Source organism: Urocitellus parryii, chromosome X, assembly GCF_045843805.1.
Source record: "Urocitellus parryii isolate mUroPar1 chromosome X, mUroPar1.hap1, whole genome shotgun sequence".
NCBI classification, from domain to species: Eukaryota; Metazoa; Chordata; class Mammalia; order Rodentia; family Sciuridae; genus Urocitellus; species Urocitellus parryii.
The window spans coordinates 65,295,381-65,367,469 of NC_135547.1; the positions used below are offsets into that span (position 1 = coordinate 65,295,381).

Here is a 72,089-nt window from a genome sequence, read left to right on the forward strand (position 1 = left end):
CTCCAAGCAATGAATTTTCTTCTTAGAACTGCTTTCAATGTGTCCCATAGATTCCAATATGTTGTGTCTGTGTTTTCATTTAACTCTAGGAATTTTTTAATTTCCTCCTTGATGTCTTCTAAAACCCATTGATCACTCAGCAACCTATTGTTCATTCTCCAGGTGATGTTTGATTTTTCCTTTCTTCTTTTATCATTGATTTTCAGTTTCATTCCATTATGATCAGATAAGATGCATGGTATTATCTCTACCCCTTTGTATTGTCTAAGAGTTGCCCTGTGACATACTATATGGTCTATTTTTGAGAAGGTTCCATGTGCTGCTGAGAAAAAAGTGTAACTACTTGATGTTGGGTGGTATAGTCTATATATGTCAATTAAGTCTAGGTTGTTAATTGTGTTATTGAGTTCTATAGTTTCCTTATTTAACTTTTGTTTGGAAGATCTGTCCAGTGGTGAGAGAGGTGTGTTGAAGTCTCCCATGATTATTGTATGGTGGTCTATTAGACTCTTGAACTTGAGAAGAGTTTGCTTGATGAACACAGCTGCACCATTATTTGGGGCATATATATTTATGATTGTTATGTCTTTTTGTGTATGGTTCCCTTGAGCAGTATAAAGTGTCCTTCTATATCCCTTTTGATTAGCTTTGGCTTGAAATCTATTTTATTAGATATGAGTATGGACACTCCTGCTTGTTTCCGCGGTCCATATGAGTGATATGATTTATCCCAACCTTTCACCTTCAGTCTATGTATATCTTTTCCCATCAAATGCGTCTCCTGTAGACAGCATATTGTTGGGTCTTGTTTTTTGATCCATTCTACTAGCCTGTGTCTCTTAATTGGTGAGTTTAAGAAATTAACATTTAGGGTTATTATTGAGATATGGTTTGTTCTTCTATCCATATTTGTTTATTGATGTTACTAAACCTGATTTGTTATCCTCTTTGACTACTTTCCCCCCTTTACTGTCCTACCTCCCATTGTTGGTTTTCAATGTTATTTTCCATTTCCTCTTCCTGTAATGTTTTGCCAAGGATTTTTTGAAGAGATGGTTTTCTAGCTGTGAATTCTTTTAACTTTTGTTTATCGTGGAAGGTTTTAATTTCATCTTCTAACCTGAAGCTTAATTTCGCCGGATACACGATTCTTGGTTGGAGTCCATTGTCTTTCAGTGTTTGAAATATGTTATTCCAGGATCTTCTAGCTTTCAGAGTCTGTGTTGAGAGATCAGCTGTTATCCTGATTGGTTTACCCCTAAATGTAATCTGCTTTCTTTCTCTTGCAGCTTTTAAAATTCTCTCCTTATTCTGTATGTTGGACATCTTCATTATAATGTGTCTAGGTGTGGATCTCTTATGGTTTTGCACGTTCGGCGTCCTGTAGGCTTCTAGGATTTGGGATTCTGTCTCATTCTTTAATTCTGGGAAGTTTTCTCGTATTATTTCACTGAATAGACTGTTTATTCCTTTGGAATGGAGCTCTGTGCTTTCCTGTATCCCAATGACTCTTAAATTTGGTCTTTTGATATTGTCCCATAATTCTTGGATGTTCTGCTCATGGTTTCTTAGCAGGCTTGCTGAGCTGTCTATGTTCTTTTCCAGTTGAAATACTTTGTCTTCATTGTCTGATGTTCTCTCTTCTAAGTGATCTACTCTGCTGGTAGTATTCTCAATTGAGTTTTTAAGTTGGTTTATTGTTTCCTGCATTTCTAGAATTTCTATTTGTTTGTTTTTTATTACCTGTATCTCCCTGTGAAATTGATCTTTTACTTCCTGGATTTGTTTGTCAATGTGATCTTTCATTGTCTGATTTTGCTGTCTCATGTCTTCCTTGAGACTCCAGATCATCTGAAGCATATATATTCTGAACTCTTTATCTGATATTCCATCTGTTGCAGCTATTACCTCTTCTAAAGTTGAGTTGACCTGCATTGCTTGTGGTCCTTTCTTTCCTTGTCTTTTCATACTGCTCGCGTTTCTTTCTGCTTGGTGCAACTCTTGTGTTTTTGAAATTTACCCCCTATTTATTTATGTTGCTCTTGTATAGTTGAAAAGTCTCCCTTGCAGGTGCGGGCGGCGGCTGTGCCCCTACTCCAATTGGGGTGACGTGTCTACCACGCTGGCGTCTCTCTGGGCCTGTTCCGGGAGTGGAAGGCGGCTCTGCTCTGTCCCTATTCCAATTGGGGTGTCGTGACTACCATGCTGGCAGGTCGCTGTGCCTGTTCCGGGCGTGGGCGGTGGGCTTGGCTGGCAGGATTCCACCTATGGCAGTCCCTAACCTCCCTGCTTGCTAATTAATGGCTTCTCTGAGGCGCCACGCCTTCTGTAGCTACGGGGCAGGCCGCGCGAATCAGTTGGCCTGGATCTCCGGGGTCCTGCTGCTGGCTGTTTTGATGTTGCAAGCTGTTGGAGAGTGGTGGTGTATCCTTCAGCTTTCCCGGATGGTGGCCGCTGACTGCCTGGATGGAGTGTCCTCTGTGGGGGATGGGACGGGACTGTACTCCTTCCTTCCCCTTCTGAAATCCCGTACTCTGCCCAAGGGTCCGTGTGGGCTTGGCTGGCGGGATTCCACCTAATGGCAGTCCCTAACCTCCCTGCTTGCTAATTAATGGCTTCTCTGAGGCACCACGTCTTCTGTAGCCGCGGGGCCGGCCGCTCGAATCAGTTGGCCTGGATCTCCCGGGTCCTGCTGCTGGCTGTTGGGATCCCTGGCACTCTATCACTTTGATTTTTTCTGCTTGCCCCTCCCCCAGTGCTGGCTAGCCAGGTTTCGTTTTGGCTGCTACTGGGAGGAGGGGTTGGAGGTCAGGTGTCTCTAGTTTCCCCCTAGTCTCTATGGAGGCTCAGCTTGATACTCCCTCTCCCGGCAAGCCTAGGAGAGATTTTATGCGAATTCCCGCTGTCTGGGGGGTGAGCTGAATGACACCAACCTGTTTGGATGTTGCACTCTGAAGGAGAGTGGCGGTGTATCCTTCAGCTTTACCGGATGGTGGCCGCTGACTGCCTCGGTGGAGTATCCGCTGTGGGGGATGGGACTGTACCGCTTCCTTCCCCTTCTGAGATCCCGTGCTCGGCCCAAGGGTCCGTGTGGGCTTGGCTGGCGGGATTCCACCTAATGGCAGTCCCTAACCTCCCTGCTTGCTAATTAATGGCTTCACTGAGGCGCCACGCCTTCTGTAGCCGCAGGGCCGGCCGCGCGAATCAGTTGGCCTGGATCTCCCGGGTCCTGCTGCAGGCTGTTGCGATCCCTGGCACTCTATCACTTTGATTTTTTCTGCTTGCCCCTCCCCCAGGGCTGGCTAGCCAGGTTTCGTTTTGGCTGCTACTGGGAGGAGGGGTTGGAGGTCAGGTGTCTCTAGTTTCCCCCTAGTCTTTATGGAGGCTCAGCTTGATACTCCCTCTCCCGGCAAGCCTAGGAGAGATTTTATGCAAATTCCCGCTGTCTGGGGGGTGAGCTGAATGACACCAACCTGTTTGGATGTTGCACTCTGAAGGAGAGTGGCGGTGTATCCTTCAGCTTTACCGGATGGTGGCCGCTGACTGCCTCGGTGGAGTGTCCGCTGTGGGGGATGGGACTGTACCGCTTCCTTCCCCTTCAGAGATCCCGTGCTCGGCCCAAGGGTCCGTGTGGGCTTGGCTGGCGGGATTCCACCTAATGATTCTTTTTTTCAATGATGAATATTTTTCTTAGCAGAAATTCTTTATTTCTTTGGTTAGATTTCTTTCTTTCTTTTTTTTTAAGAATTTGTGAATTGGGGAGTGGGGTTATGGCTCAGAGGTAGAGTGCTTGCCTAGCACATGTGAGGCACTGGGTTTGATCCTCAGCACCACATAAAAACGAAATAAAGATTTTTTTTAAAAAAAATTTGTGAATTGGATAGTTTTTCTGATTTCATTCTCAGAAGATTTATTTTTGAAATACAGGAATGCTATTGATTTTGGTATATTAATCTTCTATCCTCATACTTTGATAAAATTGTTTATCAGCTCTATAAATCTTCTTGTGGATCCTTTTATGTTCTCTATTTCTAGTATCATGTTACCCGCTAGCAGATCATTTGACTATACTTTTCCGATTTTTAATCTCTGTAATTTCCTTTTTTTGCCTGATATTAAATATTAGTGGGTATCGTAGATATCCTTGTCTTTTTCTGATTTTGTAAGAAGTATTTTAAATTTTGCTCCATTCAGTATATTTTTGTAATTTTATTTGTGTATAGCCTTTATAATGTTGAAGTAAGTTCTTTCCTTCCTTAGTTTCTCCATTATTATTAACATAAATGGGTACTTGATTTTTCAAAAGCTTTTTCTATATGAATTTAGATGATCAACTGATTCTTGCCTTTCATATTATTTATGTGGTGAACTGTATTTATTAATTTCTGTATGTTAAACCAACTTTTTCATCCCTCAAAAAAATCCACACAGTAATGATGTACTGTCTTTCTAATGTGTTGATAAGTGTAGCTTCCTAATATTTTATTAAAGATTTAGCTTCTATGATAATCAAGGTTAATGTTCTCTACTTTCTTTGAAGTTCCTTTTTCTGATTTTAGGGTTAGGATGATATTTGCTTCATAGAATCAATTTGGAAGTAATCCCTCATTATTAAATGGGACAATTTGAGGAGGATATTTTTTTTTACATGTCTGCTGGTACCCAGCTCAGAATCCAAAAGGTCATGAAGCTTTCTTTATTAGAAACTTCGTAATTGTTGTGTTAACCCCATTGCTTGATATTAGTCTTGTTATATTATAGATGTAAGGTGTCCCCCCAAACTCATGAGTGAGACATCAGAAGAAAGTTTGGAGGTGAAGTGATCAGATTATCAGAAAATGAATCTATTCAGTGCATTAATCTTTGGATAGAGATTAATGGTGGTAACTATGAGCAAGTAGGGTGGGGCTGGAGGAGGTGGGACTATGTGGGGGTATGAACTTGAGGTTTACATTTTTTCTGTGGTGAGAGGAGATACCTATTCCTCCCCTCTCCTCTGCTTCCTGGTGCCATGTTTCCCCTGCCACACCCTTCAGCCAGGATGTTCTGCCTCCCCTCCAGCCCAGAGCAATGAAGTCAGTCATAAATTGACTCAAACTTCTGAAGCTGTGAGACCCTAAACAAACTTTTTTCCTCTAAAATAGTTCTGCTCCAGTCTTTTAGTAACCGCAATGGGAAAAGCTGACCAAAACAATTCTGTTTATGTATTTTCATGGTCCAATTTGAATAGTTTATAGGAGGATTGAAATTTTTCATCTTCTAATTTTCCAAGACTTGGGATATAAATTTTCAGGGTAGTTTTTAATTATCTTGTGGTTTTCATAGTGTTTGTACTAAAATGTTCTTTTTCCTCTCTAGCTTTATTAATCTGGTCTATTCTCTCTTATTTTAGTTAGGAGTTTATCAATCTTGTTTATCTTTTAAAAGAATCTCTTTGTTGCATTGATTTTATTGCTTTTCTATTCTCAACTTCACTAATTTGGGCTCTGATCTTAATTATTTCCTGTCTTCTACTGATTTTGTAATTATTTTTGTATAAATTTTCTAAGGCCATACTATGTAACATTAGATTATTTAAAAGCTTTATTTTTTATAAAGGTGATCAATTCTAAACTTAACTCTTAGAATTGCCTTTCTACTCTCCAAAAGATTTTGGTATGCTGTTTTTCTGTTCTTATTTGTATAATTTTCAAAATTTTTTTCAATTAACCTCACAAATTGTTTCTTTTGCTGAGAAGGAACATTTTAGTTTGAGACCTTCCCATTTATTGATTCTTGATTTCAATTCTTGTGCTATAGGATTTTTATTAAAAAGTTGGGAACTAGTTTCACATAAAGAAGATTAAAGACTACTTTTTCTACTAATAGATGCAAAGTCTTTGGTTTAATTCCTAGGTCCTTGATCCACTTTGAGTTGAGTTTTGTGCATGCTGAGAGATAGGGGTTTAATTTTATTTTGTTCCATATGAATTTCCAGTTTTCTTGGCAACCCTCACACATCAGATAGAGCACTAATCTCTAGGGTATATAAAGAACTCAAAAAGCTAAGCACCAAAAAAAAAAAATGAGTAATCCAATCAATAAATGGGCCAAGGCATGAACAGACACAATCAATCAACAAATATATTTAAAAAATATGTTCATCATCTCTAGCAATTAGAGAAATTCAAATCAAAACTACTCTAAGATATCATCTCACTCCAGTCAGAATGGCAGCTATTATGAAGAGAAACAACAATAAGTGTTGGCAAGGATGTGGGGGGAAAGGCATACTCATACATTGGTGGTGGGACTGCAAATTGGTGTAGCTAATATGGAAAGCAGAATGGAGATTCCTTGGAAAACTGGGAATGGAACCATCATTTGACCCAGCTATCCCTCTCCTCAGTCTATACCCAAAGGACTTTAAAACAGCATACTAGAAGGCCACAGCCACATCATTGTTTATAGCAGCACAATTCACAATAGCTAAACTGTAGAACCAAACTAGATGCCCTTAAGTAGATAAATGGATTTTTTAAATGTGGCATTTATACACAATGGAATATTACTGAACAATAAAAGAGAATAAAATCATGGCATTTTCAGGTAAATGGATAGAGTTATAGAAGATAATGTAAGTGAAGTTAGGCAATACCAAAAAACAAATGCTGAATGTTTTCTCTGATATAAGGTGACTGACTTATAGTGGGGTAGGGAGGTGGAGCATGAGAGGAATAGAGGAACTCTAGATAGGGCAGAGCGTGGAAGGGAAAGGGTGGGGGCAAGGGGTTAGCAATGATAGTGGAATGTAATGGACATCATTATCCAAAGTACATGTATGAAGACATGAATGGTGTGAGCATACTTTATTTTCAACCAGAGATATGAAAAGTTGTGCCCTATATGTGTAATAAGAACTGTAATTCATTCCACTGTCATGTATTTAAAAATAAAATTAATTAAAAATATTTTTTTAAAGAGAGAGTGAAAGAGGAGAGAGAGAGAGAGAGAGAGAGAGAGAGAGAGAATTTTTAATATTTATTTTTTAGTTCTCAGCGGACACAACATCTTTGTTGGTATGTGGTGCTGAGGATCGAACCCGGGCCGCACGCATGCCAGGCGAGCGCGCTACCACTTGAGCCACATCCCCAGCCCTAAAAATAATTTTTAAAAATTCTCCCCTTATTTCTTCTATGATCCTTTCATCATTCAATAGTGTGCTATTTAATCAACAGTTGTTAAAATGATTCGCTTTTATCTTGTTATTGATTTCTAATTTCATTTCAGTATTATATGATAAAATGCCAACAATTATCTCTAGTTTTTAGACTTTATAAAACTTGCATTCTATAATATTGTCTGCTTTATTTTTTTAATATTTATTTTTTAGTTGTAGTTTGACACAATACCTTTATTTTATTTATTTATATTTATGTGGTGTTGAAGATCGAAACCAGGGCCTCGCAAGTTCTAGGTGAGTGCTCTACTGCTGAGCCACAACTTCAGCCCCTAATATGGCTTACTTTAAAGAAGCTTCCATGTGCTTCTGAGAAAAAAGTGAATTCAATTGTTTATAGATAAAATTTTCTACAGATTTCTCTTGGTTCCATAATTGTGTTTTTTTGTTCTGAAGAGTTTTAGTTCATGTCTGTTTGACCTATCTATTAGTGAGAGTGATGTTTGAAATCATTCAGTTTTATCATGTTGGAGGCTTTCTGATTCTTTATATTAAAGAAGAATTTATTTTATATACATTCTGCACCATTGATTACGGCATAAATATCACAATGTTTATATATTTTGTTGAATGATTCCCTTAACACTAATAAGTGGTCTTCTTTATATTTCATGATCCTCTCTTGACATCTGCTTTGTCACATATGAGTAGCTATTCCTGTTTGTTTTGATCTCTATTTACATAGTATAATGTGTTCCATCTTTTTATCATCAGCCTCTGGTTACCTTTGCCAGTCAGCAGTCAGAAGGATTTCTTATAAACAGCATATGGTTGGGTCCAGTTTTTTATTTTTTTATTCTGCTAATCTATATATTTTGATTAAATAGGTTTTGAATATTTAATTTCATTTATATTTAGTGCTATTATACAAAAATTATTTTTATTCTTTTTTCATTTTGATTTTTCATAATGATTAATTCATAATTCATTCTCCTTTAATTGACTATTTATTTAGTGAGATTCATGTATACATTAGCTCTGAAATTTATTTTGTATTGACTTTGTGTCAAAAAAATTCATTATATTTTATGCTGCTGGCTTAGTGAATACATATTTCTTTAATTTATGCTTAATATAAAAAAAGGATTTATTTCATTTTAAAACCCCAAGTATAATTTTGCTGAATATAGTAATTTTGTTTAACACTCATTTTCTTTTAGAGTTTGAGCTAAATTATTCCAAGTCCTCCAGGTTTTCTAGGGTCTGAGTTAATAAATCAGTAGAAAGTGTATTTGACTCACCTCTAAATGTCCCCAGCCATTTTTCTCTTGTTATTAAAATTCTATTTTTTTCTGTACATTAATTATTTCAATTATAATGAGTCTTGAAGATGATCTCTTTTGTTTTTCTTTTTTGTTTCTTTTTGGTTATATATAATATTAAAATTCATTTTGACATAAATAAAAATTATTGGATTATAATTTGCTCCAATTCAATCCCCAGTATTTTCTTTCTCTCCTCCCTCCCTCTCTATTCTATTAATTAACTGTGAAAAATCAGCCTCTACCTCAGGGCAAAGCCTGTCCAAGGAAGGGACATGACATTTGTCCTTGGAAAGACCCACAGAGCACTCCTAGGCACATTCCCACCCTGCTAAGTTGTTTATCTACAAATAACAGGAGAGATCTGCTGTGCCAGCTGTCCCTGACTCAGTCAGGCTAGGTGGGGATCCATAGCAAACCCTAGCAGCTACCAATCAGCATGAGACAGGGAAATACCTGAGATGCCAGATGACCCTCCCAGTAGTTTATGGTGGTTGATAACATGTTGGGAAACCATGTAGTTCAGCACTACACCCCTCTTGGCTTAAACCAATCAGTTCAAATGAATGCTCCTTTTGTACTGACCAATCACCCCTACCCAACTTGTTCCCACCAGTGAATGTGCTAATCATGTTTTAGAGTTGTTATTTGATTTTCCCGCAGTGTGTGATGATTTGCTATGATGTATGTGAAGTCCCTGCCTTCCCCAAAGAGTGTACAAAACTGCTGCAAACACTGGGCTCGGGGCCTCTCAGCATCACCAGTTGCTGTGTGTGCACACGGAGGACCGAGGTAGCTCGCAATAAACACCTCTTTGCTGCTTACATCGATCTTGATCTCTGGTGGTCTTTTTTTTTGGGGGGGGGATCCCGAATTCGAGCATAACAACTGCTATTCACTTTTGGATTTATTGTTTTTCTTTTTGGTTAATGTCTTGTGAATATAAATAATGGTAAGATTAACTGTAGTATGTATGCATGTATGTAAAAAATTTAGGTTTAATTCACTCCTCTGTTCTTCTCTTATCCTGCCTCTTCTCCCTATCCCCAACCCCCTTAATCTAGTACACCAGTATTTTTTTCTTTCTTTCTTTCTTTTTTCTAGAAACACACTCTTCACCTTCATCTTTTTCTCTACCTTATTTTGTACTAGCTTTCATATGTCAGAAAATATTTGACTTTTGGGTTTCAGTGTCTGGCATATTTTACTTAGAATAATAATATCCAGTTCTATCCATTTATAATCAATTTGCATAATTCATCTTATTTATGGCTGAGTAATAATTTATTGTGTAGCACATTTTTTATCCATTCATCTAGATTGGTTTCATCTCTTGAATATGGCAGATTGTGCAGCTATAAATATTGATGTGGTGCTATCCATATAGTATGCTCATTTTAGAACTTTTGGATATATAATGAGGAGTGGGATAGCTGGATAATATGGTGGTTCCATTTCTAGTTTTGGGGAAAATCTTCATAATGCTTTCCAGAGAGGATGCACTAATTTGCACTCCCACCAACAATGTATGAGGACACCTTTTTCCCCACATCTTCAGCAAATCTTATTTATCTGTTTTCTTGATATTTGCCATTCTGTAAGATAAAATCTCAATGTAGTTTTTTGTTTGCATTTCCTTCAGTAATAGAGATATTGAACTATTTTTTCATGAATTTGTTGGCAATTTGTTTTTTTCTTCTGAGAAGTGCCTGTATAGTCCTCTTGCCCATTTAGTAATTGAGATATTTGTTTTTATGGTGTTATTTTTTTAGTTCCTTGAATATTCTGAAGATTAATGTCATATTTTAAGATCAGGTGGCAAAGATCTTCTCACATTCTATAGGCTCTCTCTTCATGATCTTGTTTCCCTTGATGTGTAGAGCTTTTTACTTCAACACTCTCTATTTTATTGATTTTTGGTTTTATGTCTTGTGGTTTGGAATCTTGTTAAGAAAGTTGTGTCACAGGTTGAAATACTGGACCTGTATTTTGCTTTACTAGTTGCAGAGTTTCTGGCCTAATTCCTAGGTCTTTGATCCACTTTGAGTTGACTCTTTTTCATAGTGACTGGTAGAGGCTAAGATTCATTTTTCTACATATAGGTTTTTAGTTTTCTCATCACTAACACAAATTGGTGTCAACATACTTTATATATAACCAGAGATATGAAAAATTGTGCTGTATGTGTGTAATAAGAATTGTAATGCATTCTGTTCTTATTTTTTTAAATCAATAAGAATAATTAAATTTAATTATTTAATTAGGTTCTAATAGAGATAAAAGGGAAAATAACTTTATTGAATTGTGAAAAAATGCTACTTTTCTCTAACAAATATTCTTGGCACCTTTTTCTTATATCAAATAAGAGTATTAATGGGGGTTTATCTCTGTGCTTTCTATTCTATTCCTTTGTTCTTAATGTCAGTTTTGGTGCCAATACCATGGTATTTTGTTAGTAAACCGTATATTATATTTTGAGGTCTGGTATTGAGGTGTCTCCAGGATCACTCTTTTTGCTCATAATTGCTATGACAATTCTAGATCTCTTATATTACTAAATGGATTTTATAATTGCTTTCTCTAGTTCTTATTGGGAAAAGTATAACGGCAGCCGCACCCCAGAGAAAAACCCCAACATGGCACCTAAGGACCTTCTCTTCCTACTTTCCCACCCCCCCTTTTTTTTTTCACTGGCGCGAAAAGTTCCCACTGGTTGAACTCTCCTGCCGGCGCCAATTTCAAATCTCGCTGGCGGGGAAGCTTAGCCCCAATAAAAGAACTAATTCCTGGGCTCCAGAACTGATATCTGGAAGAACTTTCCAATAAAAGGGTGGCCTACCATTTATCTAAGCCCTGCCATCTCTCCTTAGATCTATATAAGCACACAACCTTTTGCAATAAAATTGGAATTCTCCACGGCACGTTGTCTTGCGTGGAGGATTCTTTCAGTTCTGTGATAAATGTCACTGGCAATTTGATGGGAATTGCATTGAATCTGTATAGTGATTTTATGATATGGAAATTTTAGTAATATTATTCTTGGTTAGCCAAGAACATTGAATGTCATTTCATCTTCTAAGATCTTCTTAACATTTTCTCTTCAGTGTTCTATAGTTTTTATTGTAGAGGTACTTGACATCCATCATTAGATTAATTTCAAAGTATTATATTTTATTTTGAGGTTATTGTGAATGGAATAGTTTTCCTATTTTTTTCAGCAGCTTTGTTATTGGAGGATAGAAAGCCAATTGATTATATACATTGATCTTGTATCCTGCTACTTCATTAGATTTATTTATCAGGTTTAGAATTCTTCTGGTTGAAATTTTTTTGTATTCTAAATATTGGATCATGTGATGGCAAACAGAGCTAATTTGAGACCTTCTTTTCCTATTTGTACTTTTTAAATTTCCTTCTCTTGCCTTATTTCTCTGGCTAGACTTACAAGGAATATGTTGAGTAGCAATGGTGTTGCTCGAGTTTTTAGAGGAAATTTTTTTTCACTCCCATTATTTTAAATTATTTCTTACATACATGCAATAATAGAATGCATTACATTCATAATTATCCATTTACAGCACAATTTTTCATAACTCTGTATATAATTTTATGTGTTCAGTATGATGTGGACTTTGGGTTTGACATACATAATCTTTACAATGCTGAGGCACATTCTTTCTATCCCTAGTTTCTCCAGTGTTTTCAAAATGATTCTGTCTTACACTTTTTCATATGCTTTTTCTACATAAAAAATAAATAGGAGTAGCCTTTTTTCTCTTGCACAGGACTCCAGGAAGGAAAGGAGCAATCCAGGCACTCCAGTACTTCCTTTGGGAGTCTGCACAGAGAGTGGTGATCTGCATGTTAGCAGAGAGGGAAAACAAGAGCTCTGACCCAAACAGGAGGGCAGTATGTGCCCCAAGCAGAGGAAAGAAAAAAACTCAAAGGACTGTTGCTTCTGATAATTACTAAATTTAAGTTGAGGCAGCACAAAGTTTCCTTAGTCGTATGAAGTCTAGAGATCTGTCCCCAAACTGCAGCCAAAATTTGCTGGTGGGACCCATTCAGGAGGAAAGTGGTCCAGATATTCAGCAGCATAGCAGGAATGTCCACAGAACATGGGATGAGCCAGTAGAAGGCTGTACCTAGAAAATACATGAGTCCCAGAAGGCTTAATGGGAAAGTGAGATCACAACTAATGGAAGGTAAGTCAAATAAGAAAGTTGACTGGGTCCAAAGCAGCAGATAGCCACAGCATGCAACACGACCAGAGACCACAATGGGCCAGTCTCTAGATACTGTTTGTTCAATGTCTCATCCATAATCAGCAGAGGGAAACAGCACCCACTGTATCCAACCTGGGCAGCCGAAGACAGAACCCAGGAAAACCAGCTGAGTCACTCTATTCTGTAGTATGGACAATACTGCAGTGAGCTGTGTCAGCCAGTGAATGATTCTGCACCACAGATCACACACAGAGAACTTACAGTCACAGGCTTGATGCTTGCAGACAGCCATCAGAATTTACAATACCTTGAAAAGTATCCTGTATAGGAGGTGGGTACAAGATGACCCACAGTAATAATAACAATAGCCTAGAACACTATATCCTGATCCTCAGCACAAAATAGAAAAAAAAAAAAACACCCTACACCTGGGAAATAATAAGCCCCAGGCCTGGAGTTGACAAATCAGTACTGGCAGGTGGGAAGTCCATAGCAACTAGGAAAATAGCTGCTGTGTCCCAGGACCTCTAGAGGGATCTAAAACCAAGGATTAAAGGACATCATCAAAACACACCAAACACAAATGAAATTTAAACTGAGATTCAACAAGAGCATTCTTCTCCTTGGTACTTTTTATTATTCATACCTGTAACCTCAACTTTGACCATATATCTTGATCAACAGCTTTTATAGTAACAGCCAACCTTGTATCTTTGAAGCCAGAATTAGATAGGCAGATAGGCAAGGGTAGACCTAGAGTAAGGAGAAAAGTTAATTTCTTCAGAGCCCTTCCCCCACTCTTATCAAGATAACCTTCCCCTACTCAATCCTGCTGCTAAGGTAATAAGTCCTAGGAATTTCCCCTCCCTACAGGGAGCTTTTCAGTTGTTAATTAATGTGTCCCAGGCTTCTCCATCCAACTCTTCCCCCAACCCTCCATCTGTGTGTCACCTTTTGGCCATCCCACAGCACATCTTCTGGGCCTAGTCACATAGTAGTCAGGAAGGAGAAGGGGAAGAGAGCAGGAGAACAAAAGAAGCCTAGGACATATAAATAAAAAACACCTTGCTTCTTGGGATACCAGAATACCAGCTATGGACCCCTTCTCCCTCTTGTGAGAAGTCTATGTTATCCCTTTTTAAATAAACCCTGCTTTATATGCTTGTCTCAGCATGCTTCTCTAATGTTCAAACTTCAAAATGTGAGGGAGCAGAAATTATCACTGATAACTAATGGTATCACTGTCAACCCATTTGAATGTAATTTGTCTACTGGTTTAAAAGAATTAATTGGAAAAATATTCTGTCTTTGCTTTCTTAACTCTGGTTCATACTTTCACCTCTTACTCCCTACTCTCCCTTACACTATATGCTACTACCTGAAATCCCCATCATTTTCCCTCCATTAACCTTAGTTGTGTATCATTTTTTCTAAATTTTCTTTCCTTTTTTCCTCATTCTTTTACCTAACATTTCTCTTTTCTCCTCTACCACTTTCATAGAATGTTGTACCGATTTTTCCTCTATGTAATAATTAATTTTGACCTAATCCAGAACCTCACTGAAAGTTTGTGTATGGATCAGAAGAACTGCTGAGAACAATATTAACATTTTTCAATTTTCATCTGATTGAACATCACATCTTGACTGTGAAGTGATTGGAGTAAATAGGGCTCAATGGCTTCTCTCAAATCAGTACTAATACTTCTATTACCCAATGCCACACATTGAGTTAAACTATCAATACTTGGTTAGTTGTTCCAACTCAGGGTTTCTGAGAGAAAGAAGTACAGAAAATCATACCTTGAATAAAAGAAGAGGCAATAGCCCTTTAAATAGATGGGTAGACATACAAACAATATGAAAAAGGAAGGAAACAAACCACTTCAAACAGCCCATAACACTTCAATAACTGACTCCATTGACATCACAGTGAAGGAAATTTCTGAGAAAGAATTTAGAAAATTCATAGTTATAATGTTTAGTGAGCTAAAAGAGGATGATAAAAATTAAAGCAAAAATACAAGAAGCAAAAAAATACTTTATTAAAGAAGTAAGGATCCTAAAAGGGAAAGAAACAAAAATATGGAAAATGAAAGACTCAAAAAAAAAAAAAACAAATTAAAATTTCAATGGCACAGTTGTGCACAACTGTAATCCATGCAGCTTGGGAGGCTGAGACTGGAGGAACATGAATTTAAAGCCAGCCTCAGCAAAAGTGAGGTTCTAAGCAACTCAGTGAGAACCTGTCTCTAAATAAAATACAAAAAAAGGCTGGGGATGTGGCTCAATGGGTAAGTACCCCTGAGTTCAATTATTTTTCTAAAAGAAAAAAAAAATTAATAGAAAATTTCACCAAAAGGTTAGACTATTTTGAAGACAGATTTTCAGGCTTTGAAGACAAAATATATAATCTTGACATTTGCAGACTAAAGGTGGAAGGATAGGAAAAGATACACAATGAAAATGGGAGCCAAAATAAGTAGAAGTAACTACTTTCATATCAGAAAAATATTGATTTTAAGCTAAAATTAATTTGAAGAGATGAAGAAGGTCACTTCATATTGCTCAAGGGAATCATGCAACAATAAGAAACATATATATATATATATATTCAAAATCAAGAATCAAATAGACAACAATACAATAATATTTTCTATATATATTTTTTCTTTATAAAAAAACAACATATGTAAAGAAAATATGTTAAGGGACCATGACCAAACTCTTGAAGAAATTTGAGACAACACAAAGAAACTAAATTTACAAATCACTGGAGTAGGTGAAGATTCTGAAGTACAATCTAGGGGATTCAAAACCTTTTCATTGAAATAATATTAGAACATTTGTAAATATTAGGAATGAAATGTAAATTCAAATAAAAGATTCATAAATAACTTTAAATAGAATCAGAATACATATTCTCTGAGAAAAATAATAATGAAAATGCCTAATATACAGAATAAGAATTAAAATTTAAATGCTACAAGAAAAACACAGCATATCAAATTTAGAGGTAAACCAATGTGAATTTCAACCAGTTCAACAGTCCAGACCCTAAAATTCTAGAGGACTTGATATAATGTATACTAAACTCTGAAACAAAATGGATGCCAAACAAAATTACATAGCAAAATTGTTCTTCAGAATTTAGTATGAAATAAAACATTTCATGCTAATCAGAAACTGAAAAAAATTAATAACAACAAAACCTACACTACAAAACATACTCAGTGAACATTTGATGAAGAAATGAAGAGCAAAACTGAAAACCAGCATAAGAATAAAGTGAGAATCAATCTGAATTCAACTTTATAAATAAATGAAAATGGTAGGAAATTTTTTAAAAGCTCTCTATAATAACATTGAGTATAAATGATCTAAACTTATAAATCAAAAGACACAGGTTGTCTGATTGAATTGCAAAACAGGACAAAACAATATGCTGTTTACAAGAGACTAGCTTTACAGACAAAGGCATTCACAGACTAAAGGTGGAAGGATAGAAAAATATATACCATGATAATGGTAGCCAAAATAAGTAGAAATAACTACTTTCATATCAGAAAAATATTGACTTCAAGCTAAAATTGATTTGAAGAGATGAAGAAGGTCACTTTATATTGCTTAAGGGAATTATCCAACAATAAGAAACAAAAAGTGCTTATATTAATAAACAACAATAAGAAACAAAAAGTGTGTATATTAATGCTCCAGGGGTTGGAGTTGTGGCTCAGTGGTAGTGTTCACCCAGAACTCATGAGGCACTGGGTTTGATGCTCAGCACCACATAAAAATAAATAAAACATTTTGTCCACCCACTTCAAAAAAAAAAAATGCTCCAAACCATGGAGCATCTACATGCATAGTACAAATCCTTTTCAAAATCAAGACTCAAATAGACAACAACACAATATTATTCAATGATTTTAACACATCTCTCTCACCACTAGGTAGATAAACCAAACAAAAACTAAGTAAAGATACTTCTGAACTACAAAAATATTATTAAATATATATTAAATATTATTAAATAATATATTAAACATCTATAGAATAATTTATCCATCAGTGTTTTAATTTACTTTCTTCTCAGCAGCACATGTAATATTTTTTAAACTAGACCATATGTTAAGTTAGAAACCAAACATTAACAAATGCAAAAAACTGTAGTTGATACCTTGAATTCTATCAGATCAAAATGGAAATAAATTAGAAATTAATGACAAGATTTAAAAAAAATCTGCATATTAAATAATTCACTTAAGTGACTAATTGATTAAAAAAAGAAATCAGGGGAGATATTTTAAAGAATCTTATCATAAAATGAGAACAGTGATATGATATATCAAGCCTGGGACAGTGTAAATATAGTTCAAAGAGAAAGTTTATAACAATGAGTTCACACATTAAAAAAAAAAAAACGGAAAGATATCAAAGAATAATCTAAAATTATACCTCAATGTTCTAGGAAAAAGAGAGCAAACTAACACCAAAATCAGCAGAAGAGAGGGAGTAATTAAAATCATAACTGAAATCAATGAAGTTGATAATAAATAAAAAAGAATCAATGAAGTAAAGAGTGGGTATTTGATACAAAAAAAAAAAAAACACCAAAATTGATAAAATCTTAGCCAAGTTAACCAAAAGAAAGATGTGCTGAGGATCAAACCCAGGGTCTTACACATGCTAGGTGAGTGCTATACCACCGAGCTACAACCCCAGCCCAAGTACTCTTTTTAATGAAGAATTTTATTCATTTATTGTAATTAGTCATACATGACTGTAGACTGCATTTTGACACATCATACATAAATGGAATACAATTTCTCATTCTTCTGGTTGTACATGATGTAGTGCTACACAGTCATGTAATCATATACACACATAGGGTAATAATTTCTGATTCATTCTACTATCTTTCCTGTCCCCAAATCCCCTACCCTCCCTTCACTCCCCTCTGTCTAATCCAAAGTACTTCTATTCTTCCCTAGTAGCCCCCTCTAATTGTGAATTAGCATTCACACAAAAGAGAAAACATTCAGCCTTTGATTTTTTGGAATTGGCTTATTTAGCATAGCATAGTATCTCCAGCTTCATCCACTTACCTGCAAATGTCATGATTTCTTTCTTCTTTATGGCTGGGTAATACTCCAATGTGTATATATACCACATTTTCTTTATCCATTTTTCTGTTCAAGGGCACCTAGTTTGGATCCATAGTTTAGCTAATGTGAATTTGAGCTGCTATAAACATTGATGTGGCTGCATCACTGTAGTATGCTGATTTTAAATACTTTGGCTGTAAACTGAGGAGTGGGATATACTGGTCAAATGGTGGTTATATTCCAAGTTTACTGAGAAATCTCCATACTGCTTTCAAGAGTGGTTGCATCAATTTTCAGTGCCCCCAGTAATATATAAGTGAACGTTTTCCCCCACATCCTCACCAACATTTGTTATTGCTTGTATTCTTGAAAATTACCATTCTGATTGAAGTGAGATAAAATCTTAGAATAGTTTTAATTTTTGTTTTTGTAATTGCTAGATATGTTGAACATTTTTTAAACATCAGAAATGTATTAGTTGCTCAAAACATTACATTGATCTTGACATATCATATATCATATATATGATTAAAATGGGGTATGAATTCTTATTATTCCCACGTGTACAGATTGCAGGATCACATTGGTTATACAACCACGTTTATACATACTGCCATACTAGTATCTATGGTATTCTGCTGCCCTTCCTATCCCCTTCCTATCCCCCCTCCCCTCCCCTCCCCTCCTCTCACCTCTCTCTACCCCATCAACCATAACTAATTTCTCTCTCTCTCTCTCTCTCTCTCTTTCTTTTCCCCCCTTCCCCTCACATCCTTTTATACATATTTTTGTATAACAATTTGTTGATCAATCGTATTTCTTCTTCTGTGAAGTGCCTGCTCATTTCCTTAGCCCATTAATTGATTGCATTATTTGGGTTTCTTCATGTTGAGTTGAGTTCTTTACATATCCTGGAGATTAATGCTTTATCTGAGGTGTATGTGGTAAAGTTTTTCTTCCATTTTGTAGGCTCTCTCTTCACATTATTGATTGTTTGTCTTGCTGAGAAAAAGCTTTTTAGTTTGATTCCTTCCCATTTATTGATTCTTGATTTTACTTCCTGCATTTTTAGGAGTCTTCTTAAGGAAGTCAGTTCCTAAGCTGACATAGTAAATATTTGGGCCTACTTTTTCTTCTATAAGGCACAGGTTCTCTGTGCTAGTGTCCACATCATTGATCAACTTTGAGTTGAGTTTTTTGCAGGTTGAGAGATAGAGGTTTAATTTCATTTTGCTGCATATGGATTTCCATTTTCCCAGCACCATTTGTTAAATTGTGTTTTGATTAAAACAATTTTGTAAAATTAGTCTTTCATCTTATTGGAATAAAAGAGTACTTTATCTAAATTCAAAAAAATTAAAAACAGTGTCAGAAATAGATACAAAAATGTTAGGGGTATGACATATTATTTTTACAGAAAGTTAAAAAATGGGATAGTATATAAGAAAAAATTTAAGTTTTTTCCTAAAATCCAAGATAAAATTAAAACAGAAGACATGAAAAAACTAAGGAAATAAACGTCACAGCAGGTCTGAAAAAGTCAGAAAGGTTTTATAAAATAAAAATATTAATAAATTTTATAAGTGATTAAATAGGTTATAATTAACACAGTCAATACAAGTTTTTTTTAAAGAGAGAGTGAGAGAGGAGAGAGAGAGAGAGAGAGAATTTTTAATATTTATTTTTTAGTTCTCGGCGGACACAACATCTTTGTTGGTATGTGGTGCTGAGGATCGAACCCAGGGCGCACGCATGCCAGGCGAGCACGCTACCGCTTGAGCCACATCCCCAGCCCCAATACAAGTTTTTAAGAGGGATTTACTTTGGTGACAATTTAATATATGTGTATAATATGAAAATCTAATTCTATGTGTTTAAAATGACATGGGGTTCTTAAAACTCTAGTCTTATTTATTAAGATAATTTCTTTTGTATGTTTTTAATACATAAAAATAATTATTCAAAATATAGAGTTTTTTAATACATGTCTAATTTAAAGTCTTTTAAATGACTGTCTCATAATTCTCTTTAAGTAAAGAAATTTATATTATTATGTTATATTTGACATAATAAATATGTGTAGCAAGAGATTGGTATACATATGATGATTAAATATGTTTATCCAAGCTTTGTATGAATGTGTATAAAAATTTGTAAAACTGAAGCTGTATAGGTTTAATATAGGAAACTCAACCATCAGTACAAATCTAATATGTAAAGCTTAGGAGAATAGTTTATCAAGCTGGTGACCTCCAAACTAAAATTATTGACACTGGTGATCTTTTCAGGCTTACATACACTGAGATATCATCTATCTCCAGTCAGAATGGCAACAATCAAGAATACTAATGACAATAACTATTGGCAAAGATGTGGGGAAAATGGTACACTCATATATTGCTGGTAGAGCTGTAATTCGTGAAAACAACATAGAGTTTTGTCAGAAAACTTGGAATAGAACCACAATTTGACATACTTATTCCACTCCTCAGTACATACCCAAAGGATATTTAAAAAGTATACTACACCAACAAAACCAAATCAATGTTCATAACAGCACAATTCAAAATAGCTAAGCTATGGATCCAACCTAGATGCCTTACAACAGATGAATGGATAAAGAAAATGTGCCCTATATCCACAATGGAATACTATGCACTCATAAAAATGAATGAATTTATGACATTCTCCAGAAACTGGATGGATCTCAAAACTACCAGGCTAAGTGAAATAAGCCAATCCCCCTCCCCCAAAAAACAAAGATTGAATGTTTCTGATATGTGCACACAACAAGGGGAGGGAGGGAAAATAGAAGTTCAGTAGATTAGATAAAGGGGAATGAAGAGAATGGTGGGGGACAGTAATAGAAAAAACAGTGAAATGATTCTGTTATGAATTTTCTATGTTCATATATGAAAACACCACAGTGAATTCCTACTTCATGTAGAAACCCAAGACTCAGTTCCTAATTAGAAAAAAGATGTGCCCAATATTTGCATAAATAAGTCAAATTATACTCTAGTAAGTAAAAAGAAAAAAATAAATACAAATAAGAATAAAAAATAAATAAAATAAACAGAAAAAATAAATGATTTAGGGGAGAATTTATTTATGTCAATTAATGTTTACTTACTAGTTAAAAATAAAGTGCTATCAGTAAAACTTATGAAAAATTATATTATTCTTTACTCAAAGATAACATTAAATGTATATTTGAAAATATAATAAGAGCCTGATTTGTTTCAAGAATAATGAAAAGAACACTGAAAACAAAACAAAACAAACAAAAAAAGACTTTTGTTATTTTTTTCACAAGAAGAGAAAAAATAAAAAAAACAAAACAAAACACAGGAAAAAAAACAAATAAAAAAAATCATCCCTTAGCCTAATGTTTGATTCTTGTTTGATATATGATTCTATTTTGTTTACTGACACTTAAATAAGCTCAGAAAACAGTATTTCAGAACTTTGTTTTCGTATTCTTCCATGAGAAAATACTATTTTAGAAGGGGCAGAGCTTAGTATTTAGCAATGGATGTGTGAGACTGGTTTCCACTGTGGACAGGTGGATCTCATCTCATCGGCAGAGGACCGAAGCTCTGGGAGTGAGCATCACCAAATGAAACTAGGCTACACCCCCCTGAAACCCAATCCCTTGCCTCTTGTAGGTGGAACTTTCTCTAGTATCCTTCTCTTCAATAAAAAGGGTCTCAGGCATGCTCTCTCTTTCTTTCCAATGGACCCTTAAGATCAAGAACCCTCTATGATTCCTGCAAGCAAAAAGTATTTCTGTTTGTTGCATGCTTCTTTTGCCATTTTCTTAAGTTATTTGTGTAACAGGCTCTTGTGAACTCAGCTCAGGTCACCACCCTGGCAATAGCCTTGTGCCCAACTCCATGTAAGGAAGGTTAAATGTAGGCTAAAATTAAGCTAATTTAAAGTTTTGTTCTCTAGAAAAGATTTTTGGTATATAGATTACTGTGATCATAAAATAAATATATATGTATATATTATATTTATATTCATTATATATACATATATATAAAGTTATAATAAAAGACATTTAGATATTTTTGGGTTTTAAAAACTAAAAATTTTAAAATATTTCTACAGGGCTGGGGATGTGGCTCAAGCGGTAGCGCGCTCGTCTGGCATGCGTGCGGCCCGGGTTCGATCCTCAGCACCACATACAAATAAACATGTTGTGTCCGCCGAGAACTAGAAAATGAATATTAAAAATTCTCTCTCCTCTCTCACTCTCTCTTTAAAAAAATAAAAATAAAAAAATAAAATAAAATATTTCTACATATCATTGAGTTAAATTTAATACTGTACTATTCTTGTAGAACTTTATAACTGTTTCCTCTTAGTGTTTTTCAAAATTCCAGTTTCTAGCAAAATTACCAAAAGTTAATTTAAGGCTATAATTCTTCACTTACAAGACATAAAATATATGATACTTATCCCAATTAAATATAAGGGCAGCCATAAAATTATAGATGTTAAAATTGAAACCTATTACTCCCACTTTGATACTTCTGGAACTGACCTTCCTGGTGTTGTCTCTAAGACAACTAAGTCTTAGAGATCAAAACTAAGGGAAATACAAGGGCTAAGAAATAAATAGCTAATATTTTCTTCTCTGTCCTCCAAGGTCAGCCAGAAACACCCATCAATTCCAGTGAGTCACTCAAATCCTGCTCAGGGGTACCATGAGTTTACAACCAGTGTACATTCTGCTAAAAGAAAGACCATTAAGAGGAAAAGCCTCTAACACTTTCAAGGGAAACTGCCAGTAATTAGCAAAACTCTGACCCTTCCTGGAAAATGGCAGAGTGGGTAGAGGAGAAGACTGAAGGAGCCATGTGGCTTCTAACAATTTCCAAAAAGAAATCCCCAAGGAATCTTTGTTGAGGTTAAAAATAAAAATAAAAGAGATAAGTATTTGAGCAAACTAGAGGTCACTATCTTAGTTTTAATCACCCAGCAGAAAAGTATAACCTAACACAGCTAAAGAGATCTCTTTACTTAATACAGAAGTAACACTAATGAGATATTTTATGAAATTGGATGGCAGTAGATATTAACTCAAGGAAACACTTCTGAAATTACAGAACTGGATGTTATGTATATATTCCTGACAAATCTGCTAATGTTTCTAAATACTAGATAACTTTCACTCACAAATCAATGACATATAGGACCCCATACTAAGCTTTAATAAGTCATCATCTCCATGTTTTTTCAGAAACTGACTGATGAAAAAACATGATAATTGCAAAAAAATAATGCTTTTCTGTCTGTATTGTGGTTATCTTAGAAGAATTCCTGTCCTATTCCTGCCTCTATACACCCCTAGATTTAGATCCCTTGTTTATCCTAACATTTACCATGGACCTCTGGATTACCCCAATGCTAAAAACTCTTAACTTCTCATCTCTCACCTGACAGAAAAAAAAAGAAATTTACCTTCCCTCAGCACCCTCTCTCAACAGGAAGCAGTCATTATGAATTCGTATCAAATTAACCTAAAACTATTAGGGCCCCAACTTCTTGAGGGGAAAAAAAATATTAGTTAGATAGTTAGACACAAACGGTTGGGTAGGTAAAGTACAATAAAGGGCTGTAACTTATAGGAAGGACATCAGACATATACATCAAAAAGAATCCACAAGTCACAGGAATGGAGATAATAGGAATTCTTATCAATGTAGATAAATACAGGAAAATTGGGGACTAATATGCCAGACCTTCTCCCAGCATGACTGATTGCCAGACCCCTGGGGAAACTTTTGCTTCAAGATATTATCTCTTGCCAATAATTCATCATGACCCACCCCTTGTGACTAAATGATCCCAAACCTCATGAGAACCCCATAGGTGTTTCTACTTCAAGCCTGGTCATTGGTTTGAGGTAGCTGTCTACCTTATTCTTTATGTTGAAGTTTGAGTAGTGGTAGGTTTCATGTGGAACAAGGTGAATCCTTTATTAACTGGGTTGAGGGTATTGCTCAGCAGCAGAGCATCCATTACACAAAATTGAAGTATCACCATATACCCCATAGGGGTAAATAAACAAAAACATCAGCAGAATTAAATAAAATCCACAGCATTAAATAAATACTGATTGCCAACTATGGTATCTTCAGCACTAATAACCATAAAATGAAGAATAAAGGGCTCAGAAATTAACTAGAACAATGACAAATAACAGTGAAATAAATAATAGAATTAAAGTTAATATCAGATGTCAAATATTCCATCAATACTATAAACTATGAAAACATGAATGGTGGGGACAGATATTATATAAACTAAACTGTTTAAAAGATGGTAATATACTACTAAGTGAGAAGAAATGGGAAAAGAAAACTTGGGAAATATTCTAATATTCAAAAGGTGAAAAGAAAGAAAGCAGAAGACACAAAGTGGAGGTCACAATAAAGTAAAAACAAATATTTAAAAAATAAGCAAGAGAGAAAGAGAACAAGAGAATTTGACTATCTAGAGGGAGAATAAAAAGGAATAACAGTAACAAAAAATCCACTGTCAAAAACAAACAAAATTATATGATAGCATAATAAAAAATGGTAAAAGAAGAAAAAAAGTATGTGCATACATTTTAAAAAATACTTTTTAGTTGTCAGTGAACCTTTAGTTTTATTTATTTATATGTGGTGCCAAGAATCAAACCCAGTTCTTCACACATGCTAGGCAAGCGCTCTACCACTGAGCCACAGCTTATACTCTTGTAAATTACTTTAACACTTTATAAAAACTTTTATACTAAAGTACATATATATGTATATATATATATACATATATATATATACATAAACATAAATGCTTTATTTTAAAACTTCCCTCAGCAAACACAATAACAATAAAAAAACCCATTGAAAAAATTAAACAATTTCGCCTGCAGAGGAGGTTGAAACTGATGAAATCTGGATATTCACACCCTATACCAGACTGCCTTTCTTTCCATTTCTTCTTGGAGAATTCACATCTTTGTGGGTTCATTGTCTTTTGTACATATAAACATGAATTTGTATATAAATGTATTATAAAGTATAAGAAGTTGATCCCAAAAAATAAATTGGGCATGTGTAATAGTGGTCCACTTTATACTTTGACTTTAACACTTGCTGCTCTACCACTGCAACTTATTTTTTTAAAATGAACAAGTTTCTTTCTCTTACTCTCTCCCTGCTTCTTTCTAAACTCTCCCCGTCTCTAATCTTAGGGGAAATAGGATTATCTTTTTTCCTTATCCTAGACAGAGTTATCTGTCCCTGAGTACACACCCACTATAAAATTGATGGTACCAGAAGATCTCAGAACCAAATATCTCCCAAATTCTGGTGCAGTACCCAAGATCTAGATTCCCAGGACATGTTGGTATCTGCCCAGTCTTATGGGTGTGTTGATTGATTTAATCTCCATGGAATAAAATTCCTTAAAAATTCGGATTAGAGATGGACCTCAGCCACTAGAAGCTTCCATTTTGAATTTTGCATGAACTCTGCCCTAGGAGTTCATCAATATAGTCTGTGTAAACAAAATTTCAATAAACATTCTTCTCATTCTGTCTTTTATTGGTGAACAGGGATATTAGGAGGCATTCCAAACAAATTTAGTCCCTGGCCACTCCAGCTGGCAATCTAGTTTACAACACAAAAGGAGGAAAGGTTTGATAACCCCATCCCATTGTACCTCTAAGATGTGAACCCACAAAGAATCTAAGAAACTGCATTACCAGCTACATTCAACAAAGTTACTACTGTTGTCCCTTCTCACAATTTTCTACATCCGGAAGGAAATGGTAAGCACCATCCTATGTGGACTTTATGTTTAGAGTTGGAGACTGCGTGCAGGTCGGGACACATCTGAATTTCTGCAGAGCTGAACAGAAACTTCATCATGTTCCAGGAGAAGTTGGCCAGAAGAAAGTCATCCATTGCTGTCTGAGTTTTATTGCTGGTGAAGAACCAGCTATCCAGGGTTTCAAAACTTGAACACTTGTTCTGTGTTTCTGTACTATTTAATGAACCTCCAGAGCAGATAGGTTTGGAGCAGAGGAGAGTCCTTCAATCTGGGTCTCTGTGTCAGATGAATTATTGCCCATGGAAAAGCTGGAGTGTTTCAGGATGCTGCCAACGGGGAGATGAGCACTATTGTCTAAAAAGTTTAAGTCTGTCTGCATTTGTGTGTCAAATATCTCAAGGCCTAGGAAGTAAGAATTTGCCCTGCAACCATAGGGCTGGGCAGATGAGTCTGAAATTAAGAAGTGAGTATGAATCTCTATGTCCAGTGATTCCAAGACTGGTTCAGTGTTCCCAGTGCTAAATTCACTGTGTTCAGTTTCAGTCTGGATATTTGAAGCTGGGAAGAATTCTTCAATATCAAAATCTATTTCAGGATTCTGGATTTGGCCAGATGGCATCTGAGTGTCAGGCCCACCATTTGCATCAGACAAAAACCACAATTATCCAATGTCTGATGAGGCAGATTACTTTAGAAGATGTTTTCTAAATCACTTAATAATTCTATGGCTTGGGTCTGATTATCTGTCATGTTCTGTGAAGGAAGCACACTATTCTGTGCATTGAAGCCCCAAATTGGAGCAGATTTCTCAATATGTTGATTTAAAGTCTTAGGGTCATTCTGAGTTAACAAACTATGAGTAACTGTCTCTGCTACTAAGCTGCTGCTTATAAAATTGTCTGCAGGAACACTGCGAGATGAAAGTACACTCTCAAAAATGTCTCTGTACATTCTAGCTTTTCCCCTCTGTACTTGGCCTTCTGCAGGAGTTTGAATCCAACTGGTCTGGGTTTCTCTGGAGATCACACCAGGCTGATAACAAGGGTCCATAAACACATCACTCTGAGCAGCTATAGATAAAATTACCATAGAAATGTTCAGAAGCATCTGGGTATAAATACTAATGAAAAGGGATTCTTGAGAATCAAGTGAAAGATAAGTCTGAGAACAAAATGACATGGAGGAGTCAAGGCCAAACCACTGTGCAAGAAGGTATGAGGTTTTATGAGGCATAGGACAGATCCATCTGTATATTGATTGAAGAAATACCATTCTTTTGATATGTATTCACTTATAAAACATTATACAGATTTTAACAAAGTTCATTTGAATGCTGGTACTTACTGGCTCAACAACAGGATTTATAATTTTTAAAGAGGTATGCTCTCTTTAAGACAGCAAGCCTCTGACTCTAGGCAAAGGCTTAGGGTTCCTACTGTTAAGGGCTCCAAGTACCAAGGACCTGCAGTGGAGTCCTAATTCTAACCGAAATGCCACAGGCTCAGGCAGAGAGTCAGAGGTAGGCAAAAGACAGGCACAGGAAAGAAATATGTGACTGGAAGTTTAACCAGAGCCACTTTGGTCTTTGGTAGAACCATTTCTTAGGATACCTCAGAGGTGTTGTGACATTCTGCTATATGGCATTAAAGCTTCATGAATCTACAAAAGAGGTTATTAATTTTATATCTGAAGTTTCTAGTTCCTGAGCATTTGATTGAGGGGTTGGTTGGGTGCTCACTGGTTCAATGGTCTTAATAGATAACTTCTGGTTTTGTTGGTAGTTTCCATTTGCTTTTAATAAGTGGATCTCTATGTTCTGCAGGGATCTCATACCAAATGTGAGACTGTAATGTTGTTCTGCTGGATAGGGACAGTGGCATGTGCACTGGAATGTCTTGCAACATTCCTCTGTTTGCCTTATCAAGTTTCACTTTGTACAATAGGCACTGCTGCACTCATTGCATTTATGCTGCTTCTCAGCATGCATTTTCAAAAAGTGCTCTTTTACTAGAGAAAACTGAGAAAATGATCTTAGGAGACCTCTAGGGCACCCTTCAATTGGACAACAATAGAATTTTGGTATGATTTTCCAATCTTGACCATGTACATATTGAGCACCAGCTGTTGGGTAGGATCTTGCTGCAGCTATGCAGGGATCACCAAAAAGCGGAATCAGCTCTCGCTTGCAGGCAGCACCTGGGCCTAGGGCTGATGAAATGCTGCTGTGAGGCTGCCCATAACAGGATCAGGGGTGGGGCAGTGGTTGTGGAGGCTCCCTGCAGAGCCTCCAGGACAACAGGAGCGCTCTCTGACAGAGCCATGGGTTCAGCTGCCATGGCCTCCAAGGCTGCTGTGACTCCCTGCCTATGGATAATCTTTTATCCTTGGTTTAAAACACCAGAATTCCTGGATCCTTCTGGGCCTTCAACCCATTATTGAATTTCAGTAAATTTCCTCAGTCATCTGCCTCACTGAGAAGTAGTATTCCTGCTGCTTCAACTCTGAATTGCAGAAAACTTGAAAATTCAGTCTTCCTCAATTCCATCTTCGCTCCCCCTCCACCATGCTGTATAGTTTTCATATTTATTGTGACCTTTATTAGTTTTGATGAGGGTAATGCTGCCCTTAAGGAATATGTTTGCAAGACCTAATTCCCCTTTTATTTTTTTAAATGATTGAAGACAGAATTGTTAACTCTTATTTAAATATTTGATATCAATCAACAATGAAGCCATGTGGTCCTGTGCTTTTCTTCAATAGGAGACATTTTATTCTTTTTATTTATTTATTTATTTATTTATTTTTTAAAGAGAGAGCGAGAGAGGAGAGAGAGAGAGAGAGAGAGAGAGAGAGAGAGAGAGAATTTTTTTTTAATATTTATTTTTTAGTTCTCGGCGGACACAACATCGTTGTTGGTATGTGGTGCTGAGGATCGAACCCGGGCCGCACGCATGCCAGGCGAGCGCGCTACCACTTGAGCCACATCCCCAGCCCGACATTTTATTCTTGATTCAATCAAGTTACTTCATATGAATCGGCTTATGTTTTCTATTTCTTCATTATTCAGTCTTGACTAATGTGTATGTGTCTGGGAATTTTGTAATTTTGTCAAGGTTATCAAGTCTGTTGGCCTTATTTTGCATAATAATCTCATGATGATATTTATGTTTCTGTGATGTTAGTTATAATACCTTCCTTTTTATCTATGAATTCACTCAAGTCTTCTCTCCTTTCTTTTTTTTTTTCTGATAGATGTAACTATGGGTTTTTCCATTTTTAAATATATTTTTAAATAGGTCTTTATTTTTCAGCTTGTGTTGACCATTTTATTTATTTCTACTCTGATCATTAGTATTTATTTACTTCTAATAAAGTAGGGTTTATTTGTTCTTGTTCAATTCCATGAGATGCAGCAGAATTTAATAATTTGAGATCTTTCTGTTTTTTTGATGTGGGCATATATTGCTATAAATGACCCTCTTAATATTGTTCTTGCCATATTTCATAGAATTTTATATGTTGTTTCCAGAAACATTAAAAATTTCTTTCTTGATTTCTTCCTAGATCAATTTGTTGTTCATTGGTAAGTTGTTTAACTTCCATGTTTTCCAACTTTCTTTTCTTATTGATTTGTAGTTTTTATTGTGTGGTTATAAAATATACTCCATGTTATTTAAGTATTTAATTTTTTGAGACTATTTATATGTCAGGCACAGGGGGACACTCTTGGATTCCCAGTAATTTGGGAACATGAGACAGAATGATTTCAAGTTCCAGTACAGGTTCCAGAAACTTAGATAGACTCTGCCTTAAAATAAAAATGAATAAATAGAAAGAACTGGGAATTTAGCTCAGTGATAAAGCATTTCTGGTTTTAATATCCACTAAAACAAGCAAACAAAAATTACAAACAAAAAATAATATAACAATGCTATGATAAGACTTGTTTTGTTACCTGTTGTATGGTCTATTGTGGAGAATATACTATGTATGATTGGTAATAATGTGTATTCTGCATCTGTTGGATTGGACATTTCATATAAACTTCTGTTAGGTCCATTTGATCCAGAACATATTTTAACTGTTATTTTTTTGTTGATGTTTTATTTCCTGGATGATCTCCATGGCTGAGAATGTGGACATAAAGGCTCCCACTAATATTTTATTGGAGTGTATCTCTCCTTTGTATTTTATAATATGATATATATATATATATATATATATATATATATATACACACTCTGATAATTGGTGAATGTATATTTGGAATTGTTCATTTCTGTTACTGAATTGAATACCTTGCTGTTATGTAATGACTTAAGTTTTCTTCTTCTGCTTTGGTTTAATATTTATTTTATCTAACATAAATATGGCTTTTTTGGCTTATATTTTCATGGGATATCTCATTTATTACTGCATTGAAAGTCTATGTGTGCCATTAGAGTTAATTATGCAAAATAATAGGGTTTATTGTGACATGTTTACATATACACATAACATAATTTGCTCCAATTAATTCCTCAGTACTTCCCATATCACTTCTATCTTCCATGCCACTATTCCATGCTCTATTCTTCTGGTCTTCCTTCTATTTATTTACATGTATAATTTTTTCATTGGTGTATTAAAATTAAACATGAAAAGTGGAATTCATTGTGGTACATTCATGCATGCATATAGGATAATTTGGTCAATTTATTTCCCCAGTTCCCCTTTCTTTTCATGCCTCCTACCTCTTTGGTCTACTTGTCCCTTAATGATCTTCTTATATGTTTTTCAGTCCTCTTTTTATTCCCATTTTTTCCTCCAGTTTCTGTATATGAGAGAAAACTTTCAGATCTTGAGTACGGCTGAGTAGAACTCCATTTCACTTGGCATGATATTCTCTAATTCCAACCATTGGCTTGAAAATGACATAATTTGATTCTTCTTTATGGCTGAGTAGAACTCCATTTGTATATGTAACACATTTTCTTTCTCTGTTCACCAATTAATAGACAAAGTAGGCTAGTACCATATTTTGGTTATTGTAAATTGTGCTATTGTAAACATTGGAAGGCTAGAAGTTGAGCAGTAAAGAGACATTTTTTCAAAAGAATAAATGGAAATGGCCAAAAATATAGGAAAAAATGTTCAACGCTATCAATCAAGGAAACTCAAATAAAAACTACACTGAGATTTTTATCTTACCCAAGTTAAAATAGTGATTATTTAGAATATAAATAATAATGAATACTGGAGAGTATGCAAGAAGAAAGGGACACTTATACAATGTTAGTGGGATTTCAAATTATTAAATCTTTCACTTTGAATTCAATATGGAGAGTCTTCAAGAGACTTGAAAAGAAATTACTGTTTGATCCAGCTATTCCACTCCTGTGCATCTGTACTGAAGTTTGTATCTTGTAAGCAATAGTGTTAAACATTTTGATTTTAATCTATTGAAGGCAAATATCAATGAGGAAGGTTTTAGGACACATATGTTGAATTTTTTTTTCTAATTTGGTTGTACTTTCTTTCTTTCTCCAAATATAGTCTTCAATTATGGTTAAATTATTTATTCTAGTAATACATTTGGATTACTTGTTTATTGCTTTTCATTGTTTATTATATATTTTTATTTTTGATCACTATGATTATAAACAAGCTCGTTAAGTATGAATGAAATATATTGCAGAATATCTGGATACAATGCTCTTCCACTGAGGTTTAATTTCTGTTGATTGTTTCAGTTTTATGTAATTTTTGTTTGTTCACTGGCTGGATTATTTTAATAAAATCTATTGTTCTCATCACTACATTAGCTTTGCAATATTATTCATCACAGGGTATGGTCTTGATTTGTGTATTCCTTGCAAAATGGGAAAGCTGGACTATAAGTCTAGGTGCCCATCAAAAGATTAATGGAAAAAGAAAATGTGGTACATCTATGAAATGGAGTATTCATTCATAAAGAAAAATAATATCCTGCCATTTTCAGCAAAATGTTTGCAGCTGAAAATTTGGGTAATTCTCAGCTTTTCCATTCTGAAAGGAATGAGAAAACCTGTTCAGAAGAGAATAAATGTTGTGACCAAATGGCAGTTTTATAATAAGGCTAGTTATTTTGACAGACTATATGAATTATTGTTCAAGGAAATTGAAGAATATAGAGGATTTCTTGCTACTTGATGTATGTTGCTCAGGACAGCTTCTTTTGTAGGTTCCTTTTACCATACATACCATTGCACTTTCAGGATGCTCCAGATGCAGATCTTTATGGCTCTGATGAGGTGTAGGCCAAATTGGGCTGTCATCCCTGGAGCACTGCCCCCACGCAGCAAAGCCATGGTGTAAGAACCATTTCCAAACTGTAATTGGAGGATATTATTATGTCTCAATTTTCATGATAGGTGCCTATAGAAAAGATCTTTAATGTGACTACAGATATTTATTTTTTAGTTGTAGATGGACACAATATCTTTGTTTTATTATTTTTTAATATGTCATGCTGAGGATTGAACCCAGTACTTTATACATGCGAGGCAAGAACTCTGCCAATGATCTACAATCCCAGGCCAACTACAAACATTTTTATATCTGATGGTCCCAATTATTTTAAATGGTCACGTAACACAATTCATCATTTAAGCATTATGATTTTAACTGATTTATTTATATCTATTATTAGGGTACCAAATGTACCCAGGCCTGCTAAAAGATGAAGTACCTTATATGCCCTGTCTCTTTTAAAGGGACCTGCCAAACTTTTATATTCCATTCACATGGTTTTCATGAGATCTCACTTTTTTGATGGTCTTATAAATCAGAATTCTTTATACTTTCTTCTTTTCATTGTTATTTGAATGGTAGAAATAATACTTGAATTAATTGATTAAAAACTTCCAGTGTTAATACCGTTACAACTTCTTCAATAGCACTTTAGATCAATTTCCCCAACTCACTTCTCCTACCTTAAGTATTTATTTTATTTATTTTTAAAAGGTACTGAGGATCAAACCCAGTTCCTCACATGTGCTAGGCCACCACTCTACCACTATGCTACAACCCCAGACCAGGTTTCTGTCATTTGAAGGTACCATGTTATATGCACCGGGGCTGTGGCTTAGTGGAAGAGCACTTGCCCAGAATGTATGAGGCACTGGTTCAGTTCTCAGCAATGCATGTGAATAAAAAGTAAATAAATAAAGGTTCATAACCAACTAAATTTTTTTAAATACCATGTTATAAATAAATTTTCATGAGCTTCAATGCATCCTCAAAGCAAAAATTTATAATAGGCAAATTGAAAATAATAAGCAAGTAATCAAACTCACTACTATTTACAAAGTGATTTACAAATCACTTATTTACAAAGGAAGACTGTAATAGAACAAAATAAAGAAATTAATTATAACAAAAATTAGAAAATGTGTTACGTAATGATTTCATAAAACCTTATATAAGGAGAGATTCAAAATGGCAAAATAGTGCTATACAGCATTTCTCTTAGCTTGGCTACCCATAACTCAAACAGTGAGAATACCATGTCACCCTGAGTCCTAGAATGAAAAGTCCTGAGACTCGAGGGCAGTCTGCCTTAGCTAAGCAACAAAATTTTTGACTATTTAGTCAGAAATTTTAAAAAAGGAGGAACCTCACCACCAGAATTTATTTATCTTTCACCATTCAGGAGCCATCTTGGTATTGCAGCATGCAAGAGCCCACAGAAACTGAAACCCTGATCTGTGAGTTTGCACCTAGGTCTGTATGGGACTGTCAGAGCCTAGGAATCCAGTGAAAAGACAGAAACTGGGAGCATTTCATCAAGTGGATCATAGGTTAAAGAGGCTGGATAAAGGTGAGCTTTCCCCAGCTCCACAAGTCCTCAAGCACATGGAGACGTACTGGGTCCCCAACTCCCTCACCAGTTCAGCATACACCAATCCCCAGGTTCCATCAGGTCCAGCATCAACCAGACACCCAACGGGACTTTCAGCTCCCCAATACCCAGTCTACCAACCCTTTCCTAGCCCCCAAAATGGCCCATTACTCACGGGTATGCAACTGAGCTACAGTTCTCAGTTCCTGGTCTTGATCCACCCAATACCAAACAATTCATCTTGACAGTTGTGCTCAACCCTCAGAACTGCCTGGGAGAGAAGTGCCTGACCAGAAATTTGAAAATACAGGGTGGGGGGATCAAATTTGAAGACTAAATCTGAGACCAGAAATTGTGGAGTCTGTAGGCAACATAAGGGACTAAGATCAGATTCATACATCTCAAGAGTAAAACACAAAAGAGAGTCCTGTGGTGCAATCTTCCAAATTAGGCCAACAATTGCTATACCCACCTCCAGGAGTTCTACCTCCAGTACTAAACCTCCCACACTAGAAACCCTCTCCATTCTGAGGGTGGAGCTACCATCAAACTCCAGACAACTCCACCTACTAGCTGAGAAGGGAAGCTGCAATTGTTCAATTTTCCATCAAAATCCTGATATTCATTTTTTCTCTCTCTGTCTCTCTCCCCTTCTCTCTCTCTCTCTCTCTCTCTCTCTCTCTCTCTCTCTCTCTCTCTCATCTCTACCACTTTTGAAACCAAGTATATTTTATGCATGAGTTTATTGAGGACTGGAATGTCTGAATATTATATTACAGTTTTGTTATGTATTCTTTTATTTTTACTTTTTTAATTTTTTTCTTTATTTTTCTTTTTTTTCTTATTTGATATATATTTTTCCTCTCACCTATCTGTTTCCCTGCTTACTCATTATCTCTTTACTCCTGCTAACAGTCAGCCTCTCTTAATTCCTTTTTCACTCTTCTTATAACGATTTTCTTTTACTACTATCTTCTTTCCTTTTCCTCATAAACATCACATCCTACACTACTTCTGTTCTCACTTTTTCAGTTTGAGTATAATATAAATAAAACTATAGTGAACATTTTAAATGATTTATATAAATATATATATATATATAATACATTATATATATATGTATACACACACACACACACACACACATACAGATTTACCTCTGAACCATTCATAAGTATGCAACTAGAACTGTTAAAGCATAAATTCAGAATATTTAATCAAATGTACATACTCTTAAAATTCATTAATACAAAGACAAAAAATCAGTAAAAATTTATATGAGATTTAAATAATTTAAAAGAAGAATTTTAGGAGTAACCACAAAGCTCATTAAAAGGTGCTCAACTTCACTAATCACTAGAAAAATGCAAATTAAAATCACAATGTGATATTATCATACACTCTTTATAATGGCAGAAATCAAAAGTTCTGACAGTACTTAATTTTGGTTAGGATTTGGAGTTCATATATCTCTCACACTTTGCAGTTGGGAATATAAAATTACACAACCAATTTTGAAAAGAGTATAACAATTTCTTAAAAACTTAAATATATCCTTCCTTTATGCATTTGCACTTGTAGTTGAATACTTATAAACACTCATAGATGAATTCGTTATCATTTTCGTTTCATGTAAAATGACTTGCTCTTTAGTCATATAGAGCCCAAGAATAAATAAATAAATAAATAAATAAATAAATACATACATAATAGAAATCAGAATCAATGCATATGGTAGCATATTTTTAGAAACTCATCAAAATATATACTTCAGATCTGTTTATTTCAGTATACATAAGTATATGTTAACATTACTTGCATTTAAGAAAATTAAAAAAAAGTCTCCAAATAGGAAATATCAGAAATAGAGAAAAAAGGTAAGGCTGGATAATTGTATCATTTTAAGACCATAGATAACCATAGACATTTTTTAAGTAGGAGAGAATCAGTCATATTTATGTCCTAGAAAATCACTTCATTAGCCATGTACAGGGTGAGCTGAAAAGATAAAAACTTCACACACATGAGTATACACATACACATACTTTTACACAAATTACAATATTAATAATAATAAATAAATTCACTAAAGTGGCAGAATACAAGAGTGAATATAGAAAAGATAATTGTTTTATTAACACTAATAGTTATCTACCCCCCCCCAAAAAAAAAAAAAGGTTTTGGGCTTGGGCTGGGGATCAGTGGTAGAGTGCTCACCTGGCATGCATGAGGCACTGGGTTTGATTCTCAGCACCACATAAAAATAAAATACAGGTATTGTGTTCAGGTACAACTAAAAAAAAAAACTTAAAAAAAGAATTAAAGAGGCAATACTTTTAAAAATAGAATAATCTTAAAATCCTATGTAATAAATTTAATTAAAGAAGTGAGAGATCTTTACCCCGAAAACTATAAAATAATGAATAAACAAACTGATGCAAATAAATGTAGTGATTATCCATGCTTTTGTATAGAAATAATTAATATTGTTTAGAAGTATATTACACATAGTCATACAGGTACACAAATGCAGATTCAGTGCAATCTCTGTCAAAAATTCCAATAGCATTTTTCACAGAAAAAGAAAAAAACTCTAAAATTTATAGTGAATTACAAAAAATCTAAATAGCCAAAAGAATTTAAACAAAGTAAAACGAAATTGGGGGTTTTATTTTATTTGGTTTCAAACTACATTACACAGTTATAGAATTTGAAATAGTATATAATGGGCATAAAAACAGACACATAGAACAATGGAACAGAATGAGTCCAGAAATAAAGATAAATATACATAGTCAATTAGTTTTTGACAAGACATTCAAGAGGATACAGTGGAGCAAAGATAAGCTTTTAAATAAATTTGGTAAAATTGAATGTCCATATGCAAAGAATGAAATGATATTATTCATAGCAATCAAATCAACATGAATTAATGACCTAAAAGTGTGACCTGCAATGAAAAATACCAAAGAAAAAAATGTAGGGGGAAAACTCCTTCATATTATTCTTCAGAATAATTTGTTTTGATAACTCATCAAGAGCTCAGATGATAAAAAACAAAATTGAAATGTAAGATTAAATTTTTAAAATTCTTTTTATTTATTTTTTATGTGGTGCTGAGGATTGAACCCTGTGCCTCACATATTCGAGGCAAGCACTCTACCACTGAACCATAACCCCAGCCCTAATCTTTTTTTGTAAGATTAAATTTAACTAAAATTTTTTCTTCATAGCAAAGCAGACAATCAACAAAATATAAAGTCATCATATGATTTGATATAAAGTATTTGTAAACCGTATATCTATTAAAGGGACTACAATCTAATATATCATGGATATCAATATCAAAAATAATTACAATAATTTGATTAAAATGGTAAAATGGGGCTGGGGATGTGGCTCAGGCGGTAGCGTGCTTGCCTGGCATGCGTGCGGCCCGGGTTCGATCCTCAGCACCACATACCAACAAAGATGTTGTGTCCGCAGAGAACTAAAAAATAAATATTAAAAAAATTCTCTCTCTCTCTCCTCTCTCACTCTGTCTTTAAAAAAAATAAAATGGTAAAATGATCTAAATAAATTTTCTCAATGAAAAAAGAAAAATGTATAAGAAATGATGCTGAACATTATTAATCTTTAGGAAAATGTAAGTCAAAATCACAATGTGATATCACCATATACTTGTTATGATGACTGTTATCAAAAATACAATAGATAACAAATGCAATAGAGGGGCAGAAAAATATGAACTCTTTTACCTTTTTAGGGATTCAAGCTGCTACAACCATTGAAGAAAACACTATGGATGTCACCAAAAAATTAAGAATAAAAATACAAATGTATATCAAACATATAGAAAAATGTTCAACATTCCTAGCATTCAGGGTATTGCAAATTAAAACTAATCTGAAGGTTTTTTTTCTTACCCCAGTTAGAATGACTAATAATAATAATAATAATAATAATAATAATATACATGTTGGTAAGCAGGCGGGGACAAAGGAACAAATATTGCTGGGGCAACTACAAATTAACATACCACCGTGGAAATCATTATGGACACTCCTACAAAACAGTAGGAATATAACCATCATATAACTCAGCTATTCTACTCCCCAGTATTTATCCAAAAGAACTGCCATCAGAATAGCATATTGATACATTCATTCAATGTATATAGCAATGCAATTTACAATAATCAAGATATTGAGCCAAATTAGTTATCTCTCAACATACAAATAGATAAAGATAATTCTATATACATACACAATGGATCTTTACCCAGCCACATAGAAGAGAAATAAAATAATTTGCAGAAAAATGGAAGGGGCTGGAGAACATCAGTCTAAGTGAAATAAGCCAGACTCAAAAAATCAAGAGTCAAGTGGCTGGGGTTATAGCTCAGTGGTAGAGCACTTGCCTCACACATGTGAGGCACTGGGTTCAATCTTCAGCACCACATAAAACAAATAAATAAAGTAAAGATATTGTGTGCATCTTAAAAAGTCTTTTAAAAAAATGAAGAGTCAAATATTTTCCTCATATGTGGAAGTCATACGGAAAAAATGAATAAAAAATAAGATCTCCAGCTGAGGTTGTAGATCAGCAGTAGAAAGCTTGCCTAGCAGGTGTGATGCACTGAGTTTAATTCTCAGCACCACATAAATAAATGGGTAGATAGATAGATAGATAGATAGATAAAATAAAGGTATTTTGTCCATCTACAACTAAAATACTTTTTTAAAATAAGAACTCATGAAAATAAAAGGATATTAGTTGAGGAGAGGTAGGGGACCAAAGGGAACAGAGGAAGGGAGGAATACGGGAGAATTGAATTATGATATATGCTTATATAAATATCCACAATGAATCCCCCAAAGATGGAATCAGCAATTCATAAAGATATCTGTGCTTACATAGCTAATAAAAATTTTCCTTAAATAATGATGAGGTTACACTCAATAAAGCATCACATGTTGAAAATAACCTAAGTTAAAAATGAATTTCATATAGCTAATTATAATAGCTTAGTGACACAGTGTACTAAAGAGTATTGGTGGTTTACCCCTATAAACACATGACCAACTGAGAGATGGGGCTTAGTGCTACTAGGCAACATTGGGGATATTATCATACCACATATTGCTATTCCAGGAAAAAAAAACATTCAAAGCATAGCTTCTATTGAGTATGCACCCATTTTTCACCATGCTAAATTCAATTAAATTACTAGAATTATTGTAAGTTGCTGACCATCTATAAATTATTATTTATAATAACTAAGATTATTAGATGTAGTATGTATATATGTGTGTGTGCATACATATATAAACACATATATAGATATATCTATAGCTATGTAAGTATATATCATATATATATATATATATCAGCATTTATCTATAGCTATGTAACTCTAGATATATAGATAGAGGTACATATTGATGCATATATGTGTGTTTATATATACTGTATCACATGTATGTGCAAAGAAATGTTTTCCAAATTTTTAAAAATAGAGTCTGCCATTTTCAACATGAACCTAGAGGATATAATGGGTTCGGTGAAATATTTCATGAAAAGTAAGAAAAATACTGCACGACTTTATTTTTAAGTAAAATCTAAAATCAGGTTGAATAAAAAAAGTGTTGAACATTGGTTATCAAAAGTGTAGAGGAGGAGAGAAATTAGAGATGTAAACTAAAAGGTACAAATAAGCAGTTATATAGGATGAATAATTCTAGAATATTAATGTATAGCAGTACTAAAATTTATAATATTGGGTTGTATACTAAGCATTTGCTACATGGATATATATTTATGTGCTCTTGAAGTACCACCCCAAACGGTAACTCCAGAAGGTAATGAATATATTATTTGCTTACTTGTAGTAATGTTTACACTATGTGTGTGTGTGTTTGTGTGTGTGTATGTGTATACATATAACTAAAACATGATGCTGTGTATGTATATTGTGTTATGTTATTTATCCGTATTTATATACTTTATATTTACATGGATTGATCTATTTAAATAAAAGGTATTTTTAAACAATGACAGTTATGAAAATAAATCAAAGTGCCAAAAGGGAGCCAGTGCAATAGATCATTAACAGGAGAGAGTAAGCAATTTATATTAGGATGAAGTAATGGACTGGATTTCCAAGTTATGTAGGAGGTAGAAATTCTTTCGAATTGTGTAATAATTTTAATGAGAGAAATGAGAGAAAATATCAAGAATTACTTCCATACATCTTACTTGGTAGATTAGGAAAGTCTCAAATTATAACTGGTGAGAAAGGTTTTAGGTTTGTTTCATTTAGAGGGGTGTGCAACGAAGCATGACAGATAATGAGATACTTTATAATAGGATGATTTTGAGATATAGTCAATTATAGTAGATTTGCTTTATTTGTTGTTTTGGAATATGAGTCCATTGTATCATCTGTTTGACAGATGATAAATCATTTGATATTTTGAACCACATCAATGACATTTTGAGTCATGGATATTATAAAGGCCAACAAATATAGTGAAAGAATAATCAACAGTGGAAACTTTGGGGACTACTTTTAGTAATGAGGAAATAGGATATGACATTGAAAATGGGGAACCATGGACAAGTACAACTAGCAAAAGGAATGAGAAAATGATCATGTCATAGAAGTCAAAGAAGAATATGGATGGGTTTCTAGATGGCATCTAAGAGAAATTCATAGTGGTTGTAGCAGCTTTCCAAGAAGAAATTAAATCAGCACTTCTACAGTGGAAAACTAAGTTAGAGAAATGGGGGGAAAGCAAGGAGGCAATTCACCAAGCTAGTAAAGAAAGGTAAAACAAAAAAAATGGTTTTCAGAAAAGAAAATGAATTAATAAGGGCAACAACCAGCTTCTATATCTGATAGTGAGGGAGAGAAACTTCTTCATGAAGAGTAAAGGCACTTTCCCAACAAACATGAGAAAAACAGACACTGATCAACAAACTTGAGGAGATAATGAATTCAGAAAGGCTAAGCTGTTTGTAATGGAGGAATCTTGTAAATATCTGGCTTGAGAAAGAACTGGTAATCCCCACAATGGTTGTTTAAATCACCCTACCAAATGTATTTGGAGCTAGGGGGCCACTGACAGCTTGATGTGAATCATTGAGCAGATTTGGAGTACCTGGGGCTTACTGTTGTTTTTCAGACATCACTTTTTTTTGAGATTTATGTTGTCTCCTCCTCCTTCCTTTATTTCCAGTACTAAGTATACTTACATTTTAAATGTCAGAGTCCAAACAGCCACCTAGGCTATAGTTGTTACTCTTTCAATAGGTAATCAAACCTAGCCCCACCTTAAACACAGAAAAGAGATTAAGTCCCTTAGAAGACTCTGAAGAGTAGATAAGAACAAAGAGAGCTTTGGTTTAAACTTCACAGACTGATCTATGGGATAAAGATTGTGGCTAACAGGGGCAGGAATCTGGATCTAAGGAAGATCAGTTAAAAGTCCTTCCCCACAAGCATAGCACATAGACAAGCTCCCTGTGAAGAAGAATAAAGAAAAAATGCAATTTAAGGCAGCTAATTCTACAGACAAAGCAGATGAATAAGCAGCCAATGTGCCCTGACAGACTGATAGTCTCATTCTCAGACAAAACATCAAAGCCATTTTGAAACAGTAGAGAAGTTCATACTCACCCATTTCAGAATGATAAGGGACAAACAGATAAGACTAGAGGGGGAAATAAGGAAAAGGGAATGATTCTACAAAATGGGTTCACTGTTCTGATCTTCATGTGCTTTCTTTGCCAAGAAGCAATTTACCTTACAGTCCTAAGTGAACAGGATATGTCACCCTTCTCAGTACAATACCTGTAACCTGCAGGACAGATGCAGCCCCAACATAGTGATGATTAGAGGAACCCAATTTACCCTGAAGGGGGATACTTTTTGTGATCCTTTTCATAGACAAGTTCAGCAAACTTGGGAAGAATAACTTCTTCTAATGATAAAATCTCTAAGAGTTTATTGGTAAGAATCCAATTAGAACTGGCCAGCAAGGACCAACTTGACCTAGATTTGCCAGAGCAGTGGGTACTTGAAAGTCTGATGTCATCTTACTGTCAGTCAAAATCCAAGAGTTGAACCTGGGTGGGACTTTCTGAAATTTTCTCTGGGATCCCCAATAAAATGAATGCAGGAGAGGCACATTGTTCCTCTTCTCTCTGAGAGGACCTACTCTCTCCCTTGATAGTGTTCCCTTTCCCTTTCTCTATTCCTTCAATAAAATTTATTCCTGTTACTCTGAGCAACATGTCTAAAATCTTTATGACTTTATCACAAGAATCGGGGTTTGAAGGCAGATCTTCACACTGCCTTAGTTTCTCAGAAGGCCCCAACCCTGTAACAAAAAGAAGTGTTTCAACAGAGGGGATGGAATTCTGCATACAGACTCACCTAACATGTTTGGTGATAGCTAAAATCCAAGAAGATTTACATATTATTATCCTCTTCACAATTGACCAGATGCAAAAGACCAACAATTATTTTGAATATCTAAATTATAATTAACACACTAACTGATATTAACTAATCATAATTTCTCTTATATTCAACTACTAAATATCAACTTTGTCTTTTATATCCACTTTACACTTCCCAATTTAACTCCCATTTCTCCTTCTTTCCTCTCTTGCTTTCTTGAGTCTTTCCTATTTGTCTTTTCTTTTCTGGATTTTATTTATTTTTATTCCATTTTCATATTCGATTTAGTATGCAATTCTTATTGTGCAACCCTGTCAGCTTGAATAATACTAATCCTCATCCACATAACTCCTGGGTTAATAGAAACGTAGAGATCATTACTTTTATAATAAGTTGTTATATGGTTTATTTTTAAGCTTCTGTTGCTACTTGTGACACTCTTTTCTTTAAAAGAGTTATTGAATATTTAAATGAATGTTTTGTTTATGCTAAGCCTGTGTATTGAAGGTGATATACTGATAGCACAGGACTTATTGAAAAGAACTACTTACCAAAGGACACTCTGATAAAAGAGAAAAAAGACTCTATATAAGCAGATACATCAGTCTAAGACCTCTGAAAACACAGGGAAACAGGCAAACAATTCTACCCCCAAAATTTGCAATCGTGCAATAAAGGAAACCAAAGACACTGAAGGTGTTGAAATTGCAGACAAAGATTACAAAAAATATATATCACTGCAATGATAATATTGTGAAAAATATTTTAAAAAATTAATTGAGGGGCTGGGGATGTGGCTCAAGCGGTAGCGCGCTTGCCTGGCATGCGTGCGGCCCGGGTTCGATCCTCAGTACCACATACCAACAAAGATGTTGTGTCCGCCGAGAACTAAAAAATAAATATTAAAAAATTCTCTCTCTCTCTCTCTCTCCTCTCTCACTCTCTCTTTAAAAAAAATGAATTGAGATGAAGCAGAATGTTAAAGATCATTTCAATAAAAAAAAGCAGAGGTAATGACATGAAATCAATGAGATCTCCTGAAACTGAACAACAGAAAAAAAATGAAAACAATTTACTGTGGTCTAAAAAAGCAGAAAAGATTTAATTTCAACATTAGTTTAAACACCTGAGATAATTAAGAACAAAGCCAAAACTAATGAAATATAGAATAAATGATACAAGGGATCAATGTAACAAAGAGTTGATTCTTCAAAAAGATTAACAAGACTATTAAGCCTTTATTTAAATTAACCAAAGAGAGAGAAAGAAGGAGGGAGGGAGGGAGAGAGAGAGAGATAGAGAGAGAGAGAGAGAGAAAGGCATAAATCAGAAAAAGAATTAGAGCTGATAAATATCACCAGAACCATTTCTGAAATCCAGAGGATCATTAGACACCATTTTTGAAAGCATACTCCTATAACTTGAAAAATATAGAAAATATTAAACAGGGCTGGGGATGTGGCTCAAGCGGTAGCGCGCTCGCCTGGCATGCGTGCGGCCCGGGTTTGATCCTCAGCACCACATACCAACAAAGATGTTGTGTCCGCCGAGAACTAAAAAATAAATATTAAAAATTCTCTCTCTCTCTCTCTCTCTCTCTCTCTCTCTCTCTCTCTCTCTCCTCTCTCACTCTCTCTTTAAAAAAAAAAGAAAAGAAAATATTAAACAATTTTGTTCACAGTTGACCTGCTCAAATTAAACCAAGAGGATATAGAAAACCTAAATAGATAAATAACATTTAATGAGGTTGAAGCAGTAATAAAAAGTTTTCCAGCAAAGAAAATTCTGAGTATTACCAGACCTTTAAAGAGAAACTATTGTCAATACTCCTCAGGTTATTCCATGAAATAATAAATGAGGGATCAGTCTGAAACTCCTTCCACAAAGCCAGTATAGCATTAATATCTAAATAAGAAATGGCATATAAAGGAAAGAAAACTAGAGACCAATATTCCTAATGAACATAGATTTACGAATTCTTAATAAAATATTAGCAATCTGCTTTCAAAAACACATTACCCAATGTACACCATGGTAAATTTGCTTGCATTCAGGTAAGAAATGTTGGTTCAACATGTGTAAATGTGTAAATTAAATAATAAAATTAACCAAATAAATGAAATTTAAGACAAAAATCACATGATCATCTCATTGCATTCAGAAAAGTATTCAAATATATCCAGCATCAAATCTTGGGAATAAAAGAAAAGAAACTAGGAATAAAAGTAAGTTACCTTAACATTATAAAGGCTATATATAGTAATCTCAGTATCATCATCATACTGAATGGAGGGAAACTGAAAGTTTTTTCTCTAAAATCAGAAATAAGACAGAGATGTCTATTTTAATGAATTTTATTAAGTTTAGATATTGCAATTCTAGTCATAGAACTCAGGCAAGAGAAGAAAATTAATTTGTACAAATAAAATAGTAAAATTAAGACTACCGCAGGAATGAGATCAAGCCCAGAATGCACACACCAGCCTGTATGGGGTCCCACGCACACAGCAGGCTTGGTCCACCCCCTCTCTCTGCAGGGAAGACACCCACCAGAGCCTAGTCTCTGGTGCAGGACCAACCTTTCAGACCATCAGACTACCGTGGGAGCCAAGATCAAGCCCAGAACACCCACACCAGCCCTCACGACCCATGCTCTCAGTAGGCCTGGTTTACCCCTCTCCCAGTGGGGCAGGGCAGACACCTACCAGAGCCTAGCCTCTGGCATAGGACCACCCCTTCCAACCAGCAGACTACCCCTGGAGGTCAAGCCCTGTGGTCTAGATCCACCTACAGCAACAGGAACATATCTCAATATCATAAAGGCTATCTGTGCTAAGCACAAGGCCAATATCATTCTAAATTAAAAAAAAAAAATTGAAGGCATTCCCTCTAAAAACTGGAGAAAGCCAGGGATGCCCTCTTTCACCACTTCTAGTTAACATAGTTTTTGAAACACTGGACAGAGCAATTAGACAGATGAAAGAAATTAAAGGGATACATATAGGAAAAGAAGAGCTCAAACTGGCACTATTTACTGATGCTATGATTCAATAAATGGGCCAATAAACTGAACAGACACTTCTCGGAAGAGGATATACTATCAATAAATAAATTTATCAAAAATGTTCAATATCTTCTGCAATTAGAGAAATGCAAATCAAAACCACTCTAAGATATCATCTCACTCCAGTCAGAATGGCAGCTAATATGAAGACAAACAACAATAAGTGTTGGAGAGGATGTGGGAAAAAAGGTACACTCATAAATTGCTGGTGGGACTGCAAATTGGTGCAGCCAATATGGAAAGCAGTATAGAGATTGCTTGGAAAACTGGGAATTGAACCACCATTTGACCCAGCTATCCTTTTTTCTCAGTCTATACCCAAAGGACTTAAAAACAGCATACTACAGAGACATAGCCATATCAGTGTTTATAGCAGCACAATTCACAATAGCTAAACTGTGGAACCAATCTAGATGCCCCTCAGTATATAAATAGATTAAAAATGTGGCATATATATATATATATATATATATATATATATATATATATATATATTATACACTATAATATTACTCAGCAATAAAAGAGAATAAAGTCATGGCATTTGCAGGTAAATGGATGGAGTTAGAGAAGATAATGCCAAGTGAAGTTGGCGAATCCCATAAAATCAAATGCCGGATGTTTTCTTTGATATAAGGAGGCTGATTCATAGTGGGATAGGGAAAGGGAGCATGGGAAAAAATAGACAAACTCCAGATAGGGCAGAGAAGGGAAGGGAGGGGGCATGGAAGGGAAGGGAGGGGGCATGGGGTTAGAAATAATGGTGGAATGTGAGGATTATTATTATGCAAAGTATAAGTATAAAGACATGAAGTGTTGCAAATATACTTTGTATACATCCAGAGATAAGAAAAATTATGCTCTATATGTGTAACAAGAATTGTAATTCTGTCATATATAAATAAAAAATTAAAAAGTTAAATTAATTCTGTTTGTTGAGGGCATGATACTATAAATAGAAGACAAAAAAATCATCAGATGACTTGTAGAGCTGAAAACAATTTCAGCAATGTAGCAAGATTCAATATTAACATACAAAGAGCAATATCACTCATATACTGCAATAATGAACCCACTGAGAAGCCATCTGGAAAACAACTTCATTCATTATAGCCTAAAACAGCATGGGTAAAATCTAAAAATGGAGGTGAAAATAAACATTTAAAATAAAAAATTTCTAGGATTTGGTATATATCTCAGTGTTAGAGTGCATGCCTGGCATGAGTGAAGTCCTGAGTTTTTTTTTTATTATTTTTTTTTATTGTTGGTCGTTCAAAACATTACATAGTTCTTAATACATCATATTTCACAGTTTGATTCAAGTGGGTTATGAACTCCCGCTTTTACCCCGTATACAGATTGCTGTATCACATCAGTTACCCTTCCATTGATTGACAAATTGCCTTTCTAGTGTCTGATGTATTCTGCTGTCTGTCCTATTCCCTACTATCCCCCCTCCCCTCCCCTCCCCTCCCCTCCCCTTTTCTCTCTCTACCCCTTCTACTGTAAATCATTTTAATAACCAGTACCACAAAAACAAATAAATACATAAGTAAATTAATAAATAAATAAGATTGTGGAACATTGCAAAAAGAAATAGGAGATCTTAAAGGATTTCAACACAGCCCATGATTTAAAAAAGGCAGAGTGAATATTATCAAAATGGCCATATTACTGAAACTGATTACATTCAATGTGATCCTCAAAATACCAATGATTTTATTCAAATAAGTATAAAAAAAGTGTCATAAAATTCAAATGGAATGGGACTGCAGTTTTAGCTCAGTTGTAGAGTGCTTGCCTAGCATGAGTGAGGCATTGGCTTTAATCCTCAACACTACATATGAATAAATAAGTAAAATAAAGGTATAGAAGTATTGTGTCCATTTACAAATAAAAACTATTTTAGAAATTCAAATAAAAGAATGAAAGAACCATAAAAACCACAGTAGTCCTTAGCATTAATATGCTGGAAGCTTCATGATACCTGATTTTAAATTGTATTGGAGTGCTATAGGAACAAAGGCAGACCCAGAGTAAATCCACAGATGCATAGTAATGTCATACTTAAAAATAATGCAAAAATACACTTTGAAGAAAAGATACTTTTTTTGTAATTGGGATTGAACCCAGGAGCACTTAACCACTGAGTCACATCCCCAGGCATTATTTTTAATATATTTTATTGAGAGACAGGGTCTTGGTGATTTGCTCAAAGCCTCACTAAGTTGTGGAGGCTGGCTTTGAACTCACAATCCTCATGCATTAGGCTTCAAAGCCACTGGGATTACAGGTGTGTGCTACCATGCCTAACTAAGGTACTCTTATTAATATGTGGTGCTGGGAAACCTGGAATTTAACTATATCCCCGTATTTCACCTACAAAAAAAAAAAATCAAGTTTAAGTGGATCATATCCCTAAGAATTAGTCCAGAAGCAGTGCAACTGCTAGAGGAAAATGCATCAAAATATATGTGCATGCATAGACTTCTTATGTAATGCCCCTAAAATTCAAGTCATAGAAATAAGATTTAATATGTGGAATGTTGTTAATTTGAAAAGCTTCTGCACAGCAAATGAAAGAATTGAGTGTGAAGAGAGAGTTTGCAGAATGCAAGAAATTTTTTGCCAGGTACAGGAATATAATAATAATAACTATTACATTTAATAGCTGTACCCTAGGATGCATTAAAACATCAATTTAAGGTGAGTTCTTAAAAATTAATTTGTTCTGATGATTTCCCTTCCTCTTGGCTCTAATATTTGCCCATCTGGAATGTTTGATAGTGTGAAGTTTCACTTTACACCTCTACACTTCCTCCCATTTCCTTCCTCATTCAGCAAAAAAATGCAAAGTATACTGTTTCTAAATAAGACCCTTACCATTTGCAACAAAATATAGTTTATTAAGACAACCTCTGTTTCTACTAAATTCCAGGAAAAAAAAACATAAAAAATCTAAAAAATGGAGGTGAAAATGAACATTTAAAATAAAAATTGTAATTATAAGATTAATTCTTAGGAAAAAACCCACAATTGTATGCAAGCACTCCATGTGATGTTTTCTATTCTAGACTGATAATTATTGCTACATAGGTGATAGTGCTTCAAGTTATTTTAGTTGTGAGACATGTCTTAAAAACAAAATTGAGTCATTTATTTTGATTGCATGTTATTTAATCTCATTTTCCAAGGATAGAGTAATATTTCACAAAATATGAGATGAATACAAATAGCATCATAATCACCTGGGTATCAATTAAAAATAAATTCCTACATCTCACTTTATACTTATACAAATTGGGGCCAAAAATAATTTATTACCTGGTGACCAAATAATCTGATATTTTAAAGGATACTAGGAAGGTGACATAACCAGCTATTTTCTTAGTAAGGCATGATTGATTTAAAAAAAAAGAAAACTCAGTATGCTCATAGCTGTTTTAAAATATCTAAGTCATATAATTCTATTCCGAACAACTTAAAAAAAAAAAAAAATTAAGAATGGCAGAATAGTTCAAGGCAGCATTTCTCTTAGATTCAATCAGATTCTTTGGCATTAACTTATAGAAATCTTGATGTTTTACAAAGAACCATAGTAATTTCCCAAAGTCTAATGTTTTATAAAAACTTTCATAAACTTTTATTTACTTATTTATTTTAGTTGTTGGTAGACCTTTATTTTATTGAAATATTATAATCTAAAATAATTCATTTCACTCAGGCCTGATATTTCATTATATTTACTCATCACTGAAATCCTGACCATGCAAGAAATTCTAGAAAAAACTTAAAATGTAGTGATATGCAAACTTAGTGATAAAACTTCAATCATGCAACACAATAGTTTCATTCTATTTTTATTTTTTTATATTTTGTACATGTAATCTCAGAAATTGCAGGAAAAATCAAATGAATATTTTTTTCATTACTTTTCTTAAAATATATTTAAAAAGTGATACTATGCAATATTATATGACAATGCATAAAAAGCCATGTTGAGCAATCTAAGCTGCATTTTAAATTCTTACTGTGAAGCATATGGCATGAAAACTATAAAAGAACAATTTATCCACCTTTCTTTAACTCAGCATCTAGCTCTATAATGGTTTTTCCATAGGAAACTTACACATAGTTCAATTTAACAGACTGCTGTGGAAAAAACAATAACCCAAACCTGCCATGGCTTCTAGTAGAATATGATATTTATAAAGATAATTATTTATAATTTTATTTTAAATTTTTTTTGCTGATTTCAAAGACAAAAATTGTACGTATGTGTTTCATCATGCATTTTCTAGTGATCTACACTAAATTGGCGATTCAATCTAGATATGGTCAATCTGATGCCAGTGATTATTTTGTTTCACTTAAAACCAATTGCGGCCAAAAATAATTTACTATCTGGTGATCAGATAATCAGATGTTTCAAAGGACACTAGAAATTTGATATAACCAGCTCTTTTCTTTGTAAGGTATGATTGATTAGAAAACAAAACAAAACAGTATGCTCATAGTTGTTTTAAAGTATCTAATTACTATAATTATATTTCAAACAACTTAGATAGAAAAAAAATAAGGATTACAGAATAGTGTGAGGCAGTATTTCTCCTTGCTTGGTTACCCAGAACTCAAATAATGGGAATACCCTATGTCTTAGAGTGAAAAATCCTGAGACTGGAGGAACAGTCTTCCTTAGTTGAACCACAGAATGTTTGACTCATTAATTGTGTATGTATATGTGTGTGTATGTGTGTGTGTGTGTGTGTGTGTGTGTATATATATATATACTCTCCACCAGACATTATAAATTGACACTGATGATGCAGGAGCCATTTTGGGACTGTAGTCTGGTGGAGCCTATGGAAATTGAAACCCAGATCAATGAGTTTACAGCTAGGTCTGCATGGGCCTTTCTTAGCCTAGAAATCCAGAGGAAAGTCAGAAACAGAGCATATTGCCCAGGGGAACACAGGTTAAAGAGGCTGGAGAGAGCATAGGACTTATGGGTCTAGCTATAGGGGGGCAGAAGTTTGAAGAATGGATGCGATGAGGGCATTTTACTCTCAGCTCACCCAGTCAGCCTATCCAGCACCAACCAGGTTATTAAAGCACACTTGTGCTAGCACTTGCTGGGTTCAAGAAGTAGCGTGGTACCCAACTCCCTCATCTGTCAGCACCAGTCCAGCACTGTTATAGTTTAGATATGTTTCCCCAAAAACTCACCCATGAGATAATGCAAAAAGTTTGTAGAGAAAAATGATTGAGTTATAGCCTTAAACTTATCAGTGAATTGATCCCTGATGGTATTAACTGAGTGGTAACTGAAGTAAGGTGGCATATGGCTAGAGAAAGTGGTTAATTGGTATCATAGCTATGGGGTATATATTTTGTATCTGGAGAGTGGAGTGTCTCTCTCTCTCTCTCTCTCTCTCTCTCTCTCTCTCTCTCTCTCTCTCTCTCTCTCTGATTTCTGATCATCATGTGAGCTGTTTCCTTCTGCTACACTCTCCTGCCATAATTTTCTGCCTCCCCTTATGCATTGAGGAATTGAACCAGCCTTCTATGGACTAAGGCCTCTGAAATCATGAACCCACCAACAAACTTTTCCTTCTTAAAATTTGTTCTGCACAGATCCTTTAGTCACAGTATCAAAAAGATAAACTAAATCAGGCACCCAACAGAGCCATCCAGCTCCTCAATCCCCAGTCTCCCAACCCCTACCTAGCCCCCTGCCTGGCCTATTGCTTGCAGCTATGTGGCTGGCCTGCAGGACTCAGCACCTGATCTTGATCTGCTCAATACAGAACAGCTTTCTGCAACTGGCACACAGGTCCTGGTGCCCAACTCTCAGGACCATCTGGGAGAGATGTGCCTGACCAGAAATTTGAAAGTACAGGTGTGGAAGAGATTGAGTTTGGAGCCTAAATTAGAGGCCAGGAATTGTGGGGTTTGCAGAGGACATAAGGGGCTAAAAACAGGTTCTTACACCACATGAGTAAAACCCAAAAGAGATTCCTGGGGTGCAGTCTTCCAACATGGACTGAACATTGCTGTGTCCAAGAGGTGTGCTGACATAAAATCTCCGAACTAATTGGCACACAGAAAAGATACCAGAGCCTAAATCCCACCTCCAGGAGTACCACCTCCAGAATTAATCTTTCCCACTATCCTGAAGGTGGAGCTACCATCAAACTCCAGGCAACCCTATCTACTTTATCAGCTGATAAGGGAAGTTCAGAAACTTTTGAATTCCAATGGAAACAATTATTCAATTTTCCATCAAGATCCTTTCTTTTTTTCCCCTTTATATCTCTAACATTTTTGAAACCAAGTATTTTTCATGTATTGGTTTACTGAGGACTGGGATGTCTGAATAATATATTACAGTTTTGTTGAGTATTATTTTATTTTCACTTTTTTTAAAACTTCATATATATTTTTTTTCTCTCACTTATTTCCCTGGATTCTCTCAATTTGCTAACACTCAACCTCTATTAATTCCTATTTCACTCTCCCTGTAATTTTTAAAATAAACTTAGTTTTTTAAAATTTTTCAGTGTTTGATAGACTTTCATTTTATTTACTTATACATGGTGCTGAGAATGGAACCCAGTGCCTCACATATGCCAGGCAAGTGTGCTACTGCTGAGCCACAGCCTCAGAACCTCTTCCTATATACATTTTTACTTTTATATTCTATTCTCCTTCCTCATAAATATCACATCAAACAACAATTTTGTTCTCTCAGTCCACCAATTAAAACTGTAAACCCTTTTTGCAAACTTATTATTTATGTCAGAGACAATAACTGAACATGTCATTTCTGTGTATTCTGACAAAATTGTACACATATTAATAGGAGCTATTGGTTTTAAAGCTGTATGATTTTTTGATTGGGTAGTATTAATATTGATTTCCCCCTTAAAGGTGAGGTACTGAAAACCTTCAGGGACACTATAAGTCTACAGGTTAGAAATTGCACTGCCTTAGATACACACAGCTAAATAGGAAGACACAAAAATAATATGAAAAACAAGGGAACAAAGGACCCAAACAAAACAACATGCTCCAATAATAGAATACAACAAATTAGAAGAAATTTTGAAGAAGGAGAGTAGAATGCACAAGCTTAAATGATCCATGTCATACAGTATGATGTAAGGAATGAAATCAGAGATAAATTTCAGGTGAAAGATCACTTCAGGGGATCCAAGATGGCGGCTAGAGAGAGGCGGAATTCTGTGTCACTCCAGGACCTGGGATTCAAGTATTGGTAATATTGTTTGTCTCTGAGTAAACAGAGGATCCCTGACAGCTGCTCCCATGCAGGAAACATGGCCACTATGCTATGTAGTTCTCCAGGCCTCAGTGGCAGTAAAGGACTCCTGGTCACTCATCCACACAGGTCATCCAGGTGCCCAAGTAAGACCACCAGCATTGGCTCCCACATAGGACTCCTGGTCACCCACCAATGCAGGAATCCCAAACACCACTCCCACACAGGACACCCAGCTGCTGTCCACATGCAGAAACTCTGGCCTCCACTCTTGTGTGGACCTCCATCTACCAATGTGGGGCTCCTCCAGTCACCTCCATCTTGGGATACTACAACCATTGCCAGAGTCTGCTACACATCGTATCCTGAACCTGGAGACACTGAACTGGGCTTAAAGACAGCCACTAGCCACAATATTGTAAGGATTGTATGCATAAGGCAGAGTTCCTTTTGTGAAAAAATTCCTGAAGGGTAATAGGCACCCTGTTATCCACATTTGGAATATTCTATAGTTTCTCTCTGGAACTTGTAAGATGACTCAATGCCTAGCTGCTATGGTAATGTCCTTTGAGAGGAGGCTCTGTGCTATCAGCCTTGACCTTAATCTCAGACACTCAGCTCCCTGGGAATAAAGGAACTCTCTTAAATAACACCAGTGTGTCACTGGGCCTACACCTGTCCACATAACAGTAACTTTATACAATGAGCAATATGTATTAATGATGTTAATGACCTAATGTAACCTATGGATATAAATAAAGCTGGAAGTTCAGATGAGCAGCCACTTTTACTTTGCCCCTACACCTTGCTTGCTTCTCTATCTCCTTTTTTTTTTTAAAGAGAGAGAGAGAGAGAGAGAGAGAGAGAGAGAGAGAGAGAATTTTTAATATTTATTTTTTAGTTCTCGGTGGACACAACATCTTTGTTGGTATGTGGTGCTGAGGATCGAACTCAGGCCGCACGCATGTCAGGCGAGTGCGCTACCGCTTGAGCCACATCCCCAGCCCCTCTCTATCTCCTTTTGATTTTTTTTTTGTTGTTGTTCACAATATTGCACACCACAGAGCTGCATCTTGGAACATGCATCTCCCTGCCACTGCCAGGCACCACCAGCACCACCCAACCCACCCACACCCCATCCCTGAAAGCAGAGGGCTCCATCTTGGGACACCTTCCTTGCCATCTTTAGTTGGGGCAACACCCAGCTTGGAACACATGCTGGAACTTAGAAGCATTATCAAAGTACTGAAAGTCCACCCCCGCCACCATAGGAGTTGCTAACCTGTCAAAGTGCATGCAGATACGTGGCCAGTCTCTAACTCACAAAACTGGGTCATAAAACCACGTCCTGACCTGACCAGTACAAAACAGCTTTCTGTAACAGTTGTGCAGCTCCCAGAGTGCAGCCCACAAGACCTCTAGAGATAAAGGTTCCTGATTTGGAATTAGAAAGGGAGGGGGTGAGTGAGATACAATTTAGAGACTAAATCAAAGACCAGAAATTATGAGGTCTGCAGGAGATATAAGGAGATAAGACCAGGTGCCCATATCACATGAGTGGGCCCCAAAGAAGATCCTTGGACCAACCTCCCACCCTAATAACCTTCACCATTCTTAGGGTGGAGATACCAGCACACAACAGACAACCTCATCTACTGGACAAAAAGGGAAGCTGGAAAGATACTGATCTGCAACAAAAAAAAAATCCTTGTATTTTTCTTCAAGATTTTTTTTCTCTCTCTTCTCCCATCACACATCCCAAACATTTGTGAAACCAAGTACTTTTCATGAATTAGGTTACTAATGGCTGGGATGTCTCAATAATATATTACAGTGGTGTTATATATTTTTTATCTCCTATTTTTACATTATTTACTTTTCTTAATATATATGTTTGTTTTCTGTACTCTACTGTCATCCTACTTACTTGTCTCACCAAAATCGTTTCTCTCTCTTCTCCTGCTACTAACCTACTTCTTTAGATTACTTTTTCATGCTTTCTAAAATCTAATAATTCTATATCCTCAACTCTTACCCTTCCAACATATCATCCTACACGTCACCTCTGGTTCTTTTCCCAACTCTAGACCCTTTTTAAAAACCTATTGTTTATTACATAGATAATGATTGAGCTTACAATTTCTGTATATTGTGACAAAACCATAAACATCGTAATAGCAGATATTTGGTTTAAGATTGTATGTTGTTTGTATTGGGATCAGTTCACATTGTTCTCTCTCTTAAAGAAGAGGTGGTGGAAGACTCTAGGAACACTATAAGCTTATAGGGTAAAAACTGTAACACAATGAATACATAGTGCTAGAATAAAAGACACATAAACATCATGAAAAAGTTCCTCCAACAAATTAACATATCATTTTATTAGAATGTATGGCCAGAAAAACAGAAGAAATGACAGAGAAGGAGTTCAGGATGTACGTAATTAAAATGTTCTATTAATTAAAGGATGATATAAGAGAGCAAATACAGGCAAAAAAAGATAATTTTGATAAAAAGCTATATAAGTAAATACAGGAAGCAAAAGATTACTTCAATTAAGAGACAGGTTCTGGGAAAAAAAAACAAAGAGAAATCCTTGAAATTAAAGAAAGAATAACCACATTAAAAGTTTAATTCAAAACATTACAACAGACTATATCACTTGGAAGGCAGGACCTCAGAAAATGAAGACATAATATATAACCTTGAAAAGAATGTCTACTACAAAGTGAAGATGGTAAGAAACCATGACTAGCACATTCAAGAATTATGGGATAACATAAAAAGACAAAAGTTAAGAATTATTGTGAGAGAAAGGAATAGAGTTCCAAAGCAAATGAATGAATAATCTACTAAATGAAATAATATCAGAAAATTTTTCAAACATGAAGAATGAATTGGAAAATCAAATGCAAGAAGCCTACAGACACCAATGTACAAAATTGCAACAGATCCACACCAAGGCACATTATAATGAAAATGCCTAGCATACAGAATAACGAGATAATTCTAGAAGCCACAATAGAAAGGATCAGATTACATATAGGGGGAAACCAAATAGGATCTCTGAAGATTTTTTAACTCAGAACCTGAAATCTAGAAGATCCTGGAGAAACATGCACCAACCTCTGAAAGAATATGAATGCCAACTAAGAATCATATCCAGCAAAATTAAGCTTTAGATTTCATGATGAAATAAATACCTTCCTTGATAAACAATAGTTAAAAGAATTTATAACTAGAAAGCCTCCACTAAAGAGCATCCTCAGCAAAATATTCCATGGGTAGGAAACTAAAAACAACAATGAAAATCAGCAAAGAGGTGGGTATTACACTAAGGGAAATACTAATCAAAGAAGAAGCTAAGTCAAGTTAAATACCCAAAATAAACAAATATGACTGGAAATTCAAATAATGTCTCAATAATAACCCTAAATATTTATATATATATATATATATATATTTTATTGGTTATTCAAAACATTACATAGATTGCAGAATCACATCTGTTAAACATCCGCATTTTTACATAATGCCATAATAGTAACTGTTGTATTATGCTACCTTTCCTATCCTCTACTATCCCCCCTCCCCTCCCCTCCCATCTTCTCTCTCTACCCCATCTACTGTAATTCATTTCTCTCCTTATTTTTTTCCCATTCCCCTCACAACCTCTTATATGTAATTTTGTATAACAATGAGGGTCTCCTTCCATTTCCATGCAATTTCTCTTTTCTCTCCCTTTCCCTCCCACCTCACGACTCTATTCAATATTAATCTTTCCTTCCTGCTCTTCCTCCCTGCTCTGTTCTTGGTTGCTATCATTATATCAAAGAAGACATTTGGCATTTGTTTTTTAGGGATTGGGTAGCTTCAGTTAGCATAATCTGCTCTAAAGCCATCCATTTCCCTGCAAATTCCATGATTTTGTCATTTTTTAGTGCTGTGTAGTACTCCATTGTGTATAAATGCCACATTTTTTTTATCCATTCATCTATTGAGGGGCATCGGGGTTGGTTCCACAGTCTAGCTATTGTGAATTGTGCTGCTATGAACATCGATGTGGCAGTATCCCTGTAGTATGGTCATTTAAGGTCTTCAGGGAATAGTCCGAGAAGGGCAATAGCTGGGTCAAATGGTGGTTCCATTCCCAGCTTTCCAAGGAATCTCCATACTGCTTTCCATATTGGCAGCACCAATTTGCAGTTCCAACAGCAATGTTAAAGAGTACCCTTTTCCCCACATCCTCGCCAGCACTTGTTGTTGTTTGACTTCATAATGGCTGCCAATCTTACTGGAGTGAAATGGTATCTTAGGGTGGTTTTGATTTGCATTTCTCTGACTGCTAGAGATGGTGAGCATTTTTTCATGTACTTGTTGATTGATTGTATGTCTTCCTCTGAGAAGTGTCTGTTCAGGTCCTTGGCCCATTTGTTGATTGGGTTATTTGTTATCTTATTGTTTAATTTTTTGAGTTCTTTGTATACTCTGGATATTAGGGCTCTATCTGAAGTATGAGGAGTAAAGATTTCTTCCCAGGGTGTAGGCTCCCTATTTACCTCTCTTATTGTTTCTCTTGCTGAGAAAAAACTTTTTAGTTTGAGCAAGTCCCATTTGTTGATTCTAGTTGTTAACTCTTGTGCTATGGGGGTGTCCTATTAAGGAATTTGGAGCCCAACCCCACACTATGTAGATCGGAGCCAACTTTTTCTTATATCAGATGCAGAGTCTCTGATTTGATATCAAGCTCCTTGATCCATTTTGAGTTAACTTTTTGTGCATGGCGGGAGAAGGGGATTCATTTCATTTTGTTGCATATGGATTTCCAGTTTTCCCAGCACCATTTGTTGAAGATGCTATCCTTCCTCCATTGCATGCTTTTAGCCTCTTTATCGAATATAAGATAGTTGTAACTTTGTGGATTGGTTTCTGTGTCCTCTATTCTGTACCATTGGTCCACCTGCCTGTTTTGGTACCAGTACCATGCTGTTTTTGTTACTATTGCTCTGTAGTACAGTTTGAAATCTGGTATCGCTACACCTCCTGATTCACACTTCCTGCTTAGAATTGCTTTTGCTATTCTGGGTCTTTTATTTTTCCATATGAATTTCATGATTGCTTTCTCTATTTCTACAAGAAATGCTGTTGGGATTTTGATTGGCATTGCATTGAACCTATAGAGAACTTTTGGTAATATTGCCATTTTGGTGATGTTAGTTCTGCCTATCCATGAACAGGGTATATTTTTCCATCTTCTAAGATCTTCTTTTATTTCTCTCTTTAGTGTTCTGTAGTTTTCATTGTATAAATCTTTCACCTCTTTTGTTAGGTTGATTCCCAAGTATTTTTTTTTTTTTGAGGATATTATGCCTGGGGTGGTTTTCCTCATTTCTATTTCAGAAGATTTGTTGCTGATATACAGGAATGCCTTTGATTTATGTGGAATAATAACCCTAAATATTAATGGCTTAAAATCACCAAAAAAAGACATAGACTGACAGATTGGATTAAAAAAGACCCCAAAATATTCTGCCTCCAAGAGACTAATCTCATAGGAAAAGACATTCACAGAATGAAATTTAAAGTTTAGGAAAGAACATACCACTCGCATAGACTGCGGAAACAAGCAGAGGTTTACATCCCCATGTTAAATAAAGTAGACTTCAAGCCAAAGGTAATAAAAAGGGATAAAGAAGGACATTTCATATTGCTCAAAGGAACCATACATCAACAAGACATAATAATTATACATATATATATATATATATATATATATATATATATCCTACACAATGGAGCATTGACATTCATGAAACAATTTTTTTTCAAGTTTTAGAGTAAAATAGACAACAACACAATAATTCTGTGTGACTTAACACATTTCTTTCACCACTGGATAGATCTTCCAAACAAAAGCTAAACAAACTAATTAAAGAACTCAATAACATAATCAATATTTTATATTTAATTCACATATATAAAGTATATTATTGGTCAATGAACAAATTCACTTTCTTCTCAGCAGCACATGTATTCTATAAAATAGACCATATATTATGTCACAAAGCAACTTTAGTAAATACAAAAAAAGGAGAGATACTACCCTGCATTCTATCAGATCCCAATAGAATAAAGTCAGAAATCAATGATGAAATAAAAATAGTAGTTCCTCTAACACCTGGGCATTAAATAATATGCCATTAAATGAACAATGTGTTGGAAACGACATTAAAGTGGAGACCAAAAAATTCCTGGAGGTAATTGAGAACACTGATACCACATACTGAGATCTCTGCCACAGTTCATTGCATGGAGTCCATTCTTTAAAAGAAGAAAAAGTCAATGAATTAATTACCTAATATTACATTTCAAAGCCTTAGAAAAAGAAGAACAAATCAACAGCAAAAGCAGTAGAAGACAGGAAATAATTAAAATTGGAACTGAAAATAATAAAATTGAAACAATTGAAAAAATTGACAAAAAATTTGGTTCTTTGGAAAAATGAATAAATTGATAAATCCTTAGCCATGCTAACAAAATAGAAGAAGAGAAAAAAACTCAAATTACTAACACAATTGATGAAAAAGGAAATATCATGATGGACACAACAGAAATATAGAAGATAATTAGAAATTATTTTGAAAGCTTGTACTCCAATAGAATAGAAAATATTGAAGGCATTGGCAAATTGTGAGAGTCATATGATTTGTCCAATCTGAATCTGGATGATATATGCAAGTTAAACAGATGAATTTCAAACAATGAAATAGAAGATGCCACCAGAAGCCTACCAACAAAGAATAGCCCAGGAACAGATGGTTACACAGCTGAGTTCTACAAGACCTTCAAAGAAGAACTAATACCAATAATCTGCAAATTATTTCATGAAACAGAAAAAGAGTGAACACTTTCAAACTCATTCTTTGAGGCCCCAAACACCCTGATTCCAAAACCAGGCAAAGACACAGCAAAGAAAGAAACTTCAGACCAATATCGCTAATAAACATAAATGAAAAATTTGTCAATAAAATTCTGGCAAATCAAATACAAAAGCATATCAAAAAGATTGTGCACCACAATCAAGGGGAGTTCATCCCAGGGATGCAAGTTTGATTCGACATGCAGAAATCAAAAAATATAAATCAACACATCAAAAGACTTAAATATAAGAATCATATGATCATCTCAATAGATGCAGAAAAGGAATTTGACAAAATACAGCACCCCTTTCATGTTTAAAGTACTAGAAAAACTAAGGATAACAGGAACATATGTCAACATTGTAAAAGCTATCTCTGCTAAACCCCAAGCCAACATCATTCTAAATGGGAAAAAAAAATGAAAGCATTCCCTCTAAAAACTGGAACAAGAAAGAGAGGCCCTCTTTCATCACTTCTATTTAACATAGTTCTTGAAACTCTAGCTAGAGCAATGAAAATAATGAAGGAATTTAACAAAATGTGGAGAGGAAAAGAAGAACTCAAGTTATCACTATTGCCTATCATATGATTGTATACCAAGAGGATCCAAAAAATTCTACCAGATAACTTCTAGAACAAATAAATGAATACAGTAAAGTAGCAGGATATAAAATTAACACCTATAAATCAAATGCATTTTGTATATCATAAATAAATCCTCTGAAAGGAAAGATCTTAGAAGACGGAAAGATCTCCCTTGTTATTAGATAGGCAGAATTAATATTGTCAAATGACCATACTATCAAAAGCACTATACAGATATAATGCAATTCCAAAGTCCCAATGACATTTCTCATAGAAATAGAAAAAGTAGTCATGAAATTAATCTGGCAAAATAAGAGACCAAGAATAGCCAAAACAATCCTTAGCGAGAAGAGTGAAGTAGGTGGCACCACTATATCAGACTTTAAATGATACTACAGAGCAATAGTAACCAAAAAAAGCATGGTATTGACACAAAAGAAGACTTGTTGACCAATGGTACAGAATGAGGACACAGAGACAAACCCACACAAATACAGTTATCTCATATTAGACAAAGGTGCCAAAGACATATTTGAAAAAGCATAGCCTCTTCAACAAATGGTGCTGGGAAAACTGGAAATCCAAAAGCAACAAAATGAAATTAAGCCCCTATCTCTCACTATGCTAAACCTTCAACTTAAACTGGATCAAGGACGAAGAAATTAAAGCATAGACCCATGTGAGGGGTATGTTTTTTCCCAACCTTTCACCTTCAGCCTGTGTATGTCTTTTCCAATCAAATGTGTCTGCTGGAGGCAGCATATTGTTGGATTTGTTTTTTTTTTTTTTTTTTTTTTTAATTCATGTTAGCAGCCTATGTTGCTTTATTGGTGAGTTTAAGCCATTTACCTTTAGAGTTACTATTGATATATGATTTGTATTTCCAGCCATGTTTGATTATTTATCTTTTTTTTTTTTAATTTGGTTTGTTTCCTCATGATTAGCTTTCCCCCTGCTCTCTGGCTTACTGAGGTACTTCCCACTGTTGGTTTTGGTTATTGTTTTTCATTTCTTCCTCATGTAGAGTTTTGCTCAAGATGCTTTGCAATGATGGTTTTCTGGCTGCAAATTCGTTTAACTTTTGTTTATCATGAAACATTTTTATTTTGTTGTCGTACCTGAAGCTTAATTTTGCTGGGTATAAAATTCTTGGTTGGTATCCATTGTCTTTCAGAGTTTGAAATATGTTGTTCCAGGATCTTCTCGCTTTCAGTGTCTGTGATGAAAAATCCGTTGTTAAACTTATTGGTTTACCCCTGAATGTAATCTGCCTCCTTTCTCTTGAAGCTTTTAATATTTTCTCTTTGTTTTGTATATTGGATATCTTCATAACAATGTGTCTTGGCATTGGTATACTATGATTTTGTATGCACGGTGTCCTGTATGCATCTACAATTTGTACATCCATTTCCTTTTTTATGTCTGGAAAGTTTTCTATAATTATTTCATTCAACAGGTTCTCCATTCCCTTGGTTTGAACATCTATGCCTTCCTCTATCCCAATGACTCTTAAGTTTGTTTTTTTTTTAAGTACATGGAAAAAAGCTCACCATCTCTAGCAGTCAGAGAAATGCAAATCAAAACGACCCTAAGATACCATCTCACTCCAGTGAGATTGGCAGCCATTATGAAGTCAAACAACAAGTGCTGGCAAGGATGTGGGGAAAAGGGTACACTTGTACATTGCTGGTGGGACTACAAATTGGTGCAGCCAATTTGGAAAGCAGTATGGAGATTCCTGGGAAAGCTGGGAATGGAACCACCATTTGACCCAACTATTCCCCTTCTCGGTCTATTCCCTAAAGAACTAAAAAGAGCATACTACAGGGACACGGCTACATCGATGTTCATAGCAGCACAATTCACTATAGCAAGACTGTGGAAGCAACCTAGATGCCCTTCAATAGACGAATGGATAAAAAAAAAATGTGGCATTTATACACTATGGAGTATTACTCTGCACTAAAAAATGACAAAATCATGGAATTTGCAGGGAAATGGATGGCACTAGAGCAGATTATGCTAAATGAAGCTAGCCAATCCCTAAAAAATAAATGCCAAATGTCTTCTTTGATATAAGGAGAGCAACTAACAACAGAATAGAGAGGAAGAGCATGAGAAGATCACCACTAAACAGCAATGAGAGGGGGAGGAAAAGAGAGAGAGAAGGGAAATTGCATGGTAAAGGAAGGAGACCCTCATTGTTATACAAAATTACATATAAGAGGAAGTGAGAGGATAGGGGAAAAAAACAAGAGAGAGAAATGAATTACAGTAGATGGGGTAGGGAGAGAAGACGGGAAGGGAGGGGATGGGAGGGGAGGGAAGGGGAGGGGAGGGGGGATAGTAGAGGATAGGAAAGGCAGCAGAATACAACATACACCAGTATGGCAGTAGGTAAAAAAGTGGATGTGTAACCAATGTGAATCTGCAATATGTATATAGGGTAAAAATGGGAGTTCATAATCCGCTTGAATCAAATGTATGAAATATGATATGTCAAGAACTTTGTAATGTTTTGAACAACTAATAAAAAAAAGAATACAAGTAACAACAAATTTTGGCAAGGATGTAGGAAAAGAGAAACATACATATCTCTTGGAATGGATCCACCATTTGACCCAGCTATCCCACTTCAGTCAATACCCAAAAGACTTAAAATCAGCATACTGCAGGGACACAGCCACATCAATGTTTATAGCATCTCAATTCACAATAGCTAACCTATGAAACCAACCTAGATGCCCTTGAAACTGATAAATGGACAACGAAAATGTAGCACATATACACAATGAAATATTAATCCACCTTAAAAAAGAATGAAGTTATGGTATTGCAGGTAAATGGATGGAACTAGAGAATGTCATGCTAAGTGAAATAAGCCAATCCCAAAAAACCAAAAGCTGAATGTTTTCTCTTATAAGTGAATGCTGCTCCATAGCAGGAGGATGGGGAAGAATGAAGGAACTTTGGTTTGTGTAGAGGGGAATGAGGGTGGGGTGGGGTTGTGGGGATGGGAAGGATGGTAGGAAGACAGTATTACCCTATATACATACATGATTACACTATTGGAGTGACTCTATTCCATGTACAGCCACAGGAATGAGAAGTTGTACTCCATTTGTGTACTATATGTCAAAATACATTCTACTGTAAAAGAAATAAATTAATATTAAAAAAAGCAGAGACCCAGCACCTAAAAGAAGAAAAAGTCGGCCCAAATCTTCATCAGGTTGGATTAGGCCACAATATCCTTAATAACACTTCTATAATGCAAGAAATAAAATCAGGAATCAATAAATGGAATGAATTCATAGTAGAAAGCTTCTTCTCAACAAAAGAAACAATCACTGAGGTGAATAGAGAGCCTACAGAATGGGATCAAAATTTTGCCACACACACATTAGATAAATCTCTAGGATATATAAACAACTCACAAATCCTAACACCAGAAAAAAACAAACAATCTAATGGATAAATGAGCGAAGGAACTGAACAGAGCCTTCTCAGAAGATTATATACAATCAATCAAAAAAAGATATATAAAAAAGTTCATCATCTCTAGCAATTAGACAAGTGCAAATCAAAACTACTCTAAGATTTTATCTCACTCTAGTCAGAATGGTGGCTATTAAGAATACAAACAACAATATATGTTGGAGAGGATGTGGAGAGAAAAACACACAAATACATTGGTGGTGGGACTAAAAATTGGTGCAACCAATATGGAAAGAAGTATGGAGATTCCTTGGCAATGGAACCACCATTTGACCCAGCTATCTCACTCTTTAGTTTATACCCAAAGGCCTTAAAAACAGTATAATACAGGGCACAGCCATATCAACGTTTATAATGGCACAATTCATAATATCTAAATTGTGAAACTAACCTAGATTCCCTTCATTAGATCAGTAGATGAATGGATAAAGAAACTGTGATATTATATATATATATATATATATATATATATATATATATTATATACACACACACACACACACACACACACACAGTGGAATACTACTCAGCATTAAAACCAAATAAAATAATGGCATTTTCAGGTAAATAGATGGAGTTAGGAAGTATTGTGTTAATGGAAGTAAGCCAATCCCCAAAACAAATGATAAATGTTTTCTTTGATATGAGGATTTGATCCATAATGGGGATGGGTGAGGAGCATGAGAGAAATGGAGGAACTTTAGATAGGGCAAATGGGAGGGACAGAAAGGGAGGGGGCAGGGGGGTAGGAAAGGTATGGTATAGATAAACATTATTGCCCCATGTGCATGTATGAGGATATAAATGGTGTGACTCTACATTGTGTACAACCAGAGACATGAAAAATTGTGCTCTATAAGTATACTATGAATTGAAATGCATTCTGCTGTCATATATAACAAATTACAGTAAATAAATACATTTTTAAAAGATCACTTCAGTAAAGAGATAGAAATTCTGAAAAGCAATCAAGCACAAATTCACAATATGATTGAATCATTAAAACAAATTTAATATTCAAGGGAAAGTTTCACAAATAGACTAGACCACTTGTAATACAGAACCTCAGGCAATGAAGACAATGTATATAATCTTGAAAAAAAAGTTGACCACCCAGAGAAGGTGGTAAAGAAAGATGAAAAGAACTTCCAAGTATTATGAAATAACATGAAAATACTAAATTTAAGATTTATCAGGATAGAAGATGTGGAGATACAAATCAAAGGAATACACAATCTTTTCAATAAAATAATATCAGCAAACTTCCCAAACCTAATGAATTAAATAAAAAATCAAATGTAAGAGGTTTACAGGGCCCAAAATGTACAAAATTACAACAGATATACATAAAGGCACATTATAATGAAAATGCCTAACATTCAGAATAAGGATAGAATTTTAAAGGCTATGAAAGAAAAGTATCAGATTACATATAGTGTGAAACCTTTTCAAATCTAAGCTGATTTTTTAACCCAGACCTTCAAAACTAGCAGGTCCTGGAATAATAAATATCAAGATCTGAAAGAAAATGAATGCCAACTAAGAATGTTACATTCAGCAAAATTAAGCTTCAGATTTTAAGATGAAATAAAAACCATCCATGATAAATAAAAGTTATAAGAATTCACAACTACAAAGCCTACACTACAAAATATTCTCAGCAAAATATTCCATGTGGAAGAAATAAGAAAAAAAATGAAAACAATGGAAAGAAGGGACTTCACTAAAGGAACAGTCAATTAAAGGAGAAACCAAGTCAAATTAAAAACCAGAAATAAAACAAAATGATTGGAAATAGAAATCATATCTCAATAATAACCTCAAATATTGATGGCCTAAACTCATCAATCTAAAGACATAGAATAGCAAATTGGATTAAAAAACAAGACACAACAATAAGCTGTCCCCATGAGACTCTCCTCATAGGCAAAGACATCCACCTACTGAAGGTGAATGGATGGGAATAAACATTTCACTCACATTAATTGTGTAAACAAGAGAGGGGTTTCCATCCTCATATTAGAAAAAATAGACTTCAGGCCAAAGTACTTAAAAAGGGATAAAAAATTATATTTCTATTACTTAAGGGAATTAAATAGCAGCAAGATATAACAGTTATAAACTTTTATACCCCAGAGTGTGGAGCATCTATGTTCATCAAACGAACTGTTCTCAATTTTAGAAATCAAAGAGACCACAACACAATAATACTGGGTGACTTCACCATACTTCACTCACTACCAGACATATTTACCAGAAAAAAAACTAAACAAAGAAAGTATAGAACTAAATAATACAATCAATAGTTTAGATTTAATGGACATATATAGAATATTTCATACATCAACATGTGAATACACTTTCTTAATAACAGCACATGGATTCTTCTCTAAAATAGATCATATGCTATACTACAAAGCAACTCTTAGAAAATAACAAAAGAGATAATACCTTAAATTATATCAGATCATAATGAAATAAAATTAGAAATCATTGATTAAATAATAAATAAAAGCTAATCTAACAACTTGAGAATAAATTATACACTATTGAATGACAAATGTATAGCAGAAGAAATCAGTTAAAAAATAAAAAAAAAATACATAGTGGTAAACGAGGACACCAATACAACATATCAAAATATCTGGGACACTATGAAGACAGTGCTTAGAGGAAGAAAATCACTGCATTGAGCTCATTCATTAAAAGAATAAAAAATCAGTATCTACATGACCTAACATTACCTCTCAAAGCCCTGGGCAGGGAGAGAACACATCAACATCAAAATATGTGCAACATAGGAAATAATTAAAATCAGAGCTGAAATAAATGAAATTGAAACAAGCAATTAAAAAATGACAAAACAAAAGTTGGCTCTTTGAAAAATTAAATAAAATTGATAAACCCTTAGCCATGCTAACAAAGAGAAGGAGAGATAAAACTCAAGTTACTAACATCCATGATGAAGAAAGAAATATCACAATGGATACTACTGAAATAGAGAAGATAATTAGAAACTATTTTGAAAATTTATACTCCAATAAAATAGAAAATATCAAAGACATAAACAAATTTCTAAATCCATATGATCTACCCAAACTGAATCAGAAGGATATACAGAATTTAAAAAGATGAGTTTCTAACAATGAAATAGAAGACAACATGAAAATCCTACCAATAACAGGAAGCCCAGGACCAGATGGATTTGAACTCTAGTTTACAAGACATTCAAAGAAGAATTAACACCAATACTTTTCAAATTATTCCATGATATAGAAAAGGAGGAAACCCTTCCAGATACATTCTATGAGGCTAGCATGACCCTTAAAGACACATCAAGGAAAGAAAATATCAGACCAACATTTCTGAATATAGATGCAAAATTCTCAATAAAATTCTGGCAAATCACATATAAAAACATATTAAAGCAAGAGTGCACCATGATCAAGTGGGGTTCATCACAAGGATGCAAGTTTGGTTTAATATACAGAAATCAATAAAGATAATTAATTACATCAATAGACCTAAAGAAAAGAATCATATGGTCATTCTATAGATGTAGAGAAAAGCATTTGTCAAAAGAGGGATCTCCTTCATGTTCAAAACATTAGGAAAACTAGGGATAGTAGAACAAACCTCATCATTTTAAAAGGTATCTATGCCAAACCAAAGACTGAAATAATTCTAACCTGAGAAAAATAGAAACCATTCCCTATTTAAACTGGAACAAGACAAAACAAGACAAATATGCCCTCTTGCACCATTTCTATTCAACCTTGTGCTTGAAACTTTAGCCAGAGCAATTAGACAGAAGGAAAACAAACAAACAAAACCAAAAACAACAACAACACTAGAGGTATATGAATAGGAAAAGAATAACTCAAGCTAACACTATTTGTGGACAACTTGATTCTAAATTTGGAAAATTCAAAAAATTCCACCATAAAACTCCCAGAACTAATAAATTTATGCCACAAAGTAGCAAAATATAAAATCAACACCCATAAATCAAACATGTTCTTATACATCAGTGATGAATCCATTGAAAGAGAAATTAGGAAATCTACCTCATTCACAATAATCTCAAAAACAAAAACAAAAACAAAAACAACTTTGGAATCAAGCTACCAAAAGAGGTGAAAGGCCTTTACAATGGAAACTACAAAATACTGAAGAAAGAAATTGAAGAAGACTTTAGTAGATGCAAAAATCTCCCATGATTTTTGATAGGCAGAATTAATATTGTCAAAATGGCCATACTACCAAAAGTTCTATATGGATTTAAGCAATTCGCATTAAAATTTCAATGACATTCTTCAGAGAATTATAAAAAGCAATAATGAAATTCATTTGGAAAAATAAAAGACCCAAAATAACCAAAGCAATTCTCAAAAAGAAAATTGAAGCAAAAGGTATCACAATACCAGACCTTGAATTATACTACAGAGAAATAGTAAAAAAAAAAAAAAAAAGAAGACAAAGAGACAAACCCACAAAAAATACAGATATCTCATACTAGGCAAAGGCAAGGAAAACATGCATTGGAGAAAAGATAGCCTCTTCCACAAATGGTGCTGGGACAACTGGAAAATCATGTGTACCAAAATAAATATAAAACCCTATCTCTCACCCTGAATGAAATTCAACTCAAATGTATCAAAGACATAGGTACTAGAACAGAGACCCTGAGACTACTAGAAGAAAAAATAGGTCCAATTCTTTACCATGTCAGCTTAGTGGCTGACTTCCTTAACAAGAATCCTAAGCACAGGAAGTCAAATCAAGAATCGATAAATGCCATTCACTGAAACTAAAAAGCTTCTTCTTAGCAAAGGAAACCATCAATAAAGTGAAGAGAAGAGCCTACAGAATGGGAGACAATCTTTACCACATGTACCTCAGATAGAGCATAAATCTCCAGGATATATATAAAACTTAAAAAAAAACATTAAAAAATCACAAATAATCAAATCAATAATTGGGATAATGAACTGAACAAATTCTTCAGAGAAGATGAAATACAATCAATCAACAAATATATGAAAAAATGTTCAACAACTATAGCAATTTGGGAAATGCAAATCAAAACTACAGTACAATTTCATCTTACTCCATTCAGTGTGGCAATTATCAAGAATACAAGTAACAATAAATGTTGGCGATGATGTGGGGAAAAATATATACTCATACATTGCTGGTGGGATGGCAAACTGGGGCAACCACAATGAAAAGCAGTATGTAGATTCCTCAGAAAACTTGGAATGGAACCACCATTTTACCCAGATATCTCACTCCTCCATTTATACCCAAAAGATTTAAAATCAGCCTACTACAATGACACAGCCACATTAATGTTTATAGCAGCTCAACCCACAACATCAAAAACATAGATCTAATCTAGGTGCCCTTCTACAGATGAATGGATAAAGAAAAGGTGGTATATGTACACAATGGAATTTTACTCAGCCTTAAATATTAATGCAATTATGGCATTTGAAGGTAAATAGATGGGGCTGGAGAATATTATGCTAAGTAAAATAAGTCAATACCAAGAAATCAAAGGCTGAATGTTTTCTCTGATATATGGATGCTAATTCACAATGGAGGTGGGCACCTAAGAAAGAACACAGAAAATTGGGATTAGACAGAAGGGAAGGTAGGGGGTAGGGGGGTAGAAAGACTAGTAGAATGTGTCAGACATTGGCACCCTATGTGCATATATGATTACACAACCAATGTGATTCTATATCATGTACAACTAGAAGAATGAGAAGTTACACTCTTTATGTATGATGTGTCAAAATACATTTTACTATCTTGTACAACTAATTACAACAATGAAAACTATTTAATTTGAAGAAAAATGTTAAAAATATAACTGGTTAAAAAAAAACCTAAGTCTAAAGTCAAGTTCAACAGCAAATATTGGAGTAGGCTAAGAAATAAACAGATGTAGATAACAAATTTATTTCTTAATAGTACACACACACACACACACAAACACACACACAGTCCTAAAGACAGTGACTATTGTTAATGATGATCTGATACTTTAGTTATAAAGAAATATTAAATAACGAAAAGAATTTGTGGGTTATTTAGCAATATTACTAGAAATAACTTATAGGGAAATTACACAGGTACCATAGTGCACGAGAAAGGGTCTTTTTAAAAATATTTTTTTAGTTGTAGTTGGACACAATACCTTTATTTACTTATTTATATGTGGTGCTGAGAATCAAACTCAGGGCCTCTCATACACTAGGTGAGCGCTCTACTGCTGAGCCACAACCCCAGCCCCCAAAGAGTTTTTTTTCCTTGTATGCTTTGCTTTATGTTCCTTAATGGTATGAATTCTCATGAAAATATTAGTGTTTGAGATCCATTAATATAATGTGAAAAATTTAGGAAGGAATTCCAGTCTATGGAACAGAAATAGAACAGAAGCAGAGATCTTGCTTGTTAAACTAGCTTCCTTAAATTTTGAAGATGAGGAATTTGGGGGCAAAATATATATATCACCAATAAATGTGGCCTCAACTTATTTCTCATTCTGTAAATGTATATTCATCATCACTGGATATGAACAGACATGGTTAAATGATCAAGACAGGAGTATGAACCTGGGAAGTGCTGATATATATATCAGCATACAGAGAGACATACAGAGATACAGCAGATAAACCGACAAAAAGGCAATAGGACACACATGGACGTCCAGCAATAGAACAGGCAAGGAGTCAGCAACAAATGACAAATAGGTAGCAGAAGTTTGAACAATATATTAATTTAGCAGACAGCCATGAGAATTAAAAATCAAAGAGTCATAAAATGACAGAAATGTCAGTACTGGCAGTGACCTAAACAAACCTTTTATTGATGTTATCTGCTACCTTCACTATAAAGCTGAAGAAGAAAGCATAACTGAAGCCAAGAGGTAAAATATCTCATCTGTGGTTGCACAGCAATTGAAAACATAAAGGTTACTATAATCCGTATATTTTGTCAGGACAGTATTTTGTGAACACACAACATTGCCTGATTATAATTGGTTAAATCATAATTTTGATCAATAACTACTAGCTACAAAGTGCTAGATTACAGTAGAGAGATAAAAAGCCAAGTCTGTAAAGCAAACACAGGTAATATTAGCTAACAACTCACATATATTGAACACTATTTGCTAAACATTAGGCTAAAAGTTTTACGCACCAAATATCACTTGTTTTTACAACTACCCAATGAAATATGTAACCATGGAATTCCCCAGATGAGGAATAACTGATGCAAAGGAAAAAAGACTAATTTTATCTGGACAACATGGATAATGAGTGCTGCATCAGGAAGTCAAGTTTCTAACTTTGAATCCCTAATATTTAACTCAAGTAAATTCCCAATCCTGCATCTAGGCTATTCTGTAACTCTTCTCCAGGAGGATTAAATTCAGAGCCTTCCAGAAAGGTAATAGTTGAATGTTTTCTCTTATATGCATAAGCTAGTGAATGAGAAAAATGGAATAAAAAATGGGATATCACCAAAATAGAAAGTAGATCAACAGAATAGAGGAAGGGGATTGAGAGAGAGGAGAGTAGGGCATGGGGAAACAGGAGAAAACAAAATCCATGAAATTAGGAAGTGTTCATGCATGAATATACCACAATAAAAAAAATATATATATATATATATATATATATATATATATATATATATATACACACACACATCTATAGAGAGAGTAATAATTCATTAATTGAAATAATAATAATAATAATAATAATAATAGAACAGTAAAGTAGAGCAATTATGTAAGGGATTGGGAGGAAGGGAGGAAAAGGAAAGGTGGTGGGGAATGAGGTTGATGAAATTATGAACATAAGTGATTGATGAAATTTATGAAAACACCATAATGAATCCCATTATTTTGTATAATTATATTGCATCAATAAAAAATTTAAAAAGCATTTAGAGTTGCAATCCAAATTTTCAAATAGTAGTATTTAGAAGCAGGTAGAAAACAGTAGATGGGGCTGGGGATGTGGCTCAAGCGGTAGCGCGCTCGCCTGGCATGCGTGCGGCCCGGGTTCGATCCTCAGCACCACATACCAACAAAGATGTTGTGTCTGCTGAGAACTAAATAAATAAATAAATAAAATCTTTAAAAAAAAAAAAGAAAACAGTAGAAACTCCTTGTGAGTAAACTGTTATACTATATGCAGTGGATTTTATAAGTTGTACATATGATTTAAAGTTGATTTTTTATTACTAAGGAAATGTATACTTAGAGTAGAAAATATCAAGTATGGGTAAATGTGAATAAAAAATATCCCTGGATTCCTTTTGAAACCCAGCCCATAGTTTGTATATGAATGTGTATATGTAAACATATGTATGTACATATTATATTCACATATTATAGTTATTATGATATATAGTAATATTTATTTCCTGTGTGTATATTTTAAAATAATTAAAGATCCATGTGGCCTTGTTTTGTGTTTCTAAAACCAAGATCACATTATATATTCTGTAATATATTTTTCATATGATAATATATATTTTATATATCTAAATATTAAATTCCATAATTTTAATAACCAGTTTTTATTATAGTAATATTTCTTATTTTAATTAACTCTTATATTCCTAAACACTTACATTGTTTACATAGGGTTTTTTCTATGTTAAAAACACTTTGTTTTGTGCTTATTTTTGATAATTTTCTTAGATACAGTCCTAGAAAAGTACCTAGAAACCTATTGGCTCATTGATTAAAA

At 34.7% G+C, this 72,089-nt stretch overlaps 1 pseudogene; it reads right to left on the reverse strand.

The window, feature by feature from the left end:
• Nucleotides 1-25,610: 25,610 nt before the first annotated feature.
• Nucleotides 25,611-31,970, reverse strand: LOC113176333 (ATM interactor pseudogene; annotated as a pseudogene).
• Nucleotides 31,971-72,089: the final 40,119 nt, after the last annotated feature.